The 72089-nt window shown below is 43.8% G+C and overlaps 2 protein-coding genes and 1 long non-coding RNA gene across 3 annotated transcripts; 2 read left to right on the forward strand and 1 right to left on the reverse strand.

The window, feature by feature from the left end:
* Positions 1–16675: 16675 nt before the first annotated feature.
* Positions 16676–18971, reverse strand: LOC128754693 (uncharacterized). Its single transcript, XR_008413952.1, has 3 exons — positions 18926–18971; positions 16871–17218; positions 16676–16750 (listed from the first exon to the last, which is right to left on the reverse strand). It is a non-coding gene; the product is annotated as an uncharacterized LOC128754693 (long non-coding RNA).
* A 15279-nt stretch (positions 18972–34250) lies between these two features.
* LOC128755047 (uncharacterized) lies at positions 34251–38514 on the forward strand. Its single transcript, XM_053858244.1, has 7 exons — positions 34251–34562; positions 35743–35762; positions 36121–36254; positions 36381–36550; positions 36812–36920; positions 37203–37441; positions 37520–38514. Exons 1-7 carry the CDS (start codon positions 34251–34253, stop codon positions 38459–38461), a joined length of 1926 nt encoding a protein of 641 aa, XP_053714219.1. The 3' UTR covers positions 38462–38514.
* A 468-nt stretch (positions 38515–38982) lies between these two features.
* On the forward strand, positions 38983–40569 carry LOC128755014 (uncharacterized). Its single transcript, XM_053858142.1, has 2 exons — positions 38983–39105; positions 39613–40569. The coding sequence occupies exons 1-2, from the start codon at positions 39070–39072 to the stop codon at positions 40567–40569; spliced, it is 993 nt and encodes a 330-aa protein (XP_053714117.1). The 5' UTR covers positions 38983–39069.
* The last annotated feature ends 31520 nt before the right edge of the window (positions 40570–72089 follow it).

Consider the following 72089-nt stretch of genomic DNA (forward strand, 5'->3'; position numbering starts at 1 on the left):
CACATGAGAGCCTTTTACAGCACTTCCTTCATACATAAATTCACCATTCATATTCCAACCACCACCGTCTTTGGATATCCTCTGGATAATGTATTCAGCATTTCTTCGAGCTTTTGACGGAAGGCTATTTAGAATATCCTTACCCAAGTCATCTGTTACAGTGGGTGTTTTTAGAACACTTTCGACACGACTGTCAGAGTCGTGGGGATGATCGCTGACTCCATCTAATTGTAAAGTCAGAGTTACTCTCCTTTGGTCTCTCTGATCCTCTTTAGTAAAGGTTAAATATCTCTGCAATAGAGCATTACACTTTTTTATCTTCTCATACGAGTTAGACTGAGAATCATTTAGAATGGTCCTCATCTTCTCATTCAATTCATCTTTGGCAGTTTCACGGATGTCGGTGGTTGGACGTCATAACTGGATAATTTGCTGAGGAAAGACGAGATACATTTTCTGGACAGTCTTCATCGTGTTTTACTTCTTTACAAGTCGTCCTATTAGATTTCCAATGATTGGAACAGCTGCCGATAGCAACGGCAACAGCTTTTTAAGAATCCTTCACGCTTCACGCACACTTTTTTATTAGCCAAGAGTCTGATGTTTTTCTTCTGTTTTTTCAGTTTTTTGAACTGAGCCTGCGACAATGGTACAGTCCCCTTCAAAACATTCAGGGCGATCTCACCGAGAGCTTGAATAAAGTCCCAAGAACTATGCATCAAAATGTCTTTACGTTTCTTTGAAGGAGCATGCTATAGTTCCTTAAGTAAACCCGCGTTTCTTTTTATACGCACTGACATAACTTAAGCAGACGTTTTTGGTATGGACACAGTGTGACGTTGATGAGGAAGTATCCCAGTCCTTAGTCTGTAGCGTTCTGGACATGAGGGTGTTAGATCAACAATTAAGTACCCATGAGCGTCGGTTGTAGCATCTTCAAAGCTTTCTCGAAAGAAAGCTCTTTGAGACGGGTAAATCTGTTGAGCAAGAACTTTTATCTACATTTTATCGCGAGGATTCTTAAACAATACAAAGTAATTGATATTCAGACTAATAGTACGACTATATTTACCACGATTAAATAAGTTTTGCGTAAACATTATAACACTCATATTTTTATGATGTCTCTACTGTGTAAAAATGCCTCAGGGTTTTCAGAAGTTTCAAAAATAACATTGTCAAGAATAATCAAATGTTTTCTATCAGAAGGAAATAGATCTTCATTTTCAAAAGATTCAGGTAAACCTTCAATGAATTTGATATTTTTATTCATCTTTTGCAATTCACTGTACAAAGGTTGAAAAGAAGTATAAATCCGTACAATATTTACATTGACATCATCCATTACATTTTTTTCAAGTCCACACAATTTTCAAGTATACATTTTACAAAATGGGTCTTTCCTGACCCTGATGGTCCCACCACTAGACATGAAAATGGTGTTTTCAAATGTGGATCGAAATTAATTTCTTCGATAATGACCCCTCATCCACCCAAAACTCAGAACCCGAAAGGTTTGGTTGTCCCATCCGAAAATAATCGCCTCTTTTTTTAATAACTGATCTGTTTTTTACTGCGATGTTCTTTTTATCCCTCTCAATGTTGTGTTGGCAGGTCTCAAGCACCCCATCAGGTGAATTCTGCAAATAGCCCTCTACAGACGGAGTCAAGGTTTATCCGCTCACAAGATTCTTTTGTTTGCGTGATACCTTTAATTTTAATCACAACCTTCTTCTGTCCTTTGTTCCTATAAGCTTACGACCTAGGACCCGCCGAAACAAAGTCCTTGATGCTATCCCCGTCGAGTTCATCAGTCAGATCACCGAGATAGTAACCTAATTTTAAAGGCGTCTTGCCGTCTTTCACCACATATATCAAGCTGTCTGTGTCAACATAGAGAACATTCTCCTGCAATTTCTCCATGTAACTGTACAACGTCAGACGAGCATAAGTAGTGGTAAAAGCTCTGATAAAAACATTGCTGCATTTACCGGGAGGGTAGAGACCCTTGAAACGCCACTGGATCACAACTTTTTTTGTCATCCAGCACGTTAAAGTAGCTGACCTCGTATTTCCCTGAAAACAAGAAACTGAAAAACTCGTTGGGGTCTGACACTACAGAAACCTGAGACATGTTCTCTTTCTGATAAAACTTGCCCCACAGGCTATTAATTCAAGCCTTAGCCACCTGTCTCTTTGCTGGGTTGTGACAAATCTTATCAGCGCAAAGCAAAATCCCCTGATGTGCTTGATAATCCTCAATGTATTTGTCACGGCTTTCCTGATCAACGGCCTCAGCAGGGTAACCAGAAGCCTCCTGCTTGTCCTTCAGGAATGTACGGATGTAACCTGCGAAAATACAATTGCTAGATCTATCAAAATGCCATACTTCGATAATCTTGGCCACCTTGTATCCCTTGTCCAGAGCCTTGTTGAACTGAACCGTGACCCAGACCCCTGTCAAAACAAGTTCGTCATCATTATGCGTACAGTCACTGCCTTGAACATTACGACTTGAACAGATACTGCATAACGTGAAGTGTAATTTACCCCCGGTCCTCTGTAGGGTAAAACAGGTACATATAAACCCCGAGGAGGATAGACAACCGCCTTGATAAGACCGAAGTACTGTCTGGGATCCCCGAAGTCTTCGTGAATTATTCGGGGGTGACCTAGGAGGTAGGAGCACGTGCTGTTGACGTAAGGATACAGAGAGGTGACATCAGCGTAATAAACTTTTTCATCAGGCTTGGCCATGTAACGCAGCTTTAAAGCGCTGGTTCTATCGCCGTAGAGGGCATTACGAGGGTTGAGAGGCTCAGGGGTGTCAAAATCTAAGAGAAAATCTCTGAGATCATCAAACGACTGTCGAAGCGAATGCCATTCGTGTTCCCAGATGGTAAAAAGACGCACCCCATGATCAGACTTTAACGCCTGCTCTCTCTCCATCGTAGCAGAGTAGTATTCACCGTATGGTTTACCTCTTAACGGAAAAACTGCATGAGGGTCAACACATGAAGGACAACCGTGGAATAAACATCCGTAAAACTCCCAGACCTGCGTAACACCATCAACTTCAGGATAACCGTCAACAAAATACTGGCCAAACACCATCTCCCCACGGTTCAAGGCATGTTGTATGAAAATGCCCTGTCTGTGTGATTGTGCAGCCACTGGATGGAAGCATCTGAGAACCTCTTGTTACCGCTCGTTACATAATTGTTGGGACATGGCTAATGTGTCTGGTTTTAAAAAGTTGGTCCTGACAACAGCCATACACGCAGAGGCGATTGTTATGGACGAGAGTGCATCAACACCTGTTTCTTTTTTGGATATCCTCCGGATAATGTGTTCAGCATTTCTTCGAGCTTTTGACGGAAGGCTATTTAGAATATCCTTACCCAGGTCATCTGTTACAGAGGGTGATTTTAGAACGCTTTCGACACGTCTGTCAGAGTCGAGGGGATGATCGCTGACTCCGTCTCGTTGTAAAGTCAGAGTTACTCTCCTTTGGTCTCTCTGATCCTGTTTAGTAAAGGTTAAATATCTCTGCAATAGAGCATCGTAGTTTTTAATCTTCTCATACGAGTTTAACTGAGAATCATTTAGAATGGTCCTCATCTTCTCATTCAATTCATCTTTGGCAGTTTCACGGATGTCAGAGGTTGGACGTGATAACTGGTTAATTTGTCGAGGAGAGACGAGATACACTTTCTGGACAGTCTTCATAGCGTTTTACTTCTTTACAAGTCCTCATATTAGATTTCCAATTATTGGAACGGCAGCCGCTAGCAACGGCAACAGGAATCCACCCGATTGCTTTTTAAGAATCCTTTGTTTACGCTTCAAGCACGCTTTTTTATTAGCCAAGAGTCTGATGTTTTTCTTCTGTTTTTTCAGTTTTTTTAACTGAGCCTGCGACAATGGTACATTCCCCTTCAAAACATTCAGGGCGATCTCACCGAGAGCTTGAATGAAGTCCCGGGAACTACGTGTCAAAATGTCTTTACTCGTTTCTTGGTACGGAGCATGGTATAGTTCCTTAAGTAAACCAGCGTTTCTTTTTATACGCGCTGACATAACTCAAGCAGACGTTTTTGGTGTGTACACAGTGTGACGCTGATGAGGTAGTATCCCAGTCCTTAGTCTGCAGCGTTCTGGACAGGAGGGTGTTAGATCAACGATTAAGTACCCGTGAACGTCAGCTGTAGCATCTTCAAAGCTTTCTAGAAAGAAAGCTCTTTGAGACGGGTAAACAATACAGAGTAATTGCTATTCAGACTAATAGCACGACTATATTTACCGCGATGAAATAAGTTTTGCGTCAGCAATATAACACTCATATTTTTATGATGTCTATACTGCGTAAAAATGCGAACAACCTCTGGGCTTTCAGACGCTTCAAAAATCGTCGTCAAGAATAATCAAATGTTTTCTATCAGAAGGAAATACATCTTCATTTTCAAAAGATTCAGGTAAACCTCCAATGAATTTGATATTTTTATTCATCTTTTGCAATTCACTGTACATAGGTTGAAAAGAAGTATAAATCCATACAATATTTATATTGACATCATCCATAACATGTTCACAATTTTCAAGTATACATTTTACAAAATGGGTCTTTCCCGACCCCGACGGTCCCACCACTAGACATGAAAATGGTGTTTTCAAACGCGGATCGAAATTAATTCCTTCCATAATGACCCCTCATCCACTCAAAAATCAGAACCCGAAAGGTTTGGTTGTGCCGTCCGAAAACAATCGCCTCTTATCGTACACGACTCGGAGTTTTTTAATAACTGATCTGTTTTTTACTGCGATGTTCTTTTTATCCCTCACAATGTTGCATTGCCGGGTCTCAAGCACCCCATCAGGTGAATTCTGCAAATAGCCCTCTACAAGATCTCTGACGGAGTCAAAGTTTATCCGCTGACAAGATTCTTTTTTTGCGTGATACCTTTAACTTTCATCACAACCATCTTCTGTCCTTTGGTCCTATAAGCATACGTCTTAGGACCCGCCGAAACAATGTCCTCGATGCTATCCCCATCGAGTTCATCAGTCAGATCACCGAGATAGTTACCTAATTTTAAAGGCGTCTTGCCGTCTTTCACAACATATATCAAGCTGTCTGGGTCAACGTAGAGAACATTCTCCTGCAATTTCTCCATGTAACTGTACAACTTCAGACGAGCATAAGCAGTGGTAAAAGCTCCGATAAAAACATTGCTGCTTTTACCAGGAGGGTAGAGACCATTGTAACGCCACTGGGTCACAACTTTTTTCTCATCCAGCACGTTAAAGTAGCTGACCTCGTATTTCCCTGAAAACATGAAACTGAAAAACTTGTTGGGGTCTGACACTACAGAAACCTGAGACATGTTCACTCTCTGACAAAACTTTCCCCAAAGGCTATTAAGACAAGCCTTAGCCACCTGTCTCTTTGCTGGGTTGTGACAAACCCTGCGACAGTCGTCACAAGTTACCGGGTCTGGGACCTCTGTAGGGCAAACAGGATCGTGACAAACGCTACAGTGAGCTTTGCATATGTGTTTTGATTTATCTTCATACCCCTTATGACAGCTGACGCAAAAGTAACGTGTTCCTAACAAACCTTTAGGGTTCTTCACCCCGTAATAGTGTCCCTGAAGTAGAAACAAGAATAAGGGCTCCGAACCATCAGCAAAACCGGTGGCATAATGCGCTAATGGCTGGTTTGCTGTCGTTTTATTAAACACAACAATTTTACGCCTCACTATCCGTTCAAACAGGGGTATATCTGTGAATATGATAGGTGTTTGAGAATCTAAACCAGCTTTGTTTAATAATTCCCTCCCCAACTCAACACAATCTTGATACGCACGGTTAGGATTAAGGAGACAAGAAAGGCTGATTGCGACGCAAAGCTGCTTGGTTCCATCACCACCAACTACATAGAGATGTCGTCTTTTTTTAACAAAAATTTCGGCATCCAGCGTCTTCTCGAGCTTGCGTTTCGCGCCTCCTCGAGGGATATGTACAATTTGGACCGTTAATTCAATTCTCTTACCCATAGCGATGACTCTGTCAGATTGCACTGTGTTGCTAAGGAGGTCCTCAAAAGCAGGGTAGATATTTCCACCGTCGCCTTCAACCACAACATTAACGTGTTCTTGAACATCTTCACCTACCACTTCAAGCTGAACCACATCCTCTCGATCTGCCAGTCTCTGCGCTTCATCAGCCAACTCCCTGACCTGTTGCATCCAACCTCTGTAGAAAGTAGCTAAATCAGGAGTGTCCGGTACAGCAGGACGTGTTAGCACCCTTCTTATCCTATCGGTGTTAAAAGGCTCTATGACTTCTGATTCAATACCGGTACCTCTAATACAACATCCTTCCTGAAGCGAATCACCGTCATCATCAACATTGTCATCGCTACAGTTAGAGTCAGACACATCTACCAGAGGGTCAAGAGCAGTTGTCCCTGAATCAGTCGTCTGCAGATTATCAACAAACCTTTCTAACCAATCGCCATTGTCTAAAGAGGTATCAGCCCTACCCTCACGAGATGATGCAGGAACCATATTTAAAATTCGGTTATCCTCTCTCTCGCCGAAAAAAATTGACTCCATGTTTTCATTTATACTCGGATCATAGACCTGCACTACATCCTCCTCAGACACGTTGTCAAACAAGTGAGACAGAAACATATGTGTTGGTGAAGCACTCTGGTCAATGAGGTGTGGTGTAGTGTCCTGGTTGTGTGTGGATTCAGGGTCAGAACCGGAAGGAAAACCATCATGGTTGGCCATAGCGTAATAACAATAATAACAATAACAATAAAATAATAATTAAAAAACATTTAATAAACAAAACAACAGTCTCAAAACACAATCACCCGCGATGCAACAGCGACCTCAAAACACAATCACCCGCAGTGCAACAGCAACCTCAAACCGTAATCACCCAGCACTGCTTTTAAATAATGAGGATCCAAATGGACCTTACTGGGGTCGAACTTCAGTCAGATCAGTCCACGACGTCTGTTACCACCAGGTCCTTGTTGTTTTAGAAGTCTCAGAACTTCAGACACCAGCGCTTTATTCGTGACATCCTTAACGATGAGTTCTGTAACGATTATCATAATATTTAAGACATATGCATCCCTGCTGATTACTCGTTGAAATGGTTGTTAATCTTACCTTCACGTATATTTCTCGCCGAACGGCGGTATTTACGTGCTTGACGCGCTTGACGTGCTAGACGCGCTTGACGTGCTAGACGACGACTCTGTATTTCACTCTGATGAAGACGACGTTCAAGCGTACGTACTCTGAATTCAAGCTGTTGTTTTACAGCCGTTGCATCATGGAACGCTAATAGGGTCGGCGACACTGGAGCGTGGGGTCTGTCTTGGGTAGCTGTGACAGAGCGCTCGGGGGCAGGGGGTAGAGGCAGGGTTTGGTCAGGGGGTGATGCGGCGCAAGTCGACGTTGGTGTCCGGGGTGCTATCCGCGGGTTGTCTGTGGTTGCTGGCGGTGCTGATGGTGGCGGCGACGGTGGCTGTGGAGGTGCGGATTGCCCAGATGCCGACGTCGAGTCTTCAGTAGGGAACGATCCGGATAGTAGATCCAGAGGTACTGCGGAAACCAGCGTCGATGTCTCCCACAAAGGCCAAGACCCAGGAGGGAGAGCTGAAACAGAATTTCGACAACAATACAAATGTAAATACAATCTAGAAGCAAGACCTCGGATAGCAGTTAATATGATATTAATATAAACAGAGTAGTATGAAAATAACCCTAGTACAATATGAAAAAATACGACCTGCGGAAAAACAAAATTACGTAATCATATAACCGGTGTTGAGCCGTGTTGTTTTCTAGCGATGGCTATAATAAAACAACAACACGTGTAGCATACATATCAATACTCATGGACAAAACCATCATCACAACAGAAGCAAATCCTAAAGAGCGTTAAAAATAAATAAATAAAAAACTCAATGTATGGACCTACTCAGGACCGTCATTTAAAGCATAAAAACAAATAGCAAATCACGAATCATTAGTGTATAAGAATACTATATATATATATATATATATATATATATATATATATATATATATATATATATATATATATATATATATATAGTATATAGTATAATACATAGTGTATATGTATTAAAGCACATTACAATTACCTCGAGTGGTCATCATCGTTAAAGCACAGTGTAAATAGCAATCGCGACCTCTAGTGACCGCCGTCGTTAAAGCATAGTGTTAATAGTAATTGCGACCTCTAGCGACCGGTGACGTTAAAGCATAGTGCAAATAGTAATCGTGACCTCTAGTGGTCATCGTCGTTAAAGCATAGTGTAAATAGTAATCACGACCTCTAGTGGCCGCAGTCATTAAAGCATAGTGTTAATAGTAATTGCGACCTCTAGCGACCAGTGACGTTAAAGCATAGTGCAAATAGTAATCGTGACCTCTAGTGGCCGGCGCCGTTAAAGCATAGTAGTAAAATCACAATGTTGTTTAGCAGTAACAGTTACCCAAACACCTTCAATAATAAAATTACGCTATCTAAAAGCATAAAGCCGGAACATAGATGAACCACATTACAGATAACAGGCACCTTGATGCTCTAACACAACGAATTGCAGACACATCATTAAACCACACACACACACACACACACACACACACACACACACACACACACACACACACACACACTCACACACACACACACACACACACACACACACACACACATAATAGCGAACATACAGCCATTCAGCTGATACTGAACGGTAGAGATGTGTTGAAAAAAAATTGGAGATTTACATCTTACCAAACGGTGGTGGTGGCGTTGAAGCGACAGGCAGAAGGTGTGGCGTGCTCGTTGCCTTTGTATCTGTTTTCATGTGAAAAAATAAATAAATAAATACAGCAGTGAAACGTAAACTATCACTCCAAAATGTTTTTTCCCACCTCCTATCAGCTGAGGCGTCTGGTGAGTTAAAGAATCCACGAGCGGGCGCCCTACTCCTTCGACCTCTGACTGGCTGTCTGTTTTCATACGCACAGGTGTTGAATAAAACAAAAACATAGGTAGTTAAATATAAAACACATCAACAGAATGTGGTTAAAATACTTTTTTTGTTTTGCTCTCACCGTCGAACAGTTGGAGCGACCCGTCCAATGAATGATCAGCATCCACAGGGTCCGGATGACTTCCCGGTTGTGTCTGATTTCCGGATTCCGGGTGATCTTTTCATGCACACACACACACACACACACACACACACACACACACACACACACACACACACACATACACACACACACACACACACACACACACGCACACACACACATACGCATGTATATACACTTAATAAATACCGCTGTTCTTTACCTAGTTATCGTAATTATGATTAGAATCGCTGTCTCCTTCTCACCAATGACTCGCGCCGGTCCTGTCTTCCGTGCCGAATTATACCGTCGCTTACGGCTCAGAGAGCGTTGGTTACTCCCCTTCGGTCGATTTCCAGTACTCGGCCCGGAACGAACTCGTCCTCGCTGTCGATTATTATAATACACGGCGTGTTCTGAGCCTCGGTGCCGCTGTCTTGAAGACTCGCTCTCGGATTCACAGCCGACAGATCCGCACGGGCATCTCCGTCTTCAAAAGTTACACGCATTAACCGCTCAAGCTCCTCAGCGCCGATCAGCGTCTCCGGGAAGTTATTCGCGGAGGCGATAATATCTGAAAAATAGAAGTGCGGCTGTTGTAACACATAATAGAGATATTAACAACGAATTATAAAATAATTCAATATTTTTACCAGTATCACTCTGCGTGAAATGAACGTCACACAGATGAGTGACGACGTCTGTCAATGAAAAGAGACATGGTACGTGATAAACATGGCGTAACGTTTTTATTATACTTATATATGTAAATGTAAATACATAGATACACATATATGTATATACTTATATGTATACTGTATAGATGTAGATAGATGGATAGATAAACAGATAAATATTCACCTACGACGTGCAGAGGAAGAGGCATCCATGGGTAGTCTGGAGTCCTTTTGGAAAGGAGGATGAAGTTCTGGAAGGTCTGGTCAGCAGTGAAGGTTACCCCGGAACTGATGTAAAATGTGGTCTGAATCGGGTCACCTAAATGCTCCGTCCGTGTGGGTAGGTCCTCAGTGACGTCTTTGTTGATTTGGATCGGGTCACCCACTCTGCCATTGTCACCAATTAAAGACAGATGTATAAATATTCTAAAGGTGTTTCCAGATGTGGTGGAGACAGCACAAGATCTGGAATTTGACCCATGACGACCTGGACCATAAGAAGACCAGGATCAATGTCTGCTAGGTAGCTCAGAGGTATGAACCGCGGCGACGTAAAACAAATAATCAGATGGAGAACGGACATGGTGACAGAAGCAGGATGCCAAAAAAAGAATGGCTTGGGTCATCCGCTCTGCCATTGTCGCCAATTAAAGACAGATGTATGAATATTCTAAAGGTGTTTCCAGATGTGGTGGAGACGGCACAAGATCTGGAATTTGACCCATGACGACCTGGACCGTAAGAAGACCAGGATCAATCAGTGGAGACTGCACCCCCAAAATGAACTGAAATGTGTAATAAAAGGGGTCAGGGCCTGAGATAGTCTTTGTCACTCTACACCATCGGAGCTGAGGCAAAGCCAGGTGTAGTTGCGGGCCCAGAGCTCTGTTAGGGTAATTAGACGCCTCTGTCAGGGTGTAAATTCTTTTGGATTTTAAGTTGGGGTGTTTTTGGTTGTCATTCTCACGAGAAAACGAACACGTGGAAGGTACAGAAGTGTATTTCCTACAGCCTAAACAATGTTGTCTGAAGACAATGAGGTCCGCCTTCAGACTGTCTCTTTTGAAGATTCAACCGTCCAGGAAAGAACTCGCGTCTCCGCAGCAAATTAACTGGTTATCATAGACTCTAAAAATGCATCGTTTCAAACTCACACAGGGTGTAAAATTAAATAGACTGATTCAACAGAAACTCATGTGAGTTGAATAGCTGTGTCATTAGAACTAATGCTGAAAACTAAAGTATTTCTTTCTTTTTTGTTTCATCATTGTTCACTCAACCTTATTTTCTGAAAACTAAAAGTATTTCTTTCTTTTGTTCTATTCTGAAAACTAAAAGTATTTCTCAAACAAGTTCAAATCATCTGTTTAAAAGCATTTTGAAAAAATGGTGCATGAGTTGGGTAGCTGTGTCGTTTGAACTATTAGTGAAGACTAAAAAGTGTTTTCTTTCTACTGTTTTATCTTGAAGAAATATTTCAAGAATGAAAAAGTTCTTCATAAGATGTTAAATAACTTCTAAAATGTTTAAACCCAAAATAATATTGTAGCTACTAACGTGTTTTGATTATTTAGCCTACAATGCAGAAACAGTTCAAACATTGACTAATGCTGAAAACGAAAAGTATTTCTTTCTTTTTGTTTTGGTATCCGGGGCGATGTCCGCGGCTTGTCTGTGGTTGCTGGCGGTGCTGATGGTGTCGGCGACGGTGGCTGTGGAGGTGCGGATAGCCCAGATGCCGACGTCGAGTCTTCAGCAGGGAACGGTCCGGATAGTAGATCCAGAGGTACTGAGGAAACCGGCGTCGATGTCTCCCACAAAGGCCAAGACCCAGAGGGGAGAGCTGAAACAGAATACCGACAAAAGCACAAATGTAAATACAATCTAGAAGCAAGACCTCGGATAGCAGTTAATATGATATTAATATAAACAGAGTGTAAATGTAGGGATCTACTAAGGATCAACATTTAAAGCGTAAAAACAAATAGTAAATCACTAGTGTATACTCTCATTAAACCACTTTACAATAAGTAAAATCACGACCTCTAGTGTATACTGTCATTAAACCACATTACAATTAGTAAAATCACGACCTCTAGTGGACGCCGTCGTTTAACCACATTACAGTTAGTAAAATCACGACCTCTAGTGGACGCCGTCGTTAAACCACATTACAGTTAGTAAAATCACGACCTCTAGTGGCCGCCGTCGTTAAAGCACATTACAGTTAGTAAAATCACGACCTCTAGTGGCCGCCGTCGTTAAAGCACATTACAGTTAGTAAAATCACGACCTCTAGTGGCCGCCGTCGTTAAAGCACATTACAATTAGTAAAATCACGACCTCTGGTGGCCGCCGTCGTTAAAGCACATAACAGTTAGTAAAATCGCGACCTCTAGTGGCCGCCGTCGTTAAAGCACATTACAATTAGTAAAATCACGACCTCTAGTGGCCGCCGTCTTTAAAGCACATTACAATTAGTAAAATCACGACCTCTAGTGGCCGCCGTCGTTAAAGCACATTACAATTAGTAAAATCACGACCTCTAGTGGACGCCGTCGTTAAACCACATTTCAATTAGTAAAATCACGACCTCTAGTGGCCGCCGTCCTTAAAGCACATTACAATTAGTAAAATCACGACCTCTAGCGGCCGCCGTCGTTAAACCACATTACAGTTAGTAAAATCACGACCTCTAGTGGCCGCCGTCGTTAAAGCACATTACAGTTAGTAAAATCACGACCTCTAGTGGCCGCCGTGGTTAAAGCACATTACAGTTAGTAAAATCACGACCTCTAGTGGCCGCCGTCGTTAAAGCACATTACAATTAGTAAAATCACGACCTCTAGCGGCCGCCGTCGTTAAAGCAAATTGCAGTTAGTAAAATCACGACCTCTAGTGGCCGCCGTCTTTAAAGCATAGTGTAAAATAGTAATCCCGACCTCTAGTGGTCGCCGTCGTTAAGGCACAGTGTGAAATAGTAATCGCGACCTCTAGTGTCCGTCGTCGTTAAAGCATAGTAGTAAAATCACAATGACGCTTAGCAGCAACAGTTACTCAAACACCTTCAATAGTAAAATGACACCGTCTAAAAGCACATAGCCGGAACATACACAAACCGCATTACAGATAAAACACACACACACGCACACACACACACACGCACGCACGCACGCACGTACGGACGTACGCGCACACACACACACACACACACACACACAATAGCGAACATACAACCATTCAACTGATACTGAACGGTAGAGATGTGTTGAAAAAAATTGAGATTCGTATCTTACCAAACGTTGGTGTTGGTGTTGGTGTTGAAGCGACAGGTAGAAGGTGTGGCGTGCTCGTTGTCTTTGTATCTGTTTTCATGTGAAAAAATAAATAAATAAATACAGCAGTGAAACGTAAACTATCACTCCAAAATGTTTTTTCCCACCTCCTATCAGCTGAGGCGTCTGGTGAGTTAAAGAATCAACGAGTGGGTGCCCTACTCCTTCGACCTCTGACTGATCGTCTGTTTTCATACGCACAGGCGTTGAATAAAACAAAAAACATAGGTAGTTAAATATAAAATACATCGACAGACTGTGGTTAAAATACTTTTTTTTCATTGAACTGAATGTTTTGCTCTCACCGTTGAACAGTTGGAGCGACCCGTTCAATGAATGATCAGCATCCACAGGGTCCGGATGAGTTCCCGGTCGTGTCTGATTTCCGGGTTCCGGGTGATCTTTTCATGCACACACACACACACACACACAAGTATTTCTTTCTTTTTGTTTTGGTATCCGGGGCGATGTCCGCGGCTTGTCTGTGGTTGCTGGCTGTGCTGATGGTGTCGGCGACGGTGGCTGTGGAGGTGCGTATAGCCCAGATGCCGACGTCGAGTCTTCAGCAGGGAACGGTCCGGATAGTAGATCCAGAGGTACTGAGGAAACCGGCGTCGATGTCTCCCACAAAGGCCAAGACCCAGAGGGGAGAGCTGAAACAGAATACCGACAACAATACAAATGTAAATACAATCTAGAAGCAAGACCTCGGATAGCAGTTAATATGATATTAATATAAACAGAGTGTAAATGTAGGGATCTACTAAGGATCAACATTTAAAACGTAAAAATAAATAGTAAATCACTAGTGTATACTGTCATTAAACCACATTACAATTAGTAAAATCACGACCTCTAGTGGACGCCGTCGTTTAACCACATTACAGTTAGTAAAATCACGACCTCTAGTGGACGCCGTCGTTAAAGCACATTACAGTTAGTAAAATCACGACCTCTAGTGGCCGCCGTCGTTAAAGCACATTACAATTAGTAAAATCACGACCTCTAGCGGCCGCCGTCGTTAAACCACATAACAGTTAGTAAAATCACGACCTCTAGTGGCCGCCGTCGTTAAAGCACATTACAATTAGTAAAATTACGACCTCTAGCGGCCGCCGTCGTTAAAGCACATTACAATTAGTAAAATCACGACCTCTACTGGCCGCCGTCATTAAAGCACATTACAGTTAGTAAAATCACGACCTCTAGTGGCCGCCGTCGTTAAAGCACATTACAGTTAGTAAAATCCCGACCTCTAGTGGCCGCCGTCGTAAAAGCACATTAAAATTTGTAAAAACACGACCTCTAGCGGCCGCCGCCGTTAAAGCACATTGCAGTTAGTAAAATCACGACCTCTAGCGGCCGGCGTCGTTAAAGCACATTACAGTTAGTAAAATCACGACCTCTAGCGGCCGCCGTCGTTAAAGCACATTACAATTAGTAAAATCACGACCTCTAGTGGCCGCCGTCGTTAAAGCAAATTACAATTAGTAAAATCACGACCTCTAGGGGCCGCCGTCGTTAAAGCATAGTGTAAATTAGTAATCCCGACCTCTAGTGGTCGCCATCGTTAAAGCATAGTGTGAAATAGAAATCTCGACCTCACGTGGCCGCCGTCGTTAAAGCATAGTGTGAAATAGTAATCGCGACCTCTAGTGTCCGTCGTCGTTAAAGCATAGTAGTAAAATCACAATGACGCTTAGCAGCAACAGTTACACAAACACCTCCAATAGTAAAATGACACCGTCTAAAAGCACATAGCCGGAACATAGACAAACCGCATTACAGATAAAACACACACACACGCACACACACACGCACGCACGCACGTACGCGCACACACACACACACACACACACAAGTATTTCTTTCTTTTTGTTTTGGTATCCGGGGCGATGTCCGCGCCTTGTCTGTGGTTGCTGGCTGTGCTGATGGTGTCGGCGACGGTGGCTGTGGAGGTGCGGATAGCCCAGATGCCGACGTCGAGTCTTCAGCAGGGAACGGTCCGGATAGTAGATCCAGAGGTACTGAGGAAACCGGCGTCGATGTGTCCCACAAAGGCCAAGACCCAGAGGGGAGAGCTGAAACAGAATACCGACAACAATACAAATGTAAATACAATCTAGAAGCAAGACCTCGGATAGCAGTTAATATGATATTAATATAAACAGAGTGTAAATGTAGGGATCAACTAAGGATCAACATTTAAAGCGTAAAAACAAATAGTAAATCACTAGTGTATACTCTCATCAAACCACTTTACAATAAGTAAAATCACGACCTCTAGTGGACGACGTCGTTAAACCACATTACAGTTAGTAAAATCACGACCTCTAGCGGCCGCCGTCGTTAAACCACATTACAGTTAGTAAAATCACGACCTCTAGTGGACGCCGTCGTTAAACCACATTACAATTAGTAAAATCACGACCTCTAGTGGCCGCCGCCGTTAAAGCACATTACAGTTAGTAAAATCACGACCTCTAGTGGCCGCCGTCGTTAAAGCACATTACAATTAGTAAAATCACGACCTCTAGCGGCCGCCGTCGTTAAACCACATTACAGTTAGTAAAATCACGACCTCTAGTGGACGCCGTCGTTAAACCACATTACAATTAGTAAAATCACGACCTCTAGTGGCCGCCGTCGTTAAAGCACATTACAGTTAGTAAAATCACGACCTCTAGTGGCCTTCGTCGTTAAAGCACATAACAGTTAGTAAAATCGCGTCCTCTAGTGGCCGCCGTCGTTAAAGCACATTACAATTAGTAAAATCACGACCTCTAGCGGCCGCCGTCGTTAAAGCACATTGCAGTTAGTAAAATCACGACCTCTAGTGGCCGCCGTCGTTAAAGCACATTACAATTAGTAAAATCACGACCTCTAGCGGCCGCCGTCGTTAAACCACATTACAATTAGTAAAATCACGACCTCTTGTGGCCGCCGTCGTTAAAGCATAGTGTAAAATAGTAATCCCGACCTCTAGTGGTCGCCGTCGTTAAGGCACAGTGTGAAATAGTAATCGCGACCTCTAGTGTCCGTCGTCGTTAAAGCATAGTAGTAAAATCACAATGACGCTTAGCAGCAACAGTTACTCAAACACCTTCAATGGTAAAATGACACCGTCTAAAAGCACATAGCCGGAACATAGACAAACCGCATTACAGATAAAACACACACACACGCACACACACACACACGCACGCACGCACGCACGTACTCGCACACACACACACACACACACACAATAGCGAACATACAACCATTCAACTGATACTGAACGGTCGAGATGTGTTGAAAAAAATTGAGATTCGTATCTTACCAAACGTTGGTGTTGGTGTTGGTGTTGAAGCGACAGGTAGAAGGTGTGGCGTGCTCGTTGTCTTTGTATCTGTTTTCATGTGAAAAAATAAATAAATAAATACAGCAGTGAAACGTAAACTATCACTCCAAAATGTTTTTTTCCCACCTCCTATCAGCTGAGGCGTCTGGTGAGTTAAAGAATCAACGAGCGGGTGCCCTACTCCTTCGACCTCTGACTGATCGTCTGTTTTCATACGCACAGGCGTTGAATAAAACAAAAAACATAGGTAGTTAAATATAAAATACATCGACAGACTGTGGTTAAAATACTTTTTGTTTATTGAACTGAATGTTTTGCTCTCACCGTTGAACAGTTGGAGCGACCTGTTCAATGAATGATCAGCATCCACAGGGTCCGGATGAGTTCCCGGTCGTGTCTGATTTCCGGGTTCCGGGTGATCTTTTCATGCACACACACACACACACACACAAGTATTTCTTTCTTTTTGTTTTGGTATCCGGGGCGATGTCTGCGGCTTGTCTGTGGTTGCTGGCTGTGCTGATGGTGTCGGCGACGGTGGCTGTGGAGGTGCGGATAGCCCAGATGCCGACGTCGAGTCTTCAGCAGGGAACGGTCCGGATAGTAGATCCAGAGGTACTGAGGAAACCGGCGTCGATGTCTCCCACAAAGGCCAAAACCCAGAGGGGAGAGCTGAAACAGAATACCGACAACAATACAAATGTAAATACAATCTAGAAGCAAGACCTCGGATAGCAGTTAATATGATATTAATATAAACAGAGTGTAAATGTAGGGATCTACTAAGGATCAACATTTAAAACGTAAAAATAAATAGTAAATCACTAGTGTATACTGTCATTAAAGCACATTACAATTAGTAAAATCACGACCTCTAGTGGACGCCGTCGTTTAACCACATTACAGTTAGTAAAATCACGACCTCTAGTGGCCGCCGTCGTTAAAGCACATTACAATTAGTAAAATCACGACCTCTAGTGGACGCCGTCGTTAAACCACATTACAGTTAGTAAAACCACGACCTCTAGTGGCCGCCGTCGTTAAAGCACATTACAATTAGTAAAATCACGACCTCTAGTGGCCGCCGTCGTTAAACCACATTACAGTTAGTAAAACCACGACCTCTAGTGGCCGCCGTCGTTAAAGCACATTACAATTAGTAAAATCACGACCTCTAGTGGACGCCGTCGTTAAACCACATTACAATTAGTAAAATCACGACCTCTAGCGGCCGCCGTCGTTAAAGCACATTACAGTTAGTAAAATCACGACCTCTAGTGGACGCCGTCGTTTAACCACATTACAGTTAGTAAAATCACGACCTCTAGTGGACGCCGTCGTTAAAGCACATTACAATTAGTAAAATCACGACCTCTAGTGGACGCTGTCGTTAAACCACATTACAGTTAGTAAAACCACGACCTCTAGTGGCCGCCGTCGTTAAAGCACATTACAATTAGTAAAATCACGACCTCTAGTGGCCGCCGTCGTTAAACCACATTACAGTTAGTAAAATCACGACCTCTAGTGGACGCCGTCGTTAAACCACATTACAATTAGTAAAATCACGACCTCTAGCGGCCGCCGTCGTTAAACCACATTACAGTTAGTAAAATCACGACCTCTAGTGGACGCCGTCGTTAAACCACATTACAGTTAGTAAAATCACAACCTCTAGTGGCCGCCGTCGTTAAAGCACATTACAGTTAGTAAAAACACGTCCTCTAGTGGCCGCCGTCATTAAAGCACATTACAGTTAGTAAAATCACGACCTCTAGTGGCCGCCGTCGTTAAAGCACATTACAGTTAGTAAAATCACGACCTCTAGTGGCCGCCGTCGTTAAAGCACATTACAGTTAGTAAAATCACGACCTCTAGCGGCCGACGTCGTTAAAGCACATTACAGTTAGTAAAATCACGACCTCTAGCGGCCGCCGTCGTTAAAGCACATTACAGTTAGTAAAATCACGACCTCTAGTGGCCGCCGTCGTTAAAGCATAGTGTGAAATAGTAATCCCGACCTCTAGTGGTCGCCGTCGTTAAGGCACAGTGTGAAATAGTAATCGCGACCTCTAGTGTCCGTCGTCGTTAAAGCATAGTAGTAAAATCACAATGACGCTTAGCAGCAACAGTCACTCAAACACCTTCAATAGTAAAATGACACCGTCTAAAAGCACATAGCCGGAACATAGACAAACCGCATTACAGATAAAACACACACACACGCACACACACACACACGCACGCACGCACGCACGTACGCACGTACGCGCACACACACACACACACACACACACACACACAATAGCGAACATACAACCATTCAACTGATACTGACCGGTAGAGATGTGTTGAAAAAAATTGAGATTCGTATCTTACCAAACGTTGGTGTTGGTGTTGAAGCGACAGGTAGAAGGTGTGGCGTGCTCGTTGTCTTTGTATCTGTTTTCATGTGAAAAAATAAATAAATAAATACAGCAGTGAAACGTAAACTATCACTCCAAAATGTTTTTTCCCACCCCCTATCAGCTGAGGCGTCTGGTGAGTTAAAGAATCAACAAGCGGGTGCCCTACTCCTTCGACCTCTGACTGATTGTCTGTTTTCATACGCACAGGCGTTGAATAAAACAAAAAACATAGGTAGTTAAATATAAAATACATCGACAGACTGTGGTTAAAATACTTTTTTTTCATTGAACTGAATGTTTTGCTCTCACCGTTGAACAGTTGGAGCGACCCGTTCAATGAATGATCAGCATCCACAGGGTCCGGATGAGTTCCCGGTCGTGTCTGATTTCCGGGTTCCGGGTGATCTTTTCATGCACACACACACACACACACACAAGTATTTCTTTCTTTTTGTTTTGGTATCCGGGGCGATGTCCGCGGCTTGTCTGTGGTTGCTGGCTGTGCTGATGGTGTCGGCGACGGTGGCTGTGGAGGTGCGGATAGCCCAGATGCCGACGTCGAGTCTTCAGCAGGGAACGGTCCGGATAGTAGATCCAGAGGTACTGAGGAAACCGGCGTCGATGTCTCCCACAAAGGCCAAGACCCAGAGGGGAGAGCTGAAACAGAATACCGACAACAATACAAATGTAAATACAATCTAGAAGCAAGACCTCGGATAGCAGTTAATATGATATTAATATAAACAGAGTGTAAATGTAGGGATCAACTAAGGATCAACATTTAAAGCGTAAAAACAAATAGTAAATCACTAGTGTATACTCTCATCAAACCACTTTACAATAAGTAAAATCACGACCTCTAGTGGACGACGACGTTAAACCACATTACAGTTAGTAAAATCACGACCTCTAGCGGCCGCCGTCGTTAAACCACATTACAGTTAGTAAAATCACGACCTCTAGTGGACGCCGTCGTTAAACCACATTACAATTAGTAAAATCACGACCTCTAGTGGCCGCCGTCGTTAAAGCACATTACAGTTAGTAAAATCCCGACCTCTAGTGGCCGCCGTCGTAAAAGCACATTAAAATTTGTAAAAACACGACCTCTAGCGGCCGCCGCCGTTAAAGCACATTGCAGTTAGTAAAATCACGACCTCTAGCGGCCGGCGTCGTTAAAGCACATTACAGTTAGTAAAATCACGACCTCTAGCGGCCGCCGTCGTTAAAGCACATTACAATTAGTAAAATCACGACCTCTAGTGGCCGCCATCGTTAAAGCAAATTACAATTAGTAAAATCACGACCTCTAGGGGCCGCCGTCGTTAAAGCATAGTGTGAAATAGAAATCTCGACCTCACGTGGCCGCCGTCGTTAAAGCATAGTGTGAAATAGTAATCGCGACCTCTAGTGTCCGTCGTCGTTAAAGCATAGTAGTAAAATCACAATGACGCTTAGCAGCAACAGTTACACAAACACCTCCAATAGCAAAATGACACCGTCTAAAAGCACATAGCCGGAACATAGACAAACCGCATTACAGATAAAACACACACACACGCACACACACACGCACGCACGCACGTACGCGCACACACACACACACACACACACAAGTATTTCTTTCTTTTTGTTTTGGTATCCGGGGCGATGTCCGCGCCTTGTCTGTGGTTGCTGGCTGTGCTGATGGTGTCGGCGACGGTGGCTGTGGAGGTGCGGATAGCCCAGATGCCGACGTCGAGTCTTCAGCAGGGAACGGTCCGGATAGTAGATCCAGAGGTACTGAGGAAACCGGCATCGATGTCTCCCACAAAGGCCAAGACCCAGAGGGGAGAGCTGAAACAGAATACCGACAACAATACAAATGTAAATACAATCTAGAAGCAAGACCTCGGATAGCAGTTAATATGATATTAATATAAACAGAGTGTAAATGTAGGGATCAACTAAGGATCAACATTTAAAGCGTAAAAACAAATAGTAAATCACTAGTGTATACTCTCATCAAACCACTTTACAATAAGTAAAATCACGACCTCTAGTGGACGACGTCGTTAAACCACATTACAGTTAGTAAAATCACGACCTCTAGCGGCCGCCGTCGTTAAACCACATTACAGTTAGTAAAATCACGACCTCTAGTGGACGCCGTCGTTAAACCACATTACAATTAGTAAAATCACGACCTCTAGTGGCCGCCGTCGTTAAAGCACATTACAGTTAGTAAAATCACGACCTCTAGTGGCCGCCGTCGTTAAAGCACATTACAATTAGTAAAATCACGCCCTCTAGCGGCCGCCGTCGTTAAACCACATTACAGTTAGTAAAATCACGACCTCTAGTGGACGCCGTCGTTAAACCACATTACAATTAGTAAAATCACGACCTCTAGTGGCCGCCGACGTTAAAGCACATTACAGTTAGTAAAATCACGACCTCTAGTGGCCGTCGTCGTTAAAGCACATAACAGTTAGTAAAATCGCGTCCTCTAGTGGCCGCCGTCGTTAAAGCACATTACAATTAGTAAAATCACGACCTCTAGCGGCCGCCGTCGTTAAAGCACATTGCAGTTAGTAAAATCACGACCTCTAGTGGCCGCCGTCGTTAAAGCACATTACAATTAGTAAAATCACGACCTCTAGCGGCCGCCGTCGTTAAACCACATTACAATTAGTAAAATCACGACCTCTAGTGGCCGCCGTCGTTAAAGCATAGTGTAAAATAGTAATCCCGACCTCTAGTGGTCGCCGTCGTTAAGGCACAGTGTGAAATAGTAATCGCGACCTCTAGTGTCCGTCGTCGTTAAAGCATAGTAGTAAAATCACAATGACGCTTAGCAGCAACAGTTACTCAAACACCTTCAATGGTAAAATGACACCGTCTAAAAGCACATAGCCGGAACATAGACAAACCGCATTACAGATAAAACACACACACACGCACACACACACACACGCACGCACGCACGCACGTACGCGCACACACACACACACACACACACAATAGCGAACATACAACCATTCAACTGATACTGAACGGTCGAGATGTGTTGAAAAAAATTGAGATTCGTATCTTACCAAACGTTGGTGTTGGTGTTGGTGTTGGTGTTGAAGCGACAGGTAGAAGGTGTGGCGTGCTCGTTGTCTTTGTATCTGTTTTCATGTGAAAAAAAAAAAAAATAAATACAGCAGTGAAACGTAAACTATCACTCCAAAATGTTTTTTCCCACCTCCTATCAGCTGAGGCGTCTGGTGAGTTAAAGAATCAACGAGCGGGTGCCCTACTCCTTCAACCTCTGACTGATCGTCTGTTTTCATACGCACAGGCGTTGAATAAAACAAAAAACATAGGTAGTTAAATATAAAATACATCGACAGACTGTGGTTAAAATACTTTTTGTTTATTGAACTGAATGTTTTGCTCTCACCGTTGAACAGTTGGAGCGACCTGTTCAATGAATGATCAGCATCCACAGGGTCCGGATGAGTTCCCGGTCGTGTCTGATTTCCGGGTTCCGGGTGATCTTTTCATGCACACACACACACACACACACAAGTATTTCTTTCTTTTTGTTTTGGTATCCGGGGCGATGTCTGCGGCTTGTCTGTGGTTGCTGGCTGTGCTGATGGTGTCGGCGACGGTGGCTGTGGAGGTGCGGATAGCCCAGATGCCGACGTCGAGTCTTCAGCAGGGAACGGTCCGGATAGTAGATCCAGAGGTACTGAGGAAACCGGCGTCGATGTCTCCCACAAAGGCCAAAACCCAGAGGGGAGAGCTGAAACAGAATACCGACAACAATACAAATGTAAATACAATCTAGAAGCAAGACCTCGGATAGCAGTTAATATGATATTAATATAAACAGAGTGTAAATGTAGGGATCTACTAAGGATCAACATTTAAAACGTAAAAATAAATAGTAAATCACTAGTGTATACTGTCATTAAAGCACATTACAATTAGTAAAATCACGACCTCTAGTGGACGCCGTCGTTTAACCACATTACAGTTAGTAAAATCACGACCTCTAGTGGACGCCGTCGTTAAAGCACATTACAGTTAGTAAAATCACGACCTCTAGTGGCCGCCGTCGTTAAAGCACATTACAATTAGTAAAATCACGACCTCTAGTGGACGCCGTCGTTAAACCACATTACAGTTAGTAAAACCACGACCTCTAGTGGCCGCCGTCGTTAAAGCACATTACAATTAGTAAAATCACGACCTCTAGTGGCCGCCGTCGTTAAACCACATTACAGTTAGTAAAATCACGACCTCTAGTGGACGCCGTCGTTAAACCACATTACAATTAGTAAAATCACGACCTCTAGCGGCCGCCGTCGTTAAACCACATTACAGTTAGTGAAATCACGACCTCTAGTGGACGCCGTCGTTAAACCACATTACAGTTAGTAAAATCACGACCTCTAGTGGCCGCCGTCGTTAAAGCACATTACAGTTAGTAAAAACACGTCCTCTAGTGGCCGCCGTCATTAAAGCACATTACAGTTAGTAAAATCACGACCTCTAGTGGCCGCCGTCGTTAAAGCACATTACAGTTAGTAAAATCACGACCTCTAGTGGCCGCCGTCGTTAAAGCATAGTGTAAAATAGTAATCCCGACCTCTAGTGGTCGCCGTCGTTAAGGCACAGTGTGAAATAGTAATCGCGACCTCTAGTGTCCGTCGTCGTTAAAGCATAGTAGTAAAATCACAATGACGCTTAGCAGCAACAGTTACTCAAACACCTTCAATAGTAAAATGACACCGTCTAAAAGCACATAGCCGGAACATAGACAAACCGCATTACAGATAAAACACACACACACGCACACACACACACACGCACGCACGCACGCACGTACGCACGTACGCGCACACACACACACACACACAATAGCGAACATACAACCATTCAACTGATACTGACCGGTAGAGATGTGTTGAAAAAAATTGAGATTCGTATCTTACCAAACGTTGGTGTTGGTGTTGAAGCGACAGGTAGAAGGTGTGGCGTGCTCGTTGTCTTTGTATCTGTTTTCATGTGAAAAAATAAATAAATAAATACAGCAGTGAAACGTAAACTATCACTCCAAAATGTTTTTTCCCACCCCCTATCAGCTGAGGCGTCTGGTGAGTTAAAGAATCAACGAGTGGGTGCCCTACTCCTTCGACCTCTGACTGATCGTCTGTTTTCATACGCACAGGCGTTGAATAAAACAAAAAACATAGGTAGTTAAATATAAAATACATCGACAGACTGTGGTTAAAATACTTTTTTTTCATTGAACTGAATGTTTTGCTCTCACCGTTGAAGAGTTGGAGCGACCCGTTCAATGAATGATCAGCATCCACAGGGTCCGGATGAGTTCCCGGTCGTGTCTGATTTCCGGGTTCCGGGTGATCTTTTCATGCACACACACACACACACACACACAAGTATTTCTTTCTTTTTGTTTTGGTATCCGGGGCGATGTCCGCGGCTTGTCTGTGGTTGCTGGCTGTGCTGATGGTGTCGGCGACGGTGGCTGTGGAGGTGCGGATAGCCCAGATGCCGACGTCGAGTCTTCAGCAGGGAACGGTCCGGATAGTAGATCCAGAGGTACTGAGGAAACCGGCGTCGATGTCTCCCACAAAGGCCAAGACCCAGAGGGGAGAGCTGAAACAGAATACCGACAACAATACAAATGTAAATACAATCTAGAAGCAAGACCTCGGATAGCAGTTAATATGATATTAATATAAACAGAGTGTAAATGTAGGGATCAACTAAGGATCAACATTTAAAGCGTAAAAACAAATAGTAAATCACTAGTGTATACTCTCATCAAACCACTTTACAATAAGTAAAATCACGACCTCTAGTGGACGACGTCGTTAAACCACATTACAGTTAGTAAAATCACGACCTCTAGCGGCCGCCGTCGTTAAACCACATTACAGTTAGTAAAATCACGACCTCTAGTGGACGCCGTCGTTAAACCACATTACAATTAGTAAAATCACGACCTCTAGTGGCCGACGTCGTTAAAGCACATTACAGTTAGTAAAATCACGACCTCTAGTGGCCGCCGTCGTTAAAGCACATTACAATTAGTAAAATCACGACCTCTAGTGGCCGCCGTCGTTAAAGCACATAACAGTTAGTAAAATCGCGACCTCTAGCGGCCGCCGTCGTTAAAGCACATTAAAGTTAGTAAAATCACAACCTCTAGTGGCCGCCGTCGTTAAAGCATAGTGTAAAATAGTAATCCCGACCTCTAGTGGTCGCCGTCGTTAAGGCACAGTGTGAAATAGTAATCGCGACCTCTAGTGTCCGTCGTCGTTAAAGCATAGTAGTAAAATCACAATGACGCTTAGCAGCAACAGTTACTCAAACACCTTCAATAGTAAAATGACACCGTCTAAAAGCACATAGCCGGAACATAGACAAACCGCATTACAGATAAAACACACACACACACGCACACACACACACGCACGCACGCACGCACGTACGCGCACACACACACACACACACACACAATAGCGAACATACAACCATTCAACTGATACTGAACGGTCGAGATGTGTTGAAAAAAATTGAGATTCGTATCTTACCAAACGTTGGTGTTGGTGTTGGTGTTGAAGCGACAGGTAGAAGGTGTGGCGTGCTCGTTGTCTTTGTATCTGTTTTCATGTGAAAAAATAAATAAATAAATACAGCAGTGAAACGTAAACTATCACTCCAAAATGTTTTTTCCCACCTCCTATCAGCTGAGGCGTCTGGTGAGTTAAAGAATCAACGAGCGGGGGCCCTACTCCTTCGACCTCTGACTGATCGTCTGTTTTCATACGCACAGGCGTTGAATAAAACAAAAAACATAGGTAGTTAAATATAAAATACATCGACAGACTGTGGTTAAAATACTTTTTTTTTATTGAACTGAATGTTTTGCTCTCACCGTTGAACAGTTGGAGCGACCCGTTCAATGAATGATCAGCATCCACAGGGTCCGGATGAGTTCCCGGTCGTGTCTGATTTCCGGGTTCCGGGTGATCTTTTCATGCACACACACACACACACAAGTATTTCTTTCTTTTTGTTTTGGTATCCGGGGCGATGTCCGCGGCTTGTCTGTGGTTGCTGGCTGTGCTGATGGTGTCGGCGACGGTGGCTGTGGAGGTGCGGATAGCCCAGATGCCGACGTCGAGTCTTCAGCAGGGAACGGTCCGGATAGTAGATCCAGAGGTACTGAGGAAACCGGCGTCGATGTCTCCCACAAAGGCCAAGACCCAGAGGGGAGAGCTGAAACAGAATACCGACAACAATACAAATGTAAATACAATCTAGAAGCAAGACCTCGGATAGCAGTTAATATGATATTAATATAAACAGAGTGTAAATGTAGGGATCTACTAAGGATCAACATTTAAAACGTAAAAATAAATAGTAAATCACTAGTGTATACTGTCATTAAACCACATTACAATTAGTAAAATCACGACCTCTAGTGGCCGCCGTCGTTAAAGCACATTACAATTAGTAAAATCACGACCTCTAGCGGCCGCCGTCGTTAAACCACATAACAGTTAGTAAAATCACGACCTCTAGCGGCCGCCATCGTTAAAGCACATTACAATTAGTAAAATCACGACCTCTAGTGGCCGCCCTCGTTAAAGCACATTACAGTTAGTAAAATAACGACCTCTAGTGGCCGCCGTCGTTAAAGCACATTACAGTTAGTAAAATCACGTCTTCTAGTGGCCGCCGTCGTAAAAGCATAGTGTAAAATAGTAATCCCGACCTCTAGTGGTCGCCGTCGTTAAGGCACAGTGTGAAATAGTAATCGCGACCTCTAGTGTCCGTCGTCGTTAAAGCATAGTAGTAAAATCACAATGACGCTTAGCAGCAACAGTTACTCAAACACCTTCAATAGTAAAATGACACCGTCTAAAAGCACATAGCCGGAACATAGACAAACCGCATTACAGATAAAACACACACACACGCACACACACACACACACGCGCACACACACACACACACACACACAATAGCGAACATACAACCATTCAACTGATACTGAACGGTAGAGATGTGTTGAAAAAAATTGAGATTCGTATCTTACCAAACGTTGGTGTTGATGTTGGTGTTGAAGCGACAGGTAGAAGGTGTGGCGTGCTCGTTGTCTTTGTATCTGTTTTCATGTGAAAAAATAAATAAATAAATACAGCAGTGAAACATAAACTATCACTCCAAAATGTTTTTTCCCACCTCCTATCAGCTGAGGCGTCTGTTGAGTTAAAGAATCAACGAGCGGGTGCCCTACTCCTTCGACCTCTGACTGATCGTCTGTTTTCATACGCACAGGCGTTGAATAAAACAAAAAACATAGGTAGTTAAATATAAAATACATCGACAGACTGTGGTTAAAATACTTTTTTTTTATTGAACTGAATGTTTTGCTCTCACCGTTGAACAGTTGGAGCGACCCGTTCAATGAATGATCAGCATCCACAGGGTCCGGATGACTTCCCGGTCGTGTCTGATTTCCGGGTTCCGGGTGATCTTTTCATGCACACACACACACACACACACACAAGTATTTCTTTCTTTTTGTTTTGGTATCCGGGGCGATGTCCGCGGCTTGTCTGTGGTTGCTGGCTGTGCTGATGGTGTCGGCGACGGTGGCTGTGGAGGTGCGGATAGCCCAGATGCCGACGTCGAGTCTTCAGCAGGGAACGGTCCGGATAGTAGATCCAGAGGTACTGAGGAAACCGGCGTCGATGTCTCCCACAAAGGCCAAGACCCAGAGGGGAGAGCTGAAACAGAATACCGACAACAATACAAATGTAAATACAATCTAGACGCAAGACCTCGGATAGCAGTTAATATGATATTAATATAAACAGAGTGTAAATGTAGGGATCTACTAAGGATCAACATTTAAAACGTAAAAATAAATAGTAAATCACTAGTGTATACTGTCATTAAACCACATTACAATTAATAAAATCACGACCTCTAGCGGCCGCCGTCGTTAAACCACATAACAGTTAGTAAAATCACGACCTCTAGTGGCCGCCGTAGTTAAAGCACATTACAATTAGTAAAATTCCGACCTCTAGTGGCCGCCGTCGTTAAAGCACATTACAGTTAGTAAAATCACGACCTCTAGCGGCCGCCGTCGTTAAAGCACATTACAGTTAGTAAAATCACCACCTCTAGCGGCCGCTGTCGTTAAAGCACATTACAATTAGTAAAATCACGACCTCTAGTGGCCGCCGTCATTAAAGCACATTACAGTTAGTAAAATCACGACCTCTAGTGGCCGCCGTCGTTAAAGCACATTACAGTTAGTAAAATCACGACCTCTAGTGGCCGCCGTCGTTAAAGCACATTACAATTAGTAAAATCACGACCTCTAGCGGCCGCCGTCGTTAAAGCACATTGCAGTTAGTAAAATCACGACCTCTAGCGGCCGGCGTCGTTAAAGCACATTACAGTTAGTAAAATCACGACCTCTAGCGGCCGCCGTCGTTAAAGCACATTACAGTTAGTAAAATCACGACCTCTAGCGGCCGCTGTCGTTAAAGCACATTACAGTTAGTAAAATCACGACCTCTAGCGGCCGCCGTCGTTAAAGCACATTACAATTAGTAAAATCACGACCTCTAGTGGCCGCCGTCGTTAAAGCACATTAAAGTTAGTAAAATCACAACCTCTAGTGGCCGCCGTCGTTAAAGCATAGTGTAAAATAGTAATCCCGACCTCTAGTGGTCGCCGTCGTTAAGGCACAGTGTGAAATAGTAATCGCGACCTCTAGTGTCCGTCGTCGTTAAAGCATAGTAGTAAAATCACAATGACGCTTAGCAGCAACAGTTACTCAAACACCTTCAATAGTAAAATGACACCGTCTAAAAGCACATAGCCGGAACATAGACAAACCGCATTACAGATAAAACACACGCACACACACACACACACACGCACGCACGCACGTACGCACGTACGCGCACACACACACACACACACACAATAGCGAACATACAACCATTCAACTGATACTGAACGGTCGAGATGTGTTGAAAAAAATTGAGATTCGTATCTTACCAAACGTTGGTGTTGGTGTTGGTGTTGAAGCGACAGGTAGAAGGTGTGGCGTGCTCGTTGTCTTTGTATCTGTTTTCATGTGAAAAAATAAATAAATAAATACAGCAGTGAAACGTAAACTATCACTCCAAAATGTTTTTTCCCACCTCCTATCAGCTGAGGCGTCTGGTGAGTTAAAGAATCAACGAGCGGGTGCCCTACTCCTTCGACCTCTGACTGATCGTCTGTTTTCATACGCACAGGCGTTGAATAAAACAAAAAACATAGGTAGTTAAATATAAAATACATCGACAGACTGTGGTTAAAATACTTTTTTTTTATTGAACTGAATGTTTTGCTCTCACCGTTGAACAGTTGGAGCGACCCGTTCAATGAATGATCAGCATCCACAGGGTCCGGATGAGTTCCCGGTCGTGTCTGATTTCCGGGTTCCGGGTGATCTTTTCATGCACACACACACACACAAGTATTTCTTTCTTTTTGTTTTGGTATCCGGGGCGATGTCCGCGGCTTGTCTGTGGTTGCTGGCGGTGCTGATGGTGTCGGCGACGGTGGCTGTGGAGGTGCGGATAGCCCAGATGCCGACGTCGAGTCTTCAGCAGGGAACGGTCCGGATAGTAGATCCAGAGGTACTGAGGAAACCGGCGTCGATGTCTTCCACAAAGGCCAAGACCCAGAGGGGAGAGCTGAAACAGAATACCGACAACAACACAAATGTAAATACAATCTTGAAGCAAGACCTCGGATAGCACTTAATATGATATTAATATAAACAGAGTGTAAATGTAGGGATTAAACCACTTTACAATAAGTAAAATCACGACCTCTAGTGGACGCCGTCGTTAAACCACATTACAGTTAGTAAAATCACGACCTCTAGTGGACGCCGTCGTTAAACCACATTACAATTAGTGAAATCACGACCTCTAGTGGCCACCTTCGTTAAAGCACATTACAGTTAGTAAAATCACGACCTCTAGTGGCCGCCGTCGTTAAAGCACATAACAGTTAGTAAAATCGCGACCTCTAGTGGCCGCCGTCGTTAAAGCACATTACAATTAGTAAAATCGCGACCTCTAGTGGCCGCGGTCGTTAAAGCACATTACAATTAGAAAAAACGCGACCTCTAGTGGCCGCCGTCGTTAAAGCACATTACAATTAGTAAAATCACGACCTCTAGTGGCCGCCGTCGTTAAAGCACATTACAGTTAGTAAAACCACAACCTCTAGTGGCCGCCGTCGTTAAAGCATAGTGTAAAATAGTAATCCCGACCTCTAGTGGTCGCCGTCGTTAAGGCACAGTGTGAAATAGTAATCGCGACCTCTAGTGTCCGTCGTCGTTAAAGCATAGTAGTAAAATCACAATGACGCTTAGCAGCAACAGTTACTCAAACACCTTCAATAGTAAAATGACACCGTCTAAAAGCACATAGCCGGAACATAGACAAACCGCATTACAGATAAAACACACACACACGCACACACACACACACGCACGCACGCACGCACGTACGCACGTACGCGCGCACACACACACACACACACACACAATAGCGAACATACAACCATTCAACTGATACTGAACGGTCGAGATGTGTTGAAAAAAATTGAGATTCGTATCTTACCAAACGTTGGTGTTGGTGTTGGTGTTGAAGCGACAGGTAGAAGGTGTGGCGTGCTCGTTGTCTTTGTATCTGTTTTCATGTGAAAAAATAAATAAATAAATACAGCAGTGAAACGTAAACTATCACTCCAAAATGTTTTTTCCCACCTCCTATCAGCTGAGGCGTCTGGTGAGTTCAACGAGAATCAACGAGCGGGTGCCCTACTCCTTCGACCTCTGACTGATCGTCTGTTTTCATACGCACAGGCGTTGAATAAAACAAAAAACATAGGTAGTTAAATATAAAATACATCGACAGACTGTGGTTAAAATACTTTTTTTTTATTGAACTGAATGTTTTGCTCTCACCGTTGAACAGTTGGAGCGACCCGTTCAATGAATGATCAGCATCCACAGGGTCCGGATGACTTCCCGGTCGTGTCTGATTTCCGGGTTCCGGGTGATCTTTTCATGCACACACACACACACACACACACACACACACACACACACACGCACACACACACATACGCATGTATATACACTTAATAAATACCGCTATTCTTTACCTAGTAAAGGGAATAGATTGATTATATTGTGTGATACTAATGAAGTACAGGGGACACATGGTGCATGTGTCTCTGCAACGTAAGTATGTCTTAATCAAACATTTGCAGCATGTGCAGAATTATTTACAGATTTGCAGAAGTTGACCAATCGATGGAAAGACAGACGTCTGCACTCAGGATGACCCACTGACTAGACCAAAAAGGAGAACAGCAACCGCCAACACCCAAGTGGAAAGTTACTGAAGACAACACCTTGAATAGTATAAGAAGGAGAAGTGGTCATCTCGATGTGTGCTTCTACTGGTGTCGGACCTGTAAGTCACGACTCTCGTTGTGCTGCAGACTCTACCCAGAGAAGAGCCCGGATCGATCTGTATTTTGCCTTGGCTGATTGTTTGCTACGCTGAGAATAAACCAGACTGATTATTGGTATGTTGAAGTTTCTTTATTGACAACCACCTGGAACAACGGACACAATTGGTAGGAAGAGTTAACGGCGAAGACATCGAACTATTTCCTACAGTTTTCTTGGTGACCTTCCGACGTGATCCAGGGAAAAAGGTTGTCGGATGCTGAAAACGAACAAGCGACTTGAGAAGAAGACAGAAAGGAGTCCGACATAAGGCGGACACACCCCACGGGAACCCGGAAAACGGTAAGCAGAACCAGGGTTTCTACCAAATCTGCATTGACAAATCTAAATTATAAGGGTGTGTTGGTGTTATGAGTGGACGTCCTCACTGAGTGTTCAGAGTAAAACTTGGAAAACAGGTTTGGAACCTGAGACTCTGGGAGTCTAAGTGCGTGTTACAGGTTTGGAACCTGAGACTCTGGGAGTCTGGTGTGTGTTTCCTGTCGTGGCTGACGATACTACAGACGTGTAGTTGACCTGCTTGGTTTTGAGTGACGTTGTCCAGGGGGAGATCGGAGCCCTCAAATAACGTACCTGGTTTGCGCTGTTTGGCCAGAGGTTTGGAACCTAAAAACAGAATAAGTCAGGACAAGTTTGCCTAAAATTTTGTGTGGTTGTCCCGAGGAAATGGCGACAGCAGGAAAAAGGGAGTCCGACACAGGAGGAGAGAGGGACGATCGTTCAGATGATGAAGGAGAGAAAATGCAGGAGATGTATGTGAAACTAGAAGGACAGATTGTAAGTGGGATTGAGAAAAAGAACAGAGAGAAAGCGAAGAAAAAGTTGCAAAAAGTGTGGAAAGATCTGAATATGAGAAAGGTGAGGACCTTCACCAAGCTGTGTGAGAAATTGGCTAAAAAGGAAAATCAGACAAAAAACCAGATAAAGGAAGAGACTGAGAGGTCAGAGAAGGGAGGATGGATGGAGAGAAAGAAGGCAAGGGATAAGTTACAAGAGTTGGAGGAACGCCAGCTGCAGGCTCACCGCCTGACGGTGGCAGCGGCAGCGCTGGCCAAAGTTCGAGAAGCGGATCCGCTATTCCAAAAAGAGAAGCAAGGCGCTCCAGAAGAGACAGGATGTCTCTATCCAAGTCTATCATCGGTAAGTGCACCGCCGCCTTATAATGATTATCAGCCACAAATACAGGCACCAGTCGTCAACGTGACGGGACGAGTCCTCTGCCACATTCCTGGAGTGGACCCTCCGATGTCTCAGTTGACCGAGGATTTCATAGCTTCAACCCAACGAAAGTTGGAAAGAGACATGACCCAGTCCCAATCCTCCTCTGTGGAACCACCACCCTCAGAGGAGATGGAAGGAGACGACGAAGAGGAAGAAGAGGAGTCAGAGCAAGGAGCCACAGGAGGACGCGACCAAAAAAGGGAGTATGGGTTGAGGTCCAGGAGGGTTGCGGTAAGAACCCCACGGGAAAAACCTCCCCGGAAATCACACAGGTCACACACACCCGTGACCGAATACGTGCCGCCGACAACATCCACTGTTGAAAAATTGAGCTCAATGCTGAAATCAGTGGACAGAGAAATAAAAGCCCTGGAGCACCCTGAGGGCAGCATACTGCGTACTAGTACACCACACGTTCCATCATATCATGTCATCAAACAATGGCAGGATACAGAAGCATATTCAAACCCCTACCAGGATCCACAGGAAGCCCTGTATCGACCTCCGTTACAATATCCTAAAAAACAGGTGAAGGATGTAGAGGAAGCTGATCATCTCAAAGACCATATGTATCCCCTGATACCGATCGGGGATCAAGCAGTGGGGTATGTTCCCCTCCCCTTAGGAGATGTGCAAGCAGCCGCTTCAAAAATGCCCCGTTTAAATAGCGGTGGAGACAGGTGGATCACCACATTTCTTACATTGTTTAAAGGAATGGAATTGGCCATGGGGGATGCCAGGGCTGTCCTGGCAGTAACAGCCTCTCCATTGGAATGCACCATGGTAGAAACCAGGGCTATGACCCCGTTGATCCCGAATGCTACTCCTTTTCGGACGCACCACAGGGCCTATTTTAGGGCAATTAGGGACCTTCACCCGCCCCCGGTGCAGGCAGCACCCACTGTTTTCCCGTACAAATCAGGGGACCCAGATACATACTACGGGGATTGTTTGACCTCATGGATAGATGCCACAGGACGAGCCCCAGATGCTGATATGGCAGCCCAAGTAATGTTCAGGACGGCTGTCATGAAGGGGCTTCCGAAAGAGACTCAGTCAGTCTTACAAAATGATCCTGACCTTATGACCTCTGACTCTGCACGGTTTCGTCGACACCTGCTTCATCATTTGAAACTATACAATGACCGCAAAGGTGAGGATGAGGATGAAGTCGAGTCATTAAAAACTCGTTTGCTTAAATTACAGCTGGCTGAGGCTCAACGAGCCGCGGGGGAGGCGAAAAAAGAGACAAAGGACAAGAAGCCAACCCCAAATACACCCAACCCACCGGAGGCGGAGATGCTTCTGCTCAACGCCCTGTGAATGGGGGCACAACATCACCCGCCCCAAACTCAGATGCCCCTTTTACCAGCCCTGGTCTCTAAATTAGCCCCAGCGCTGATGGCACCATTTGTGGATCAAGGTCAGTGGGGTCATGGTGGGCGAGGTGGGAGGGGCCGCGGTCGTGGACTGGGGCGACGGGGCGGACCTCCGCGCCCGGCTCAGGGATGTTTCATCTGTGGGGACCCAGGACACTGGGCACGTGACTGCCCCGACAATTATATGCCTCAGCAGCAGGCATACAGAGGAAGGGGTCGGGGTGTCGCTGATGGGCGTGGTCCACCCCGAGGTCCACCACATGGCGGCCCAGGACCATATCCTCCTCCTCCCACACCACCATGGGGAGGATACGACCAAGGACAATATTAGGGATGTCTGGGGAGCCAAGGACCATCGGAAGACTCAGGTGCCATGGTCCCGTTTCTGGTGAATGGAGTGGAAGCCATGGGTCTCATCGACACCGGGGCGACAAGCTCATCAATAAACTGCGAGCTGTCATCTGATCTACTGACCACCCACTCTCGAACTTTCGTTGGCTTCTCTGGCAAACCTCAGCACCTGTACCAAACTGTTCCGCTCCCTGTCCAACTGGCAGGACAGACTTTTAATCATGTTTTTACACACTCTCCTCAGACTCCCGTTAACCTTCTTGGGAGGGACCTCCTCATAAAGACTCAAGCGACCATTCTCTGTTCACCGTTGGGAATTGAGGTTCGTTTCCAAAATGGGCACACCATGACGTGCTGTGACTCTGTGTCAACGCCAGGACATTTCTTAATGTCCGAACTTCCAGTTGTCGACCAGATGGCCGACATCTATTGGGCTTTGTTACATCCTGAATCCTTTGACGAGCCAGGTCTGTTTTCGGCGTTCCAGCTCTGGCGTCCGTGGATCCTCTCCCTCCGACCCTACCTACCCCCGCCTGACCCCCTTCACTGTACTCTGTTGTACGATCGAGATGGAACTGAGATAGCGTACGCAGAGAAATTCAGAGGAATTGAGGGAAATCAGTGGAAACTATCTTCATCCTCTATTATTGTTGGTCCAGAAGGGGTCGCAGGGACCTGCGATCTGACTCCTGACCAACAGATCTGGTATCAAATGGCGGCGTCAGCCGCGCCACACATTTCTCTTGCCCTGTCTCCAGGACATGCTGCCAAAGAATTGGGACCCATGATGAAACGGGCGTCGACCGTGACCGACTGGCAACTCACACAACTACCTACCGTTTGGTTTTCCCCACACACTGAGTTGTATAAAATAGACCTTGAAATCACTTCAAACTCATCTATATTGGAACATGTTTTTATTGACAGGCAACACGGACGGGAACATACGGACCACGAGGAAGCTGCCTCCATGCTCACCTCATTGCCACAATCCTTGTGGTCCGCCGGTCCTTTTGACGTGGGACATTGTACATCCACGGCTGCTGTACAGATCAAGGTGGTCCCCGATTCACATGTGCGTCGACACCAGTACAGATGGACCCCCGACGCAGATGAAGGTATGGAAAATACCTTGACAGGACTGTGGCACTCGGGAGTCCTCGAGCTTTCGGACTCTGACTGGTGTACTCCCCTAAGGCCGGTCCTGAAGGCAGACGGTAAGTCCTACCGTATGGCCCATGATCTCCGAGCCGTTAATGACGTCACCACCACACCTGTGCTTCCCGTTCCTGACCCACACAGTATGTTAGCTTCCATCTCCCCGCATTGCCAGTGGTTTTCGGCTATCGACCTAGCTAATGCTTTTTTCTGCATTCCTCTACATCCTGAAAGTAGAAAATATTTTGCATTTCGCTATAAGGGTGTTAATTTGCAATACACCCGCCTCCCTCAAGGATTTAAAAATTCTCCAGGGATATTTAACCAAGCTCTTAAAGCTCTTTTGTCTGATTTAGTTCTTCCTCAGTCATGTTCATTAATGATGTATGTGGATGATCTCCTTGTCTCCGCCCCCAGCTCAGAAGCATGTCTACAGACCACTGAGTTGGTACTCCGCCGGCTGGCCGAGCTGGGCTTCAAAGTTTCTCGACAGAAACTACAGTGTTGCCGAAAGCCGGTCACATTCCTGGGACGATTGGTGTCCGCCCAGGGTTTGTCTATGTCATCCGAACACCGTCTCACCATTCTTCAGCACAAGCGACCTGAAACAGTTCGCGAAATGCTGCAGTTTCTGGGTTTGTGTGGTTACAGTCGTAATTACATTCCCTGTTTTACAGACCGGACCACCCCCCTACGAGCCTTGGCTAAGGCAGTGGGGCTCTCCAACCTTTCGGCGTCATCAACTTGGACCCCGGAAGAAGACGCGCTGTACACCGCTTTGGTCAGGGACCTGGCCACTGCTGCTGCACTAGCAACACCTGACTACTCTCAACCATTTAAGCTGGACGTGAGTATGTCTCAAACTACAGCTAATGCTGTCCTTTTCCAGACTATACAGGGCCAACGCCGTGTACTGATGTACTGTAGTGTTCCGCTTGACTCCATTGAGGCTCGCCAGCCCCTGTGTACACGTTTTGCAGCAGGACTGGCGAAAGTCATCCAGAAGACTGCACACTTAGTCATGAGTCACCCTTTGACCATCACAACGGACCATTCAGTGACAGCTTATGTCTCCTCACAATCTTTCACGATGTCCTCATTGCGCCAGAATCGCCTCCTAAAGGTTTTAACAGCTCCGAATCTCCAGTATGTGCACGAGGGCATCAACATGGCAGAAACAATGCAGCTGGATCCACACAACTGCTCTGTGGCGGTGGGTAAGGATCTCCGACCCCGCCCAGACACACATACCACTCCACTGAAAACAGGCATACACCTCTACACTGACGGATGTTGCTTCAGGGGTGCTTCTGGAGAATTATTCGCAGCGGCTGCTGTGATACGGGACAGAGGGACCGCGTTTGATGTATACACCACACAAGTTTTGCGTGACCGACCTTCAGCGCAAGCGGCTGAGGTCCTTGCCATCGTATTGGCACTGGAGGCATTCCCAGATCAACCCGTCACTGTTTACTCTGATTCAGCCTATGCCGTTTCAGCCGCGCTCCTTGATCTCGCTTGCTGGAAGCGGAACGGCTGGCTGACGGCCAAGGGCACTGTAATCGCTCACAAACCGCTAATGGAGCGTTTAAACTACGCTCTCACGCTTCCATCACAACTGGCAATCGTCAAAATCCCTGGTCACTGCAAGTCTGGCTCGCGCATGGCCCAGGGCAATGCAGCTGCTGATCTTGCAGCCAAAGAGGCGGCTGGGTATCACCCCCATTCTGCCATCATGGTGAGTATCCCGACCACGGCTAACCCGCCTCCTGGTCTCTTGCCATGGCCTGATATGTCTCAACTGAGTCACATGCAGCACGCAGCCTCGCCAGAACAGAAGTCTGTGTGGCTTGCAGGAGGGGCCCGCCGCACCTCAGATAATCTCTGGGTGGGCCCACAAGGAACTCCTGTACTTCCAGGGGACATAATGACCGCTGTTTTAACAGAAGCACATTCCCCTGCACATGTTGGCTCCTCAGCCATGATGTCTCGACTCACTATGTGGTGGCATCCCCACCTTCGAGATATGTGTTCTACTTTTGTTTCACAGTGTTCCACTTGTCAGGACTTTAATGTCCGACCAACTCTTCGCCCGACGCCGGGGGCCTTCCCAACCCCAACCTGGCCTGGGGAGGAAATTGTCATTGATTACACGGACATGCTCACACCTGTGAGAGGTAAGCGCTACCTCCTCGTTTTTGTAGACTCTTTTTCAGGATGGCCTGAGGCGTATCCGTGCGTCAAGGAAGATGCTGTGTCAGTGGTCAAAGCGCTCATCAACCACTATATTCCGACCCATGGGTTTCCAGCTAGGATCAGGTCTGACAATGGCACACACTTCAGCAACAAACACCTGAGATTGGTAGAACAGACCTTGGGTCTCTCCCACAGCTTTGGTTGTGTTTACCATCCTTCTTCACAGGGCTCTGTGGAGAGAATGAACCGCACTCTAAAGGAAAAACTTGCAAAAATTTGCCCCTCTAACCCACGCTCGCTTCTCCAGTATTGGAAACTGGTGCATGCTTTGTCTGCCGCTTATTGTGCACAGGTCAAGGACGCTTCTGGTCGTCCCACCCCTCCACCTGCTGACCTACCTGAGTGGACGCACGTCTACTTGAAGCGCTTCTCCCGCCGGTGGCACGAACCACGGTGGTCCGGTCCATTTCGCGTCACTGCACGCACACACACTGCCGTCCGGCTGGACGGTAAAGGGACGAAATGGTTCCACTTCTCGATGATCCGCCCTCACGAGCCATGACGGGCTTGGAGGACTACGGCTTCAATCGTCTTGTTCCACGGACGTGGATCAAGTCGAAGAGAGGGAGAAGGATATGTATACTTCTTTTTTGTTTATTTTTGATTTCCATACCTGTTGCTATAATATGTACACATGCATGGTTAGATAGTGTTAACGCACCTACACCGACTCCGAATAAACCCACACACACTCCACAAACGGATCTGTATAACTCCACAGTTAGGACCATTACCACTCAACTCACACAGATCAGACCCAAAAGACAGACACTGGAAACTACACCAACCCCACCTCCACACATACCATGGATTGCTAACTGGACTTATTACAACTCAATACGTGTCACTGTACCCCGGAACAGTACGGCACAAGTGAGAGTACCCATAACAGCTCTGAAAGGCTTCAAACAAACTTACCCGGTCACAGGAGGAAACTATCCTCAGTATTGGTGGTATTTAACGGCACATATACTGGATCTTAGTTGGAATTCTCTGATTACAACACAAGATGGCGCATATTGGTCTCCAGGACAAAGCGAAGAAGCTAAATATTACAATGACAAAGTAACCGTGAAGAAGGATCAGGAAAATCTCATATTTACTTTCATTATGGGAAATCAGACCATGGCTCCACCAGAGAAACAGGTATCTATTCTTAATACGACCTGTTGGCCTTTTGTAGTATGGGCATGGTCTCATGGGCCAGACCCTTACTTTCCAATCATAATGTGTGAAAACCAGACTATGACACAGGAATCTCTTCCTATACTCAGCCCCTATACAAAGAAAAGTAAAGTAAAAGTGGACCTAGTCCACACAGTGGATGATTGGTTCTTAGTAACCACTGGCATAACCGCCTCCACTAATAATTGGCTCTTAATGGCAGAGAGGGCAGCCAATGATTCTAACTCTGACTGTGTGGTTTGTCTACAAGCACGGATAGTGCTGAAGATAGTACCAGCACCCATCGCCCCAAACTGTGTACTAGACATGTTTTTGAATTCAACTATTTACCAACAGAATTGTACTTTCTTGAGTGACATCTTCCCAGTGACACCCACAACAAAGGGAAAACCTATATTTGACAGTTCAGTACCTCAACAGAACTTTACTTGTCTGAACATGACTGGGAACGGTCAAAAGGTGGGACAGATATTAACTGACTGGTGTCTACGCATTATACCAACCCCAATTAAATTTAAACCACTCTCAAGGGCTGACGTTTGGCTGTGGTGTGGAGGAGATAGGCTATATGATAGGTTGCCAAATAATGCGTCAGGAATGTGTGCACCTATCACTCTCTTGCTTCCCACCACAGTTATCCCCGTAGGAGAGGAAGATATTTTGACGAACACCGATCTCCAAAAGGTGGTTCTAGGATCCGCAGAGCGCAGGAAAAGAAGTGCCCAGCACAAACCTGTATGGCTAAGGGAAAATGATGAAACCTACATCGATGCAATAGGAATTCCGCGAGGAGTGCCAGATAAGTATAAAATGGCCGACCAGATTAAGACAGGGTTTGAGAGTATCTTTATCTGGGTAACTCCTAACAAAAATTTGGACCGCATTAATTATGTGCACTACAACATTCAGCGGTTAGGGAATTGGACTGTGGAAGGATTTGAAGCCGTACATGAACAGCTCAAGGCCACCTCTATGATGGCCTTCCAAAATCGTGTGGCATTAGACATGCTCCTGGCTGAAAAAGGAGGGGTATGTGCGCATTTCCAAGGGTGGTGTTGCACCCTGATCCCAAACAATACGGCACCAGGAGGAAGATTAACTAGGGCCATTGATGGGCTACGGGCGCTAACTAAAAAGATGAAGGAACACTCCGGGGTAGACACCAGTGTATGGACTAGTTGGTTGGATAAATTTGGATCATGGAAAGGAGTCGTACAATCCATTGTGACTACGATTGGAATCTTCCTGTGTGTAGTGATTGTCATTGCCTGCTGTTGTATCCCGTGTTTTAAAACCATTCTCACCAAGTTGGTTTCAGTCATGATTGACCAAGCCGGAGGACGAAGGGGACAATATGCACTCGTACCCCTCGACCCGGAACCGGACCCTCCAGGAGATGATGTTGCATTGGAAGAAGGCCTGTGAGGAAGTTGCTAAAGTGACTTACGGGTTGAAGATTGTGAACATCATGCCCTGGGGAGAAGGTTTTTCCATATCACGCTGAATGGTTTTTTAACCCTGCCTTGGTGTATGGTGAGGGACTTCGAAAATGTGTTGAAATCACTGGGAGAATTGATTATGTGGCCTCTGTTTACAGAGGCCAAGAGAGGGAATAAAGGGAATAGATTGATTATATTGTGTGATACTAATGAAGTACAGGGGACACATGGTGCATGTGTCTCTGCAACGTAAGTATGTCTTAATCAAACATTTGCAGCATGTGCAGAATTATTTACAGATTTGCAGAAGTTGACCAATCGATGGAAAGACAGACATCTGCACTCAGGATGACCCACTGACTAGACCAAAAAGGAGAACAGCAACCGCCACCTCGAAACCGCCAACACCCAAGTGGAAAGTTACTGAAGACAACACCTTGAATAGTATAAGAAGGAGAAGTGGTCATCTCGATGTGTGCTTCTACTGGTGTCTGACCTGTAAGTCACGACTCTCGTTGTGCTGCAGACTCTACCCAGAGAAGAGCCCGGATCGATCTGTATTTTGCCTTGGCTGATTGTTTGCTACGCTGAGAATAAACCAGACTGATTATTGGTATGTTGAAGTTTCTTTATTGACAACCACCTGGAACAACGGACACAATTGGTAGGAAGAGTTAACGGCGAAGACATCGAACTATTTCCTACACTAGTTATCGTAATTATGATTAGAATCGCTGTCTCCTTCTCACCAATGACTCGCGCCGGTCCTGTCTTCCGTGCCGAATTATACCGTCGCTTACGGCTCAGAGAGCGTTGGTTACTCCCCTTCGCTCGATTTCCTGTACTCGGCCCCGGACGAACTCGTCCTCGCTGTCGATTATTATAATACACGGCGTGTTCTGAGCCTCGGTGCCGCTGTCTTGAAGACTCGCTCTCGGAGTCACAGCCGACAGATCCGCACGGGCATCTCCGTCTTCAAAAGTTACACGCATTAACCGCTCAAGCTCCTCAGCGCCGATCAGCGTCTCCGGGAAGTTATTCGCGGAGGCGATAATATCTGAAAAATAGAAGTGCGGCTGTTGTAACACATAATAGAGATATTAACAACGAATTATAAAAGAATTCAATATTTTTACCAGTATCACTCTGCGTTAAATAAACGTCACACAGATGAGTGACGACGTCTGTCAATGAAAAGAGACATGGTACGTGATAAACATGGTACGTAACGTTTTTATTATACTTATATATGTAAATGTAAATACATAGATACACATATATGTATATACTTATATGTATACTGTATAGATATAGATAGATGGATAGATAGACAGATAAATATTCACCTACGACGTGCAGAGGAAGAGGCATCCATGGGTAGTCTGGAGTCCTTTTGGAAAGGAGGATGAAGTTCTGGAAGGTCTGGTCAGCAGCGAAGGTTACCCCGGAACTGATGTAAAATGTGGTCTGAATCGGGTCACCTAAATACTCCGTCCGTGTGGGTAGGTCCTAGGTGACGTCTTTGTTGATTTGGATCGGGTCACCCACTCTGCCATTGTCGCCAATTAAAGACAGATGTATAAATATTCTAAAGGTGTTTCCAGATGTGGTGGAGACAGCACAAGATCTGGAATTTGACCCATGACGACCTGGACCATAAGAAGACCAGGATCAATGTCTGCTAGGTAGCTCAGAGGTATGAACCGCGGCGACGTAAAACAAATAATCAGATGGAGAACGGACATGGTGACAGAAGCAGGATGCCAAAAAAAGAATGGCTTGGGTCATCCGCTCTGCCATTGTCGCCAATTAAAGACAGATGTATAAATATTCTAAAGGTGTTTCTAGATGTGGTGGAGACGGCACAAGATCTGGAATTTGACCCATGACGACCTGAACTGTAAGAAGACCAGGATCAATCAGTGGAGACTGCAACTCCAAAATGAACTGAAATGTGTAATAAAAGGGGTCAGGGCCTGAGATAGTCTTTGTCACTCTACACCATCGGAGCTGAGGCAAAGCCAGGTGTAGTTGCGGGCCCAGAGCTCTGTTAGGGTAATTAGACGCCTCTGTCAGGGTGTAAATTCTTTTGGATTTTAAGTTGGGGTGTTTTTGGTTGTCATTCTCACGAGAAAACGAACACGTGGAAGGTACAGAAGTGTATTTCCTACAGCCTAAACAATGTTGTCTGAAGACAATGAGGTCCGCCTTCAGACTGTCTCTTTTGAAGATTCAACCGTCCAGGAAAGAACTCGCGTCTCCGCAGCAAATTAACTGGTTATCACAGACTCTAAAAATGCATCGTTTCAAACTCACACAGGGTGTAAAATTAAATAGACTGATTCAACAGAAACTCATGTGAGTTGAATAGCTGTGTCATTTGAACTAATGCTGAAAACTAAAGTATTTCTTTCTTTTTTGTTTCATCATTGTTCACTCAACCTTATTTTCTGAAAACTAAAAGTATTTCTTTCTTTTGTTCTATTCTGAAAACTAAAAGTATTTCTCAAACAAGTTCAAATTATCTGTTTAAAAGCATTTTGAAAAAATGGTGCATGAGTTGGGTAGCTGTGTCGTTTGAACTATTAGTGAAGACTAAAAAGTGTTTTCTTTCTACTGTTTTATCTTGAAGAAATATTTCAAGAATGAAAAAGTTCTTCATAAGATGTTAAATAACTTCTAAAATGTTTAAACCCGAAATAATATTGTAGCTACTAACGTGTTTTGATTATTTAGCCTACAATGCAGAAACAGTTCAAACATTGACTAATGCTGAAAACGAAAAGTATTTCTTTCTTTTTGTTTTGGTATCCGGGGCGATGTCCGCGGCTTGTCTGTGGTTGCTGGCGGTGCTGATGGTGTCGGCGACGGTGGCTGTGGAGGTGCGGATAGCCCATATGCCGACGTCGAGTCTTCAGCAGGGAACGGTCCGGATAGTAGATCCAGAGGTACTGAGGAAACCGGCGTCGATGTCTCCCACAAAGACCAAGACCCAGAGGGGAGAGCTGAAACAGAATACCGACAACAACACAAATGTAAATACAATCTAGAAGCAAGACCTCGGATAGCAGTTAATATGATATTAATATAAACAGAGTGTAAATGTAGGGATCTACTAAGGATCAACATTTAAAGCGTAAAAACAAATAGTAAATCACTAGTGTATACTCTCATTAAACCACTTTACAATAAGTAAAATCACGACCTCTAGTGGACGCCGTCGTTAAACCACATTACAGTTAGTAAAATCACGACCTCTAGTGGCCGCCGTCGTTAAAGCACATTACAATTAGTAAAATCACGACCTCTAGCGGCCGCCGTCGTTAAACCACATTACAGTTAGTAAAATCACGACCTCTAGTGGACGCCGTCGTTAAACCACATTACAATTAGTAAAATCACGACCTCTAGTGGCCGCCGTCGTTAAAGCACATTACAGTTAGTAAAATCACGACCTCTAGTGGCCGCCGTCGTTAAAGCACATAACAGTTAGTAAAATCGCGACCTCTAGTGGCCGCCGTCGTTAAAGCACATTACAATTAGTAAAATCACGACCTCTAGTGGCCGCCGTCGTTAAAGCACATTACAATTAGTAAAATCACGACCTCCAGTGGCCGCCGTCGTTAAAGCACATTACAATTAGTAAAATCACGACCTCTAGTGGACGCCGTCGTTAAACCACATTTCAATTAGTAAAATCACGACCTCTAGTGGCCGCCGTCGTTAAAGCACATTACAATCAGTAAAATCACGACCTCTAGCGGCCGCCGTCGTTAAACCACATTACAGTTAGTGAAATCACGACCTCTAGTGGACGCCGTCGTTAAACCACATTACAGTTAGTAAAATTACGACCTCTAGTGGCCGCCGTCGTTAAAGCACATTACAGTTAGTAAAATCCCGACCTCTAGTGGCCGCCGTCATTAAAGCACATTACAGTTAGTAAAATCACGACCTCTAGTGGCCGCCGTCGTTAAAGCACATTACAGTTAGTAAAATCACGACCTCTAGTGGCCGCCGTCGTTAAAGCACATTACAATTAGTAAAATCACGACCACTAGCGGCCGCCGTCGTTAAAGCACATTGCAGTTAGTAAAATCACGACCTCTAGCGGCCGACGTCGTTAAAGCACATTACAGTTAGTAAAATCACGACCTCTAGCGGCCGCCGTCGTTAAAGCACATTACAATTAGTAAAATCACGACCTCTAGTGGCCGCCGTCGTTAAAGCACATTACAGTTAGTAAAATCCCGACCTCTAGTGGTCGCCGTCGTTAAGGCACAGTGTGAAATAGTAATCGCGACCTCTAGTGTCCGTCGTCGTTAAAGCATAGTAGTAAAATCACAATGACGCTTAGCAGCAACAGTTACTCAAACACCTTCAATAGTAAAATGACACCGTCTAAAAGCACATAGCCGGAACATAGACAAACCGCATTACAGATAAAACACACACACACGCACACACACGCACGCACGCACGCACGTACGCGCACACACACACACACACACACACACACACACACACAATAGCGAACATACAACCATTCAACTGATACTGAACGGTAGAGATGTGTTGAAAAAAATTGAGATTCGTATCTTACCAAACGTTGGTGTTGGTGTTGGTGTTGAAGCGACAGGTAGAAGGTGTGGCGTGCTCGTTGTCTTTGTATCTGTTTTCATGTGAAAAAATAAATAAATAAATACAGCAGTGAAACGTAAACTATCACTCCAAAATGTTTTTTCCCACCTCCTATCAGCTGAGGCGTCTGGTGAGTTAAAGAATCAACGAGCGGGTGCCCTACTCCTTCGACCTCTGACTGATCGTCTGTTTTCATAGGCACGGGCGTTGAATAAAACAAAAAACATAGGTAGTTAAATATAAAATACATCGACAGACTGTGGTTAAAATACTTTTTTTTTTATTGAACTGAATGTTTTGCTCTCACCGTTGAACAGTTGGAGCGACCCGTTCAATGAATGATCAGCATCCACAGGGTCCGGATGACTTCCCGGTCGTGTCTGATTTCCGGGTTCCGGGTGATCTTTTCATGCACACACACACACACACACACACACACACACACACACACACACACACACACACACACACACACACACATACGCATGTATATACACTTAATAAATACCGCTATTCTTTACCTAGTTATCGTAATTATGATTAGAATCGCTGTCTCCTTCTCACCAATGACTCGCGCCGGTCCTGTCTTCCGTGCCGAATTAGCCGTCGCTTACGGCTCAGAGAGCGTTGGTTACTCCCATTCGATCGATTTCCTGTACTCGGCCCCGGACGAACTCGTCCTCGCTGTCGATTATTATAATACACGGCGTGTTCTGAGCCTCGGTGCCGCTGTCTTGAAGACTCGCTCTCGGAGTCACAGCCGACAGATCCGCACGGGCATCTCCGTCTTCAAAAGTTACACGCATTAACCGCTCAAGCTCCTCAGCGCCGATCAGCGTCTCCGGGAAGTTATTCGCGGAGGCAATAATATCTGAAAAATAGAAGTGCGGCTGTTGGAACACATAATAGAGATATTAACAACGAATTATAAAATAATTCAATATTTTTACCAGTATCACTCTGCGTTAAATGAACGTCACACAGATGAGTGACGACGTCTGTCAATGAAAAGAGACATGGTACGTGATAAACATGGCGTAACGCTTTTATTATACTTATATATGTAAATGTAAATACATAGATACACATATATGTATATACTTATATGTATACTGTATAGATATAGATAGATGGATAGATAGATAAATATTCACCTACGAAGTGCAGAGGAAGAGGCATCCATGGGTAGTCTGGAGTCCTTTTGGAAAGGAGGATGAAGTTCTGGAAGGTCTGGTCAACAGCGAAGGTTACCCCGGAACTGATGTAAAATGGTATGTTTCGGTGTCTGAGAAAGAGTCAGGCATAATGCCTGTTGTCACACCGCTGTTTACCCCTTTTTTAAGTATTTCCTGAGTAAGTAAAATTGCATCGTTTAAAACTCACACAGGGTGTAAAATTAAATAGACTGATTCAACAGAAACTCATATGAGTTGAATAGCTGTGTTATTTGAACTAATGCTGAAAACTAAAGTATTTCTTTCTTTTGTTTTATCCTTGTTCACTCAACCTTATTTTCTGAAAACTAAAAGTATTTCTTTCTTTTGTTTTATCCTTGTTCACTCAACCTTATTTTCTGAAAACTAAAAGTATTTCTTTCTTTTGTTCTATTCTGAAAACTAAAAGTATTTCTCAAACAAGTACAAATTATCTGTTTAAACGCATTTTGAAAAATGGTGCATGAGTTGGGTAGCTGCGTCGTTTGAACTATTAGTGAAGACTAAGAAGTGTTTTCTTTCTACTGTTTTATCTTTAAGAAATATTTCAAGAATGAAAAACTTCTTCATAAGATGTTAAATAACTTCTAAAATGTTTAAACCCGAAATAATATTGTAGCTACTAATGTGTTTTGATTATTTAGCCTGCAATGCAGAAACAGTTCAAACATTGACTAATGCTGAAAACTAAAAGTACTTCTTTCTTTTTGTTTTACCCCTTTTTTTTTTACCCACACCCCTAAGGTAATCCTCCCGGTGTCTCATCACACACCCACCCTCCCGCTGACCCTGCCTGACCCTTGCGTCTGTGAGGATGTGGCTGACCCCCACCCCCTGCATCACACAAGGGTGAAGCTACCCCTTGGACCTTCATTATTTTAATTTCCTGTTGATATAAAAATGGGGAGGGTAATTATTTTAATTTCTTTTTGATATAAAAAGGGGTGGGGTTTATTACTTCCGGAAGGGGAGGGTTTTATTACTCCCGGGGGCCATCAATCATACAGATTTGACATATAGTGGTCTCCTTCATCTCTCTGTCTATTTATAGAATCCCAAATCAAAAAATGCAGAGGAAAACATGAACTCAGCGGCAGATGGTTCCTGTGTGCATGTTTACAAATCAGGTTTCAGCACAGTCTGAGGTGCAAGAGAGACAAGGTTTCCCACCTCCCTGCCTGTTACCATCTGCAGCTCTCTGTACTCTCTGGGCACCGAGCGAGCAACACGCGCCAAAACTGCACACATTAAAAACGCAGCTCAAGATTGCATGACGCTTATTGACTCAGTGCTTGAAACAGACCCAACTCAAAGGAGGTTTCAGAACACAGTGATGGGCCCTGGTATGTTGTGTTTCATTTGAACGAAACAGTAAATAGAGCCGTGCTTGTTGTTCAGTATAAAATAAGGAAAGACAGTCCCCACGAAGTGGATTCAAGATCGTTGCCATTGCAATCACACACACAGTCAAAGAGCCTCTGGGAGGAGGAAATGCTTTTCTGCGAGATTTCACTAAATAGCTTCACGATTGCTTTCATTGCTACTTCCTGCCACTGCATATGTTTGATTTCCCTTAAGTTTCTCAGATAAATGTCTCATAAATGTCACAAGATGCAGATCAGTCAATTCAGTCAATAGAAGCTGTGAAATCCTACAGTATATTAACTTCCTGTCCACTTTTCCATGACCACCTGAACTTACTCCCAGGTTGTCCCACGACTTTTGACTTCCATACTTAGCAAAGATGACCACACAAAAATGCTACGCTGATTCGACATTAGCATCATGAATAATAACCGTTTTATAGCACAGTACCCTTGTAATGCTCTTTCGTGGCAACAGCTCTTACACTTCTGTGTTCTCATAACTACGATCTACATATGTCTGTTATTAGCATTATCATTAGCATATTATAAACAGAATGTATAAACAAGGAAACCAAAGGGAAAATGTAAATTATGCACTAATAAAACATGTTTTTTGATTATACATTATTTAATTTTAAGTACATTATAACGGGTGATTCTTAATGTTCTGTACGTTATAAATATTGGAGGGTCTTCATAAGAGGTATTATGGAAACCACTTGGGCATTAAGTCTTTAGCAGAGTCACACAGAGCTCATCTCTAGGGTTTAAAGGCATCATGCATAACAATAGTGAATTATTATTCATGTTTTCAGGATATAGGGTCAAAAATGAGAAAAGCATATGTCATCCAATTAAAAGGGGTAGGCTTCAAGAACCTGCACTTTGATTTAAAGAATCTTGTTTTAAATCTCTCTGCGTTCATGTGGCTGCACATTTCAATCCTTGATATGTAATGCATATGGCAGAATTGACAATAAATCTACCTTTACCTTCACGCACGACTCTAGTCAAATCTGACCTTCAGAGGTGGAGAAATTTAAAAAGAAAAAAAAAAAATCATTGATAAACTACAGCAAGTGATTTTGTTTGGAGTGGGAAGTCTCCTCGGGTCAGCAGATCGTTACTCCATAAGTGTAAATTCAAAACAGTTTTATTATTGAGCCTCTTATATTCATAAAATCTGCTGTCTTACTGATGTTTACCTTAGTCCAAACTGGAAATGTTTTCATGCTCATCCTCTATTAATGCTCCGGTATATTCCTCACTGCCTATGAAAAGACCTACCAATGTCAAGAATCCCAAGGTTACGTTCCATGCTATTAAAGTTTGCTCCCAATTTCAGAAGCGCTGTAAATATAATTCAGCCACTTGCTTAATTTTCTCAGGAATATTTACTCAGAATTCTGGCCCAAAAAGAGAATCGTGTGTTTCCTCCCTCTTACTTGGAGAAATGCTTGTCACGCTCGTACAATAGTCTCTCAAAACAATATCAAATCATATATTTTGTCTAAAATAAATAAAAAAATAAAAACTTTCACAGGTTTCCTTCTCTACCTCCTGACTCAGCAACAATCTACTCAGCCCTAGAAGAGAATTGTTTCTGAAATATATTAATGAGATTGAGGTCAAAAACGAGAGGAGCATACAACAGGGAATCAGGTTTTCAAATAGATGAAAGTTGGTGGGAGAAAACGGTCACTGAATTTCAGTAAGTTACATCATGCGCATGCCCGATCCTTATTCATTTCAAGGTCATATGTGGGGTCCCCTTCAGCAAAGATAAAAATAAACATTTCAATATTACTATTAATAGCTATGGGAGAAGGAAAACACGCCTAAAATTTCCCTTTATGCCTTTACCATCAATAAAATTTGTCAAACGCCTTGTTTTTCTGCGCTTAAATTGGCCGCAGATACAAAGATGGTGACGTGTGATCCAGTTACACCTGATTCAGCTGGACACTGGCAGTGCATCTCCATTCACAGAAACACTGCTGTGACATCAAATATGAGCTGGACAGTGAGGCAGCTGCCAGGACAGCAACTCCAGCTGGACGAGTGAGATGTTTCTCCAAGGAAGTTATCGCTAAATTATTAATTATCCTGGCTCAGCATCGACCAAATGACCTGCTGATGATTGTCTAAATGCATCCACCAGTGCGGATGTTGGATGCGTTTATTCAGCAAGCTACAGTCAAGTTTAAAGGGCGTTTCTTTTCTCTTGTTTTTATTAAATGCAGTAATTTCAAGTGACGGTGCAAGCAAGCCGAGGTCAAGCACCAGCATGTGAGTGACGTGCAGGTGCAAAAGACGATGTGATTCAAATGTTAGGATCAGGACGTTGGTCCTTCAGGGCCATCCATAAAGTATCAACAGGAGTCACAGGTGAAGAAGAAGAAGATTTCGTCCTGGAGTATATTAATTCCGATTGTGGTGTTTTTCGTACTCTGTTAACCATACCGATGGATGCTTGGAGTGAGACAATCCAGGAGATTTCTCCAAAAATCGACGGTCTCTTCTACCATAGCCGCTTATGGAATGATGCCCTTGTGTTGAAAAAAGCACTGGCCTTTTAGGACCGCCCCACCCTGGACCGCCTACTTGTTGATGGCTGTTATAAAGAGGATTTTTTCCAGAGCAACACCATGCAGACGTACCTGTTGGAACAAGACCGTCCAAGACAACGATGAGGCCAGAAGGTGTTCCGAGACATATCGTCACTACCTTCCTCGGAGCTGCTACAGGCGGCCCCGGGTACGGGATGAACAACTCCTCGCCGTCACCTCTACTTCCTGCGGTAGAACACGTTGCGGCTGACGGTCATAAGTACGAGGGTTCTAACAACGACACGACAGACGGAGCCCGTCCTTCATTGGACGTCAAAGACGACACAGACGACTCTGTTGCAACTGAAATGCAAGATGTGGATGACGAGGAGGAACCTGTAGGGAAGGCAGCAACCGCCTGCCCCGGGAACGAAACTGTCGACGTGCATCCGCCTGCTTTATCCACTGCTTCTCAAGACCAAGAACCAGCAGCTAATGATGACACGGATGGATGGATAAGCGGTTTCTTCTTGAAAGCTTTAAAGACAGTTGTATTTCATCTACTAGGTAAAACCATACGCAGGTATTGGAGGGAGATCTGCTACGGTTGCCAAGTAGACCATCCCAGCCAACTACAACACAGCTGTCTTGAAGAGATGGAGGATGATTTCTACCGCCTTAATTTCCACCCGTTGATGAAGAGACTCTGTAACTAGAACTTTCTGCCTGCTGTACAACACTACTTGACCCTGAATGACGTACAACCGGGGAAAATGAGAACGAAGGCTACGGCTGAGACAGTCTTGCTCGAAATGAGGTGTCGAAAATCAACTGTCTGGAATGAATACATCAAACATGAGCCTGAGGATCTTCTAATTGAACGTCTGGAATCAGCAAGTAGAATCTGGAATAGAACTCCGGTCCTGGGCGACGTCACAAACACGAGATTCCCTCGTATGTGATGTTTATTTTTTTTTACTCTTTTACTGTCTTTGTATAACATTACGTTTGAATCCTTACATAACCTGTGGAATAAAAAACATTAAGAAGTATATTTGGATCTCAGCTCATTCATTTCTCGTTTAACATGACGGTGAAACACATCATTAAAAGAGTTTATTACAATCCTCTTCACCCCGGGATATCTGGAGGTGTGAGTCGCCTTCGTCCAGGGGTGCAGGTTGAGACTGGAAAACCAGTCAGTTCTAAATCTATTAAAGATTTTTTTTATCAAAACAGGATGCCTACACCCTGCATAAACCAGCCAGAGTACACTTTCCGAGATACAGAGTATTTGTTCACAGGCCTCTTCAACAATTCCAGGCCGACCTATGCGACATGCAGGCATTGGCTAGATATAACGACGATCAAAATTACTTGTTGACCGTTATAGATGTATTTTCAAAGAAGGCCTATGTACGCGTTTTAAAAAGAAAGACTCCGATCGAGAGAATGAAGGCGTTCAAAACAGTGCTGGAGGAGTGCGGGACGCCTGCAAAGCTACAGACGGATGATGGGAAAGATTTTTTTAACAAGACTTTCAGGGCTTTTACGGAAAGGAAGGGTATTAATCATTTTTCAACAGCGAGTGACGTTAAGGCCTCTGTGGTTGAGAGATTTAACCTCACTCTTAAAAGTCGGATGTGGAGATATTTCACGGCTAAAAACACATTACGTTACATCGAGGTTTTACAGGATCTAGTAAAGAGTTATAATCACAGCTATCACAGTAGTATAAAAATGACACCGATGGAAGTAACTAAAGAAAATACTCTGCAATCTTTACATTAGACCATCGAAAGATCTGCAGAAGGCAAAATTTAAGGAGGGCGATCATGTTAGGATATCAAAACTACGAGGTGTATTTGACAAAAAGTATGAGCAGAGTTTTACAGATGAGATATTTACGATAACTGAATGTATTCACCGCAACCCGCCTGTGTATAAATTGAAAGATTTCGACGGTGAGCCCATCCAGGGGTCATTTTATGATCAAGAATTACAAAAAGTACAACTCGTAAAGGATAAAGTATTTCACGTGGAAAAGATTCTCAAGGAACGCCGCGTTAAAGGAGAGAGACAAGTCTTTGTCCAGTGGAAAAACTGGCCTGAAAAATTCAACAGCTGGGTAAAAGCTTCAGATATAAAAAATATATAAGACGATCCTCCTTTACACAGGGAATCATATCATCATGTGCAGCTCAAACAACGCAGGCTTCTATGTGACTTTACCATCAAACGCCAGTGCAAAAGTTTTTAAAGACAACTCGATTGGTACTTTACGCGTTGATTTAGCACAACATATCGATTTAAACGGAAAATGGGAGGTTTCTTTGACGGAGATTACATACCCTCACACGTGGCATAATATTCCGGAGGATGCGGCGTCATTTTACTGGAAACCGAACCCTAGAGGACCTGATTCCAGCGCAAACACGGCTCCCTCGAGAGGATCAGATACAGATGCTAACATGCCGCGACGGCATAAAGATGAATTTCATAGAGCCATGGCGAGACTTAGGGCTCCGGATCCTGACGCTGGCTCCTCAACTCTGAGGAAAAAAGACGAACCGCGAGGGGTTGATCGACATTTCAAAACCGCGGGGACAGATATTTCCAAACTGAAGTTCAAGGGTGGATATTACAACTCTATTAATCAGATTACCACTGAGTTGGCGCAAACCTTTAAAAAAACCAATAACGATATACGCTTCCTGTTTGACAGTGCACGGCAAAAAATTGATCTTCAAGGAGACGGTCAGAGCCTAGTGCTTTTTAACTCGCCTTTGGCTTACATGTTAGGTGTAGAGCCTGGTAATTGGATCAATTTTTGCGACTACAGAGCGCCCCATCCAGTTGATTTAAAAGCGGGGTTTTACCATCTCTACTGTTACAGCGACGTTGTAAGACCGCAGCTTGTAGGGCATGCATATGCACCGCTTTTAAGAACGGTGGAAATCAAGGGTAGTTACTCAGATATAATCACACAGCATTTTAACCCTGCTTACTATTTACCGGTTGCCAAGAACCATATTGAAAATATTCAGATCCAAATTAAATCAGATCTTAACAAACCAGTCAATTTTACCTTTGGAAAGGTGGTGTTGACTCTACACTTTAGACCTGTTACTTGAGAGGATATTATATAGCCCTTGCATCATCGTCTGGAAATTCATTCATCACCACCACACCAGAGAGATAACCAGCCTTTGCAGACCGAGGCATAAACAAGCACAATGGTTCACGCAGGCTTAAGAGACGACCCGCACAGATTTGTACAATATTATGAAAAACAGGTGGGTGGAGATCTACCTGGTTTCTACGGTGCCCCGGTTATGTTCGGACGAGGCATCGGTTCCCTCTTCTCAAAAATGTTTCGGTTTGTATCACCTCTGTTGAAAAGAGGTATTGCCATAGCGAAACCCCATCTCAAATCAGCGGTGGGTAACATAGCCGCGGATATGTTCACCCGTACCGTGAGAGGAATGACCGATCAACAGAGACAGGAAGGGTCTGGCGGTATAGCCGTCTTATCACGAAGGACAAAGAGACGCCCTCCAGGTCGCCGTGTAACACAGAGCTCTAATAAACGCGCAAACAAAAAAAGAAAGAAGTCAGTTGACAGAAGCAAACGGGCCAAGAGGAAGTCCAGAGGGAGCTCTGATATATTTTAAAAAACCTTATATACAGTAACATGGCGCTCCTACATCAGAAATCTGCAGAATGCACATTGGCAGAACTGGATTTATTCACGCCGGCAATGACGCAGCTTTCCATCGAGGACAAAATTTACACTGAAATTGCTCCAGTAGCCGCTATCAGGGAAGGAGGCCCGATTGAGTTTTTTATACCGGGAGATGGCGAAAAGTATCTAGACCTAAACGACACCCTTCTACACGTGCGTGCAAGAATTACTAACGCCGATGGCACCCCGCTGGCTAACGACGCCGCTGTCGGTCTCATCAATTATTCTCTAAACACAATCTTTGATCAGTGCGATGTGGTTCTGGGGGATCGGATGATTTCGCAGTCCAGTTCCACACACCCGTACAGAGCTATGATCGAAACACTTCTCAACTTTTCAGGCGACACTCTTAAAACACAGTTTAGCGCCGGTCTTTTTTACCGAGACACACCTGGGTCAGTTGACTCGATCGTCACTGTAAACGGTCCTAACGCAGGCCTTAACAAAAGGGCCGAGTTCACGAGCAGATCCAGAGAAGTACATCTTCTCAGTCCTCTCCACAGCGACATATTTTTCTGCGAGAGACTGTTATTAAACTCGGTCGATTTAAGAATTAAACTCACCAGGGCGAATGACGCCTTCTGCCTGACCGGACCCCGCGACTCCACCTTTCGTCTGAAAATCCTCCGCGCCTCTCTGTTTGTGAAGAAAGTCACTGTTTCGCCAGCTGTGAGAATAGGTCATGCAGCGGGTTTGTTAAAAGGAAATGCTCTCTACCCACTCTCACGAATCAATGTAAAAACATACTCCATTCCAGAAAACTCAAGAATATGTACCCAGGAGAATTTATTTCTGGGTTCAATACCTAAATACGTGGTTTTAGGGTTGGTACATCATGAGGCATTTACCGGTAGGAGAGATCTCTCCCCGTTCAATTTTCATCATTACAACACCGAATATCTTGCCCTCTGTCAGGATGGTCGACAGATCCCCGCTAAAGCTTTTCAACCTCAGTTTAATAACGGTATGGCGGTCAGAGAGTTTTATAACATGATTCTAGCTACAGGAAGACATTTGAAGGACCTACCTCTAAGCATTGACCGCGAAGGTTTTAACAGCGGTTATTCGTTGTTTGCATTTAATCTCAATCCAGCCAACGACAACGACGCTCTCTCCCCTGTCTCAAATGGGAATTTAAGACTGGAGATGAGATTCAGAGTACCCTTACCAAACACCGTAACACTGATTGTGTACGCTTGTTATGATTCCATTCTGGAGATTGATGCGAAAAGACAAGTGCTGGTGGACTATTATTAAAAAGTTATGGATAGTCTCCAGTTACAGAGGCTGCTGAGAGGTCTCTTGGGCGACACATTTTACGGTGTATGGCCGTCGGATAAGTTGCCTCAATTGACACAACCCCTCAGACCGCCTGCATATTTCATCGTCAACACACATCCAGCACATAAACCAGGAGAGCACTGGTTGGCTTTAACTCTCGAAGAAGACGGTAGAACAACTTTCTTTGACTCATTTGGAATGGGGCCCTACTTTACACATTACCCTGAAAATATTTTAAAGTTTCTCAAGAAACATTCAGGCAACATCGAGTACAACAATGGCCAACTACAGAACCCTCTATCATTTGTATGCGGACATCATTGCGTCTTCTACCTCTGTCATCGCCCTAGAGGGCTGTCTATGGAAGAAGTATTAAGTCTATACAGTGACGATACCTTAAAAAATGACCTAATGGTATACAACTTTGTGAAAGGACATCAGCAATGTCTAAAAAGATGTGCACACTGTCCGTGGAAACAACAAAACTGTTCTCTTCTGTATTTTAAAGACTATTGTAACGCGTGACTAATCTTATTTTGTTTGTGCGTGTGTTTTAAAAAAAAATCTGTAATCTCATAGTAATTCAATAAAACATTTTATTGATGAAAAGACAATAACTGTGTACAAGACAATTATTCAGGAAACCCATCGAGGCGTTAGAGACAATTTCTTCCCTTTGGTCACTACATGCGTCAAGCGTCGTCGAGGCGTCACTTTAGGGTCCTTTGGGTCGGGAGACCAGCTCTCAGCTATACTTTTCTTTCGCGAGATAGAATTCGATTTAAGTCTCTGATATTGAGCCCGTGCTTCAGGATTGGACAGCAGGGTGAGAGGGATGTTTAGCTTTAATAATGTGACGAGAAACTCGGACCATCCCTCAGGTAATGAAGAACTTGTTTTCTTATACGGTAGAGAAAGGTACTTGAATATATCGATCACATGAGAGCCTTTTACAGCATTTCCTTCATACATAAATTCGCCGTTCTATTCCAACCGTCGCCGTTTTTGGATATCCTCCGGATAATGTATTCAGCATTTCTTCGAGCTTTTGGCGGAAGGCTATTTAGAATATCCTTACCCAGGTCATCTGTTACAGAGGGTGTTTTTAGAACACTTTCGACACGTCTGTCAGAGTCGAGGGGATGATCGCTGACCCCGTCTCGTTGTAAAGTCAGAGTTACTCTCTTCTGGTCTCTCTGATCCTGTTTAGTAAAGGTTAAATATCTCTGCAATAGAGCATCATACTTTTTAATCTTCTCATACGAGTTTAACTGAGAATCATTTAGAATGGTCCTCATCTTCTCATTCAATTCATCTTCGGCAGTTTCACGGATGTCAGAGGTTGGACGTGATAACTGGTTAATTTGCCGAGGAGAGACGAGATACATTTTCTGGACAGTCTTCATAGCGTTTTACTTCTTTACAAGTCCTCATATTAGATTTCCAATGATTGGAACGGCAGCCGCTAGCAATGGCAACAGGAATCCACCCGATTGCTTTTTAAGAATCCTTCGTTTACGCTTCAAGCACGCTTTTTTATTAGCCAAGAGTCTGATGTTTTTCTTCTGTTTTTTCAGTTTTTTGAACTGAGCCTGCGAGAATGGTACATTCCCCTTCAAAACATTCAGGGCGATCTCACCGAGAGCTTGAATAAAGTCCCGGGAATTACGTGTCAAAATGTCTTTACGTTTCTTTGACGGAGCTTGGTATAGTTCCTTAAGTAAACCAGCGTTTCTTTTTATACGCGCTGACATAACTCAAGCAGACATTTTTGGTATGTACACAGTGTGACGCTGATGAGGTAGTATCCCAGTCCTTAGTCTGTAGCGTTCTGGACAGGAGGGTGTTAGATCAACGATTAAGTACCCGTGAACGCCAGCTGTAGCATCTTCAAAGCTTTCTAGAAAGAAAGCTCTTTGAGACGGGTAAACCTGTTGAGCAAGAACTTTTATCTGCATTTTATCACGAGGATTCTTAAACAATACAAAGTAATTGCTGTTCAGACTAATAGTACGACTATATTTACCGCGATGAAATAAGTTTTGCGTCAGCATTATAACACTCATATTTTTATGATGCCTGTACTGCGTAAAAATGCGAACAACCTCTGGGTTTTCAGAAGCTTCAAAAATAACGTCGTCAAGAATAATCAAATGTTTTCTATCAGAAGGAAATACATCTTCATTTTCAAAAGATTCAGGTAAACCTTCAATGAATTTGATATTTTTATTCATCTTTTGCAATTCACTGTACATAGGTTGAAAAGAAGTATAAATCCATACAATATTTACATTGACATCATCCATAACATGTTCACAATTTTCAAGTATACATTTTACAAAATGGGTCTTTCCTGACCCTGATGGTCCCACCACTAGACATGAAAATGGTGTTTTCAAACAAGCGCCTCTTATCGTACACGACCCGGAGTTTTTTCGTAACTGATCTGTTTTTTAAAGTGATGTTCTTTTTATCCCTGACAATGTTGCGTTGCTGGGTCTCAAGCACCCCATCAGGTGAATTCTGCATATAGCCCTCTACAAGATCTCTGACGGAGTCAAAGTTTATCCGCTGACAAGATTCTTTTGTTTGCGTGATACCTTTAACTTTCATCACAACCTTCTTCTGTCCTTTGGTCCTATAAGCATACGTCTTAGGACCCGCCGAAACAAAGTCCTCGATGCTATCCCCATCGAGTTCATCAGTCAGATCACCGAGATAGTTACCTAATTTTAAAGGTGTCTCGCCGTCTTTCACCACATATATCAAGCTGTCTGTGTCAACATCGAGAACACTCTCCTGCAATTTCTCCATGTAACTGTACAACTTCAGACGAGCATAAGCAGTGGTGAAAGCTCCGATAAAAACATTGCTGCTTTTACCTGGAGGGTAGAAACCCTTGTAACGCCACTGGATCACAACTTTTTTCTCATCCAACACGTTAAAGTAGCTGACCTCGTATTTCCCTGAAAACAAGAAACTGAAAAACTCGTTGGGGTCTGACACTACAGAAACCTGAGACATGTTCTCCCTCTGACAGAACTTGCCACACAGGCTGTTAAGACAAGCCTTAGCCACCTGTCTCTTTGCTGGGTTGTGACAAACCTTATCAGCACAAAGCAAAATCCCCTGATGGGCTTGATAATCCCGAATGTATTTGTCGCGGCTTTCCTGATCAATGGCCTCGGCAGGGTAACCAGAAGCCTCCTGCTTGCCCTTCAGGAATGTACGGATGTAACCTGCGAAAATACAATCGCTAGATCTATCAAAATGCCATACTTCGATAATCTTGGCCACCTTGTATCCCTTGTCCAGAGCCTTGTTGAACTCAACCGAGACCCAGACCCCCATCAAAGCACGCTCGTCATCGCTATGCGTACAGTCACTGTCTTGAGCATTACGACTTGAACAGATACTGCATAACGTGAAGTGTAATTTACCCCCTGGTCCTCTATAGGGTAAAACAGGTACATATAAACCTCTAGGAGGATAGACAACCGCCTTGATCAGACCAAAGTACTGTCTGGGATCGCCAAAGTCCTTGTGGATTATGCGGGGGTGACCTAGGGGGTACGAACACGTGCTGTTGACGTAAGGATACAGAGAGGTGACATCGGCGTAAAAAACTTTTTCACCAGGCTTTGTCGTGTAACGCAACTTTAAAGCACTGGTTCTACCTCCGTAGAGGGCATTACGAGGGTTGAGAGGCTCAGGGGTGTCAAAATCTAAGAGAAAATCTCTGAGATCATCACACGATTGTCGAAGAGAACGCCATTCGTGTTCCCAGATGGTAATAAGACGCAGCTCGTGATTAGACTTTAACGTCTGCTCTCTCTCCATTGTAGCAGAGTAGAATTCGCCATATGGTCTACCTCTTAATGGGCAGACGGCTTGAGGGTCAACACATGAAGGACAGCTGTGGAAGAAACAGCCGTAAAACTCCCAGACCTGCTTAACACCGTCAACTTCAGCATAACCGTCAACAAAACACTGGCCAAACGCCATCTCCCCATGGTTCAAGGCATGTTGTATGAAAATGCCCTGTCTGTGTGATTCCCATTGCAACCACTGGATGGAAGCATCTGAGAACCTCTTGTTACCGCTTGTTACATAATTGTTGGGACAGGGTATGGCTAATGTGTCTGGTTTTAAAAAGTTGGTCCTGAAAACAGCCATACACGCAGAGGCGATTGTTACGGATGAGAGCGCATCAACACCTGTTTCTTTAAAAAACTCCTCTCTAAATATCATGCATCCTCTGGCCAGAATGTCAACATCGTTTTTGCAATAGTGAATAGCTTCACTCCTGAAATTGAAAGAATTCCTACACACAGATTCATACCAGCTGTAAAAATCTCTCTGTTCAGGGTCTGACATGTCCTCAACGCCGTAGTCTGAGAGAGGAGGACAGGTCCCTATGTAATGCAGATGATCTTTTGAGCTAAACTTGTGTGGAAAAAAACCCTTGCATTGGTCGGTGAAACCGAGAGCTTTAGGCATGGAGCTGAGTCGCATGGTTAGGAATGAGCGAGAGTCGATGAATTTTAGCTTGTAGTGAGGATCCTCAAGACAAAGTATCTTACTACCAGTCATGATTATCCTCTTAGGTATTAACCCTTCATCAAGCATACCTCTCAAGACAATGACGCTGTCAAAACCCCTGGCGTTATGCGCAACAAAAACACAGACTCTAAACCGGTTCTTTCTGAAATATAAAAGAAACGCTCTAACACAGTCGAGACCATAAAACACCCGTTCTTCACCTCTCTGCGTCTTTACACACACTAAAAAAGGGACATGTCTACCTTGGTCGTCTGTAAACGTTTCAAAATCATAAAAAACCAGATCAGGATGCTCAGTCTTCCTGGCGACGGTTTGAATGTAGCACTGATGGACCTCGTTAGTCGACGATAATTTTACACCGCAGATGTTACATTTAAGCACAACGCAGCAATGGGATATACCGGCACCTTCCGCATTTTTCACATTTTTTGTATCTCTGGCAGAGACTCGAGCCGTTAGCGCCGATCTCTTTGTGTCTCGCAACGCAGGAAGGTGTTCTACAAACCCTGCGACAGTCGTCACAAGTTACAGGGTCTGGGACCTCTGTAGGGCAAACAGGATCGTGACAAACGCTACAGTGACCTTTGCATATGTGTTTTGATTTATCTTCATACCCTTTATGACAGCTGACACAAAAGTAATGTGTTCCTAAAAAACCTTTTGGGTTCTTCACCCCATAATAGTGTCCCTGAAGTAGAAACAAGTATAAGGGCTCCGAACCATCAGCAAAACCGGTGGCATAATGCGCTAATGGCTGGTTTGCTGTCGTTTTATGAAACACAACAATTTTACGCCTCACTATCCGTTCAAACAGTGGTATATCTGTGAATGTGATAGGTGTTTGAGAATCTAAACCAGCTTTGTTTTGTAATTTCCTCCCCAACTCAACACAATCTTGATACGCACGGTTAGGATTAAGGAGACAAGAAAGGCTGATTGCGAAGCAAAGCTGCTCGGTTCCGTCACCACCAACTACATAGAGATGTCGTCTTTTTTTACCAATAATTTCGGCATCCAGCGTCTTCTCGAGCTTGCGTTTAGCGCCTCCTCGAGGGTTATGTACAATTTGGACCGTTAATTCAATTCTCTTACCCATAGCGATGACTCTGTCAGATTGCACTGTGTTGCTAAGGAGGTCCTCAAAATCAGGGAAGATATTCCCGCCGTCGCCTTCAACCACAACATTAACGTGTTCTTGAACATCTTCGCCTACCACTTCAAGCTGAACCACATCCTCTCGATCTGCCAGTCTCTGCGCTTCATCAGCCAACTCCCTGACCTGTTGCATCAAACCTCTGTAGAAAGTAGCTAAATCAGGAGTGTCCGGTACAACAGGTCGTTTTAGCACCCTTCTTATCCTATCGGTGTTAAAAGGCTCTATGACTTCGGATTCAATACCGGTACCTCCAACACAACTTCCTTCCTGAACCGAATCACCGCCATCATCAACATTGTCATCGCTACAGTTAGAGTCAGACACATCTACCAGAGGGTCAAGAGCAGGTGTCCCTGAATCAGTCGTCTGCAGATTATCAACAAACCTTTCTAACCAATCCTCGTTGTCTAAAGAGGTATCGGCTCTACCCTCGCGGGATGATGCAGGAACCATATTTAAAATTCGGTTACCCTCTCTCTCACCGAAAAAAATTGACTCCATGTTTTCGTTTATACACGGATCATAGACCTGCACTACATCCTCCTCAGACATGTCGTCAAACAAGTCAGACAGAAACATACGTGTTGACGAGGCACTCTGGTCAATGAGGTGTGGTGTAGTGTGCTGGTTATAAAATAATAATTAAAAAAATTTAATAAACAAAACAACAGTCTCAAAACACAAACCCCGTGGTGTAACAACAATCTCAAAACACAATCACCCACGGTGCAACAGCAACCTCAAACCCCAATCACCCAGCACTGCTTTTAAATAATGAGGCTCCAAATGGACCTTACTGTGGTTGAACTTCAGTCTGATCAGTCCACGACGTCTCTTACCACCAGGTCCTTGACATTTTAGGAGCCTCAGAACTTCAGACACCAGAGCTTTATTTGTGACGTCCTTAACGATGAGTTCTGTAACAACGGTAATAATATATAAGACATATGCACCCCAGCTGATAACTCATTGAAATAGTTGTTAATCTTACCTTCACGTAGATTTCTCACCAAACGACGGTATCTACGTGCTTGACAAGCTTGCCGGGCTAGACGACGACTCTGTATTTCACTCTGATGAAGACGTCGTTCAAGCGTACGTACTCTGCATTCGAGCTGTTGTTTTACAGCCGTTGCATCATAGAACGCTAATAGGGTCGGCGACGCTGGAGAGCGGGGTCTGTCTTGGGTAGCTGCGACAGAGCACTCGGGGGCTGGGGGTAGAGGCGGGGTTTGGTCAGGGGGTGATGCGGGGCAAGTCGACGTTGGTATCCGGGGCGATGTCCGCGGCTTGTCTGTGGTTGCTGGCGGTGCTGATGGTGTCGGCGACGGTGGCTGTGGAGGTGCGGATAGCCCAGATGCCGACGTCGAGTCTTCAGCAGGGAACGGTCCGGATAGTAGATCCAGAGGTACTGAGGAAACCGGCGTCGATGTCTCCCACAAAGGCCAAGACCCAGAGGGGAGAGCTGAAACAGAATACCGACAACAATACAAATGTAAATACAATCTAGAAGCAAGACCTCGGATAGCAGTTAATATGATATTAATATAAACAGAGTAGTATGAAAATAACCCTAGTACAATACGAAAAAATACGACCTGCGGAAAAACAAAATTACGTAATCATATAACCGGTGTAGAGCCGTGTTGTTTTCTAGCGATGGCTATAATAAGACAACAACACGTGTAGCATCCATATCGATACTCATGGGCAGAACCATCATCACAACAGAAGCAAATAGTGAAGAGCAGTAAAAAAAAAAAAAAAAAAAATAATAATTAAAAAAAAAAAAATTAAAAATAGTAAATAAATAAATAATAATAATAAAATAAAATAATAAATAAATTAATAAATAAATGTAGGGATCTACTAAGGATCAACATTTAAAGCGTAAAAACAAATAGTAAATCACTAGTGTATACTGTCATTAAACCACATTACAATTAGTAAAATCACGACCTCTAGTGGACGCCGTCGTTAAAGCACATTACAGTTAGTAAAATCACGACCTCTAGTGGCCGCCGTCGTTAAAGCACATTACAATTAGTAAAATCACGACCTCTAGTGGCCGCCGTCGTTAAAGCACATTACAATTAGTAAAATCACGACCTCTAGTGGCCGCCGTCGTTAAAGCACATTACAGTTAGTAAAATCACGACCTCTAGTGGCCGCCGACGTTAAAGCACATTGCAGTTAGTAAAATCACGACCTCTAGTGGCCGCCGTCGTTAAAGCACATTACAGTTAGTAAAATCACGAACTCTAGTGGCCGCCGTCGTTAAAGCACATTACAGTTAGTAAAATCCCGACCTCTAGTGGCCGCCGTCGTTAAAGCACATTACAGTTAGTAAAATCACGACCTCTAGTGGTCGCCGTCGTTAAACCACATTACAGTTAGTAAAATCACGACCTCTAGTGGCTGCCGTCGTTAAAGCACATTACAGTTAGTAAAATCACGACCTCTAGTGGCCGCCGTCGTTAAACCACATTACAGTTAGTAAAATCACGACCTCTAGTGGCCGCCTTCGTTAAAGCATAGTGTAAAATAGTAATCACGACCTCTAGTGGTCGCCGTTGTTAAAGCATAGTGTGAAATAGTAATCGCGACCTCTAGTGTCCGTCGTCGTTAAAGCATAGTAGTAAAATCACAATGACGCTTAGCAGCAACAGTTACTCAAACACCTTCAATAGTAAAATGACACCGTCTAAAAGCACATAGCCGGAACATAGACAAACCGCATTACAGATAAAACACACACACACGCACACACACACACACACACGCACGCACGCACGCACGTACGCACACACACACACACACACAATAGCGAACATACAACCATTCAACTGATACTGAACGTTATAGATGTGTTGAAAAAAATTGAGATTCGTATCTTACCAAACGTTGGTGTTGGTGTTGGTGTTGAATCGACAGGTAGAAGGTGTGGCGTGTTCGTTGTCTTTGTATCTGTTTTCATGTGAAAAAATAAATAAATAAATACAGCAGTGAAACGTAAACTATCACTCCAAAATGTTTTTTCCCACCTCCTATCAACTGAGGCGTCTGGTGAGTTAAAGAATCAACGAGCGGGTGCCCTACTCCTTCGACCTCTGACTGATCGCCTGTTTTCATACGCACAGGCGTTGAATAAAACAAAAAACATAGGTAGTTAAATATAAAATACATCGACAGACTGTGGTTAAAATACTTTCTTTTTATTGAACTGAATGTTTTGCTCTCACCGTTGAACAGTTGGAGCGACCCGTTCAATGAATGATCAGCATCCACAGGGTCCGGATGACTTCCCGGTCGTGTCTGATTTCCGGGTTCCGGGTGATCTTTTCATGCACACACACACACACACACACAAGTATTTCTTTCTTTTTGTTTTGGTATCCGGGGCGATGTCCGCGGCTTGTCTGTGGTTGCTGGCTGTGCTGATGGTGTCGGCGACGGTGGCTGTGGAGGTGCGGATAGCCCAGATGCCGACGTCGAGTCTTCAGCAGGGAACGGTCCGGATAGTAGATCCAGAGGTACTGAGGAAACCGGCGTCGATGTCTCCCACAAAGGCCAAGACCCAGAGGGGAGAGCTGAAACAGAATACCGACAACAATACAAATGTAAATACAATCTAGAAGCAAGACCTCGGATAGCAGTTAATATGATATTAATATAAACAGAGTGTAAATGTAGGGATCTACTAAGGATCAACATTTAAAGCGTAAAAAGAAATAGTAAATCACTAGTGTATACTGTCATTAAACCACATTACAATTAGTAAAATCACGACCTCTAGTGGACGCCGTCGTTTAACCACATTACAGTTAGTAAAATCACGACCTCTAGTGGACGCCGTCGTTAAAGCACATTACAGTTAGTAAAATCACGACCTCTAGTGGCCGCCGTCGTTAAAGCACATTACAATTAGTAAAATCACGACCTCTAGCGGCCGCCGTCGTTAAACCACATAACAGTTAGTAAAATCACGACCTCTAGTGGCCGCCGTCGTTAAAGCACATTACAATTAGTAAAATCACGACCTCTAGTGGCCGCCGTCGTTAAAGCACATTACAGTTAGTAAAATCACGACCTCTAGCGGCCGCCGTCGTTAAAGCACATTACAGTTAGTAAAATCACGACCTCTAACGGCCGCCGTCGTTAAAGCACATTACAATTATTAAAATCACGACCTCTAGTGGCCGCCGTCGTTAAAGCATAGTGTAAAATAGTAATCACGACCTCTAGTGGCCGCCGTCGTTAAAGCATAGTGTGAAATAGTAATCACGACCTCACGTGGCCGCCGTCGTTAAAGCATAGTGTGAAATAGTAATCGTTACCTCTAGTGTCCGTCGTCGTTAAAGCATAGTAGTAAAATCCCAATGACGCTTAGCAGCAACAGTTACTCAAACACCTTCAATAGTAAAATGACACCGTCTAAAAGCACACAGCCGGAACATAGACAAACCGCATTACAGATAAAACACACACACACGCACACGCACGCACGCACGTACGCACACACACACACACACACACAATAGCGAACATACAACCATTCAACTGATACTGAACGGTAGAGATGTGTTGAAAAAAATTGAGATTCGTATCTTCCCAAACGTTGGTGTTGGTGTTGGTGTTGAAGCGACAGGTAGAAGGTGTGGCGTGCTCGTTGTCTTTGTATCTGTTTTCATGTGAAAAAATAAATAAATAAATACAGCAGTGAAACGTAAACTATCACTCCAAAATGTTTTTTCCCACCTCCTATCAGCTGAGGCGTCTGGTGAGTTAAAGAATCAACGAGCGGGTGCCCTACTCCTTCGACCTCTGACTGATCGTCTGTTTTCATACGCACAGGCGTTGAATAAAACAAAAAACATAGGTAGTTAAATATAAAATACATCGACAGACTGTGGTTAAAATACTTTTTTTTTATTGAACTGAATGTTTTGCTCTCACCGTTGAACAGTTGGAGCGACCCGTTCAATGAATGATCAGCATCCACAGGGTCTGGATGACTTCCCGGTCGTGTCTGATTTCCGGGTACCGGGTGATCTGTTCATGCACACACACACACACACACACACACACACACGCACACACACACACACATACGCATGTATATACACTTAATAAATACCGCTATTCTTTACCTAGTTATCGTAATTATGATTAGAATCGCTGTCTCCTTCTCACGAATATTTCGCGCCGGTCCTGTCTTCCGTGCCGAATTATACCGTCGCTTATGGCTCAGAGAGCGTTGGTTACTCCCCTTCGGTCGATTTCCTGTACTCGGCCCCGGACGAACTCGTCCTCGCTGTCGATTATTATAATACACGGCGTGTTCTGAGCCTCGGTGCCGCTGTCTTGAAGACTCGCTCTCGGATTCACAGCCGACAGATCCGCACGGGCATCTCCGTCTTCAAAAGTTACACGCATTAACCGCTCAAGCTCCTCAGCGCCGATCAGCGTCGGCGATAATATCTGAAAAATAGAAGTGCGGCTGTTGTAACACATCATAGAGATATTAACAACGAATTATAAAATAATTCAATATTTTTACCAGTATCACTCTGCGTTAAATGAACGTCACACAGATGAGTGACGACGTCTGTCAATGAAAAGAGACATGGTACGTGATAAACATGGCGTAACGTTTTTATTATACTTATATATGTAAATGTAAATACATAGATACACATATATGTATATACTTATATGTATACTGTATAGATATAGATAGATGGATAGATAGACAGATAAATATTCACCTACGACTTGCAGAGGAAGAGGCATCCATGGGTAGTCTGGAGTCCTTTTGGAAAGGAGGATGAAGTTCTGGAAGGTCTGGTCAACAGCAAAGGTTACCCCGGAACTGATGTAAAATGTGGTCTGAATCAGGTCACCTAAATACTCCGTCCGTGTGGGTAGGTCCTAGGTGACGTCTTTGTTGATTTGGATCGGGTCACCCACTCTGCCATTGTCGCCAATTAAAGACAGATGTATAAATATTCTAAAGGTGTTTCCTGATGTGGTGGAGACGGCACAAGATCTGGAATTTGACCCATGACGACCTGGACCGTAAGAAGACCAGGATCAATCAGTGGAGACTGCACCCCCAAAATGAACTGAAATGTGTAATAAAAGGGGTCAGGGCCTGAGATAGTCTTTGTCACTCTACACCATCGGAGCTGAGGCAAAGCCAGGTGTAGTTGCGGGCCCAGAGCTCTGTTAGGGTAATTAGACGCCTCTGTCAGGGTGTAAATTCTTTTGGATTTTAAGTTGGGGTGTTTTTGGTTGTCATTCTCACGAGAAAACGAACACGTGGAAGGTACAGAAGTGTATTTCCTACAGCCTAAACAATGTTGTCTGAAGACAATGAGGTCCGCCTTCAGACTGACTCTTTTGAAGATTCAACCGTCCAGGAAAGAACTTGCGTCTCCGATGCAAATTAACTGGTTATCACAGACTCTAAAAATGCATCGTTTCAAACTCACACAGGGTGTAAAATTAAATAGACTGATTCAACAGAAACTCATATGAGTTGAATAGCTGTGTCATTTGAACTAATGCTGAAAACTAAAGTATTTCTTTCTTTTGTTTTATCCTTGTTCACTCAACCTTATTTTCTGAAAACTAAAAGTATTTCTTTCTTTTGTTCTATTCTGAAAACTAAAAGTATTTCTCAAACAAGTACAAATTATCTGTTTAAACGCATTTTGAAAAATGGTGCATGAGTTGGGTAGCTGCGTCGTTTGAACTATTAGTGAAGACTAAAAAGTGTTTTCTTTCTACTGTTTTATCTTTAAGAAATATTTCAAGAATGAAAAACTTCTTCATAAGATGTCAAATAACTTCTAAAATGTTTAAACCCGAAATAATATTGTAGCTACTAATGTGTTTTGATTATTTAGCCTGCAATGCAGAAACAGTTCAAACATTGACTCATGCTGAAAACTAAAAGTATTTCTTTCTTTTTGTTTTACCCCTTTTTTTTTACCCACACCCCTAAGGTAATCCCCCGGTGTCTCATCACACACCCACCCTCCCGCTGACCCTGCCTGACCCTTGCGTCTGTGAGGATGTAGCTGACCCCCACCCCCTGCATCACACAAGGGTGAAGCTACCCCTTGGACCTTCATTATTTTAATTTCCTGTTGATATAAAAATGGGGAGGGTAATTATTTTAATTTCTTTTTGATATAAAAAGGGGTGGGGTTTATTACTTCCGGAAGGGGAGGGTTTTATTACTCCCGGGGGACCATCAATCATACAGATTTGACATATAGTGGTCTCCTTCATCTCTCTGTCTATTTATAGAATCCCAAATCAAAAAATGCAGAGGAAAACATGAACTCAGCGGCAGATGGTTCCTGTGAGCATGTTTACAAATCAGGTTTCAGCACAGTCTGAGGTGCAAGAGAGACAAGGTTTCCCACCTCCCTGCCTGTTACCATCTGCAGCTCTCTGTACTCTCTGGGCACCGAGCGAGCAACACGCGCCAAAACTGCACACATTAAAAACGCAGCTCAAGATTGCATGACGCTTATTGACTCAGTGCTTGAAACAGACCCAACTCAAAGGAGGTTTCAGAACACAGTGATGGGCCCTGGTATGTTGTGTTTCATTTGAACGAAACAGTAAATAGAGCCATGCTTGTTGTTCAGTATAAAATAAGGAAAGACAGTCCCCACGAAGTGGATTCAAGATCGTTGCCATTGCAATCACACACACAGTCAAAGAGCCTCTGGGAGCTTTTGAAGCCTCCAGGAACATGCTGTCCTCTTCTCAACATTACACCAACAAAACAGCACAGGGGGAAATGCTTTTCTGCGAGATTTCACTAAATAGCTTCACGATTGCTTTCATTGCTACTTCCTGCCACTGCATATGTTTGATTTCCCTTAAGTTTCTCAGATAAATGTCTCATAAATGTCACAAGATGCAGATCAGTCAATTCAGTCAATAGAAGCTGTGAAATCCTACAGTATATTAACTTCCTGTCCACTTTTCCATGACCACCTGAACTTACTCCCAGGTTGTCCCACGACTTTTGACTTCCATACTTAGCAAAGATGACCACACAAAAATGCTACGCTGATTCGACATTAGCATCATGAATAATAACCGTTTTATAGCACAGTACCCTTGTAATGCTCTTTCGTGGCAACAGCTCTTACACTTCTGTGTTCTCATAACTACGATCTACATATGTCTGTTATTAGCATTATCATTAGCATATTATAAACAGAATGTATAAACAAGGAAACCAAAGGGAAAATGTAAATTATGCACTAATAAAACATGTTTTTTGATTATACATTATTTAATTTTAAGTACATTATAACGGGTGATTCTTAATGTTCTGTACGTTATAAATATTGGAGGGTCTTCATAAGAGGTATTATGGAAACCACTTGGGCATTAAGTCTTTAGCAGAGTCACACAGAGCTCATCTCTAGGGTTTAAAGGCATCATGCATAACAATAGTGAATTATTATTCATGTTTTCAGGATATAGGGTCAAAAATGAGAAAAGCATATGTCATCCAATTAAAAGGGGTAGGCTTCAAGAACCTGCACTTTGATTTAAAGAATCTTGTTTTAAATCTCTCTGCGTTCATGTGGCTGCACATTTCAATCCTTGATATGTAATGCATATGGCAGAATTGACAATAAATCTACCTTTACCTTCACGCACGACTCTAGTCAAATCTGACCTTCAGAGGTGGAGAAATTTAAAAAGAAAAAAAAAAAATCATTGATAAACTACAGCAAGTGATTTTGTTTGGAGTGGGAAGTCTCCTCGGGTCAGCAGATCGTTACTCCATAAGTGTAAATTCAAAACAGTTTTATTATTGAGCCTCTTATATTCATAAAATCTGCTGTCTTACTGATGTTTACCTTAGTCCAAACTGGAAATGTTTTCATGCTCATCCTCTATTAATGCTCCGGTATATTCCTCACTGCCTATGAAAAGACCTACCAATGTCAAGAATCCCAAGGTTACGTTCCATGCTATTAAAGTTTGCTCCCAATTTCAGAAGCGCTGTAAATATAATTCAGCCACTTGCTTAATTTTCTCAGGAATATTTACTCAGAATTCTGGCCCAAAAAGAGAATCGTGTGTTTCCTCCCTCTTACTTGGAGAAATGCTTGTCACGCTCGTACAATAGTCTCTCAAAACAATATCAAATCATATATTTTGTCTAAAATAAATAAAAAAATAAAAACTTTCACAGGTTTCCTTCTCTACCTCCTGACTCAGCAACAATCTACTCAGCCCTAGAAGAGAATTGTTTCTGAAATATATTAATGAGATTGAGGTCAAAAACGAGAGGAGCATACAACAGGGAATCAGGTTTTCAAATAGATGAAAGTTGGTGGGAGAAAACGATCACTGAATTTCAGTAAGTTACATCATGCGCATGCCCGATCCTTATTCATTTCAAGGTCATATGTGGGGTCCCCTTCAGCAAAGATAAAAATAAACATTTCAATATTACTATTAATAGCTATGGGAGAAGGAAAACACGCCTAAAATTTCCCTTTATGCCTTTACCATCAATAAAATTTGTCAAACGCCTTGTTTTTCTGCGCTTAAATTGGCCGCAGATACAAAGATGGTGACGTGTGATCCAGTTACACCTGATTCAGCTGGACACTGGCAGTACATCTTCATTCACAGAAACACTGCTGTGACATCAAATATGAGCTGGACAGTGAGGCAGCTGCCAGGACAGCAACTCCAGCTGGACGGGTGAGATGTTTCTAAATTATTAATTATCCTGGCTCAGCATCGACCAAATGACCTGCTGATGATTGTCTAAATGCATCCACCAGTGCGGATGTTGGATGCGTTTATTCAGCAAGCTACAGTCAAGTTTAAAGGGCGTTTCTTTTCTCTTGTTTTTATTAAATGCAGTAATTTCAAGTGACGGTGCAAGCAAGCCGAGGTCAAGCACCAGCATGTTAGTGACGTGCAGGTGCAAAAGACGATGTGATTCATTCAATATATTTGAGGAGCAAAAAGGGAATCTTAAAAAGTGAACGTGATCGGTTGCAAAACAAATGGCAAACAGATTCAAACCCTTAATTCGGATGCAGAGCCATTTGAGTCTCTGATAACTTTGTGAGACACTTTGCTTTGTTAGACACGATCAAAGAAAGTGAAAGGTTATTTTTGCCATAGTTTAGTCATGGTTTATTTGTTGTATAACTTCTCTATGAATTACTTCACTCAGTGATGCTGCAATAGTGGCATGTCCGTCCGGAGAAGAAGAATGATCTTGTTTAATAGCTTTACATTCCTTGGATGAATGCAGACACTAACAATGTTGGAACGTGGCAATGGCTGGTGCAGAAACACACCTTGTTTACCTGTGTGGATGCTGCGCTTCCTTTCACCCTGGTGCTGAGCTCATCCTGGCCGATCTGGCTGTGGTTGTGTCTGCTGTACAGCAGTCTGAGAGGCACCGTGTCCTCCTTCCCCACCGACCTGCTTTCATCGCGGATATCCTTCCAGCTCGCCGCTGCACAGAGAGAACCGGTAGTAACTGATTAAAAAAAAACATCGCCGTCAAATCAATGCCGGTTGTTTTTCTCGCCGAACACCTATCATTTATCACGAAATGTATCACCAAGCTGTGAATAGTGACTCTGATACAAACAAAGGCCTGTTTATCTGTAGAGGCGAGTTCTTTTTCGAGAAATATCACATTAGCATTCCGGCAGATTTTGCCCTGCCGCCCATAAATCCACTCCAAATTGTGGGTTTTTTTAAATGACTTTATTGGCTTTTGATCACATTTCTAGCGACAAATATATCCCACATTGTAATATTATATGCTTGTTTTATGTAAATAACGCTTATTTTCTTTCGTTTGGACCGAGATAGTTTTGTGATTCCCTGTTAAATCGTAGTATTGTGACGTTACCGTTTACGACAAATATATTCTATTTTGGGTCGGTTATCTGCGCGCACTGAAAAACGT

The sequence above is a fragment of the Synchiropus splendidus genome, chromosome 2 (genome assembly GCF_027744825.2).
Source record: "Synchiropus splendidus isolate RoL2022-P1 chromosome 2, RoL_Sspl_1.0, whole genome shotgun sequence".
NCBI lineage: Eukaryota > Metazoa > Chordata > Actinopteri > Syngnathiformes > Callionymidae > Synchiropus > Synchiropus splendidus.

Excerpts from the sequence above, each read along its gene's own strand:
- LOC128755047 (XM_053858244.1), top strand. The coding sequence starts at position 34,251 with ATGGTGGGCGAGGTGGGAGGGGCCGCGGTCGTGGACTGGGGCGACGGG. Across the intron at positions 35,763-36,120 it reads GCCGGTCCTGAAGGCAGACG|CTCAGAAGCATGTCTACAGA; the intron begins GTAAGTCCTACC and ends CTCCGCCCCCAG. Across the intron at positions 36,255-36,380 it reads ACGATTGGTGTCCGCCCAGG|ACCGGACCACCCCCCTACGA; the intron begins GTTTGTCTATGT and ends CCTGTTTTACAG.
- LOC128755014 (XM_053858142.1), top strand. The coding sequence starts at position 39,070 with ATGGGAAATCAGACCATGGCTCCACCAGAGAAACAG. Across the intron at positions 39,106-39,612 it reads TGGCTCCACCAGAGAAACAG|ATATTAACTGACTGGTGTCT; the intron begins GTATCTATTCTT and ends AAGGTGGGACAG.